The 72089-nt window shown below is 42.8% G+C and overlaps 1 protein-coding gene across 1 annotated transcript; it reads right to left on the bottom strand.

Moving 5' to 3' along the window:
* Positions 1-11377: 11377 nt before the first annotated feature.
* Positions 11378-46293, bottom strand: LOC137326940 (cell surface glycoprotein CD200 receptor 1-B-like). The gene is made up of 7 exons (XM_067992317.1): positions 46235-46293; positions 37445-37606; positions 27492-27824; positions 25162-25449; positions 23723-23855; positions 17442-17469; positions 11378-13567 (listed from the first exon to the last, which is right to left on the bottom strand). Exons 2-7 carry the CDS (start codon positions 37515-37517, stop codon positions 13499-13501), a joined length of 924 nt encoding a protein of 307 aa, XP_067848418.1. The 5' UTR covers positions 37518-37606; positions 46235-46293; the 3' UTR covers positions 11378-13498.
* Between the last annotated feature and the right edge of the window lie 25796 nt (positions 46294-72089).

The raw sequence follows: 72089 nt of genomic DNA, 5'->3' as shown, positions 1-72089 counted from the left end.
TCGCTGCTGCGCCACCCATGGTGCTATGGTCTTGTCTCTGGCTGCACTCCGTAGAGGAACCCTGTCACTCACCAGTATTCTGGTTAGAGAGCGAGATGCATTCAGGGGACTGCTGCACACTTGCCTGGTCCTCCTTGTCTGGCGCTCACCCAGTCCCTCTCTGCCTGCACTCTCTTAAACGGCAGGATGACCGCCTCCAGAAACGTGCTGTCCACGTAGTTCTCAACCTCCCGTTTGCACTGCAGTGACGCCAGCTGTTACTCAAACTCCAAAACCCGGAGCTCGAGCTCCTTCAGCTGACGACACTTCCTGCACCTATGGTTGTCCAAGACACAGGAAGCATCCTGGAGTTCTCACATGGCACAGGATGTGCATTCCACAGGACTGAGCTGCCCTGCCACGCCTCGATTTATTAGATTATTAACCAAACCTAACTGAAAATAAACTAAAGACTTAAAAACAAACACTCACCGGCTACCAACCAATCACCTCCTCTTGTGCTGACTTCACTTTTGATTTTCTTGGGTCTCTAGAGCCCCTGAAGATTGGCTTAGCTGCAGCGACCCCCATGGTAGAACATCTTGCGTACTTGCACTGTCTAGGCTCGTGCATTTTGACTATATATTAGAATGTGACCAATGCCTATGAGACTGTACTTAGCATGACTCAGCAGCTCCAGGAGACTTAGGAGAAAGTGGATAAAGAAGATGCCACTCTGCATGGCTGATAGTTCCATCTACTGTGTGCAGCTCTTACAGCCTCTCATTTCACTTCCTTCTGAATGAAGATAGTGTCTTTTTTTTAAAAAAAGCTTGTTTTTTTACATTTTTCCTATATTCACCATAAAACGTGTTAGTGCATGGCCACAGCAGTCCTGAGCACAGCATAAACACTCCCCATTCCCTATTGAACAGTGTTTCCAACAGTTGGAGGTGCAGAGTTTTCTGAGTAACAGCTTTCCTCTCTGCAAACCAGTCAAGGTAAGCAGTAAACCCTGAATATATGAACACCTGAGTTTCAGGTGACACCTTCCAGCTCCTGTTATCCCACGTCTCAAGAGCTTCCTTTTCAGTTACATGACTGACACTTGCCTTCAGTATGGTGGAAAGCTGTACCCAGGACAGCTTGCAATATGCCAACTACCTTCATGTTCCCTGGTCAGCAGCATCACAGTGAGCTGCTCCAGAGTTACTTCTGTTACAAGTACAAACATGGTTGCACAGTGAAACTAGGAAGGAGGCCAAGTCGGATTGTTCATTTGGTATTTTTGGCTGAAAACAATTGCAAACACTTCAGCCCTGTCTCTCGTGCTGACGTGCTGGGCTCTGCAATTATTAAATTTGGGAATGTTTATGGAGCTGCCCCCTACATTAGTTGCCTGATTATCCAACCCCATTCTCAATGGCATATGGTAGGGTTGCAGAGTTTTGGTCTGATCCATTGGTTTTGGGATCATTTTATTTATAACCCACTGCTTTTAGTGTGTAGCATGCAGGTAGCCTTGTGTCATAGCAGCACTAGGCTGTGCATCATTCTAAGGTATGAATGGTGCTGTTCCCTGGTATGCCCTTTTGCATTTCCTATGCAAGCAGAGTTCATCTCCTAGTTTGATAGTAATGTAAGAATGAGGGATGTGTTGGGCCATGAGATCACAATTGGTGCTATACAATGCTGTTGCTGATAATGGCCCCCATTGCCTAGTTTCGGTGTCATGGGTCTCCACCTTTTTTCATCTCCTTTACTGAGTGTTCCCCAGGTATACAGAGGAAGATCATCCCTCAGAACTCCACAATAGCTAGTATGTATGAATAGTGTATATATTTCTTTATAGGATGTTTTCTAATCTCCTTATCTCACACTCACCCTATCTATTTTCCTCCAGCTCTTCTCTGGTGCCTAAAAATGTAGAGGAATGTCAGCTACTGGTGCAGCCCAGATAGCTGCCATGTTTGGGGCCTTCTGGCTGCTGTCCAAAAATAGCAACCAGAAGGCCGCCACCTTCAGCCAGAAGTGCCAAGTGGATGATCCATCTCGGCCTCCTCCCGATATCCCCACCATCACAGAAGCCAGTCTTCAGCCAATTTGATTCACTCCACTTGATGTCAAGAAACGGCTGAGTGCACTGGATACACCAAAGGCTATGGGCCTTGACAACATCCCGGCTGTATTTCTAAAGACTTGTACTTCGGAACTAGCCGTGCCTCCAGCCAATCTATTCCAGTACAGCTACAACACTGGCATCTACCTGACAATGTGGAAAATTGCCCAGGTATGTCCTGGCAACAAAACACAGGACAAATCCAATCTGGCCAATTACCGCCCCATCAGTCTACTCTCAATCATCAGCAAAGTGATGGAAGGTATCGTCGACAGTGCTATCAAGTGGCACTTACTCACCAATAACTTCCTCACCAATGCTCAGTTTGGGTTCCGCCAGGACCACTCGGCTCCAGACCTCATTACAGCCTTGGCCCAAACATGGACATAAGAGCTGAATTCCAGAGATGAGGTGAGAGTGACTGCCCTTGACATCAAGGCAACATTTGACTGAGTGTGGCACCAAGGAGCCCTAGTAAAATTGAAGTCAATGGGAATCAGGGGGAAAACTCTCCAGTGGCTGGAGTCATACCTAGCACAAAGGAAGATGGTTGTGGTCATTGGAGGCCAATCATCTCAGCCCAGGACATTGCTGCAGGAGTTCCTCAGGGCAGTGTCCTAGGCCCAACCATCTTCAGCTGCTTCATTAATGACCTTCCCTCCATCATAAGGTCAGAAATGGGGATGTTTGCTGATGATTGCACGGTGTTCAGTTCCATTCGCAACCCCTCAGATAATGAAGCAGTCCGTGCCTGCATGCAGCAAGACCTGGACAACATCCAGGCTTGGGCTCATAAGTGGCAAGTAACATTCACGCCAGACAAGTGCCAGGCAATGACCATCTCCAACAAGAGAGAGTCTAACCACCTCCCCTTGACATTCAACGGCGTTACCATCGCCGAATCCCCCACCATCAACATCCTGGGGGTCACCATTGACCAGAAACTTAACTGGACCAGCCATATAAATACTGTGGCTACGAAAGCAGGTCAGAGGTTGGTAATTCTGTGGCAAGTGACACACCTCCTGACTCCCCATAGCCTTTCCACTATCTACAAGGCACTAGTCAGGAGTGTAATGGAATAGGCTCCACTTGCCTGGATGAGTGCAGCTCCAACAACACTCAAGTTGCTCAACACCATCCAGGACAAAGCAGCCTGCTTGATTGGCACCCCTTCCATCACCCTAAACATTCACTCCCTTCACCACCGGCGCATCGTGGCTGCAGTGTGTACCATCCACAGGATGCACTGCAGCAACTCGCCAAGGGTTCTTCGACAGCACTTCCCAAACCCGCGACCTCTACCACCTGGAAGGACAAGGGCAGCAGGCACATGGGAACAACACCACCTGCACGTTCCCCTCCAAGTCACACACCATCCCGACATGGAAATATATCGCCGTTCCTTCATCGTCGCTGGGTCAAAATCCTGGAACTCCCTACCTAACAGCATTGTGGAGAACCTTCAACACATGGACTGCAGTGGTTCAAGAAGGCGGCTCACCACCACCTTCTCTAGGGCAATTAGGGATGGGCAATAAATGCTGGCCTTGCCAGCGACGCCCACATCCCATGAACGAATAAAGAAAAAGATCCCTTGTCCAATGTCCTTGCAAAGACAATAAAGGATTGCATGCAAGTCCCCTGCCTGGCTCCTTTTAATCTTCTGATAGGAGAGGACCGCAGTTCAAGACCTTAAGGCCTGATTCATTTGGGCGCCTCTTCAAATAGGCTCCTGACTGCTGAGGAACAGGAAAATGAGGTGGCAAGGCCAGGAACATCCCCTCCTGCCTCACTTGAATGACAACTCTTGGCCTGTGCCTATTATAAGCACAGGCACTTGCTCCTCCTTGTGGGAAGTCCTGGAAATTGAAGCCGGTGGGATGATTGTTAAAGAACCAAATGTACCTCATTGAGGTACTTAAGATACTTTATTTCCGATGTAGTAGATCGTTGAAATGATTTCAAACTTACCAGGCATGAAGGGCCGGAACAGGCAAAAATAAATTAAATATAAAACCATTGCACAAAGTTAAAGAACAAAATAAACCTACCTTCCCACCCTGCTCCGATGTCCGATGTCTCCCTCTCCGATGTTGCCCCCTCCCCCCGATGTCTCCCTCTCCGATATTCTCCTCTCCCCCCCCCCCCTGCCGATGTCTCCTTCTCCGATGTTCCCCCCCCCCCGCCGATGTCTCCTTCTCCGATGTTCCCCTCTCCCCCCGATGTGTCCCTCTCCGATGTCTCCCTCGCCCCCGATGTTCTTCTCTAATCTTTCCCTCTCCCCCTCTCCCTCCTGATCTTGGTGGCATTGTAAGCAGTTGAGATGAAAACATAAAATTACAAAGCGATATTGATAGATTAGGTGAATGGGCAAAACTGTGGCAAATGGAATTCAATGTAGACAAATGTGAGGTCATCCACTTTGGATCAAAAAAGGACAGAACAGGGTACTTTCTAAATGGTAAAAAGTTAAAAACAGTGGATGTCCAAGGGGACTTAGGGGTTCAGGTACACAGATCATTGAAGTGTCATGAACAGGTGCAGAAAATAATCAATAAGGCTAATAGAATGCTGGCCTTTATATCGAGAGGACGAGAGTACAAGGGGGCAGAAGTTATGCTGCAGCTACACAAAACCCTGGTTAGACCGCACCTGGAGTACTGTGAGCAGTTCTGGGCACCGCACCTTCGGAAGGACATATCCTCCTTGGAGGGAGTGCAGCGTAGGTTTACTAGAATGATACCCGGACTTCAAGGGTTAAGTTACGAGGAGAGATTACACAAATTGGGGTTGTATTCTCTAGAGTTTAGAAGGTTAAGGGGTGATCTGATCGAAGTTTATAAGATATTAAGGGGAACAGATAGGGTGGATAGAGAGAAACTATTTCCGCTGGTTGGGGATTCTAGGAGTAGGGGGCACAGTCTAAAAATTAGAGCCAGACCTTTCAGGAGCAAGATTAGAAAACATTGCTATACACACAAAGGGTGGTAGAAGTTTGGAACTCTCTTCCGCAAACGGCAATTGATACTAGTTGCTAAATTTAAATCTGAGATAGATAGCTTTTTAGCAACCAAAGGTATTAAGGGTTATGGGCCAAAGGCAGGTATATGGAGTTAGATCACAGATCAGCCATGATCTTATCAAATGGCGGAGCAGGCACGAGGGGCTGAATGGCCTACTCCTGTTCCTATGTTCCTATGTTCCCCTCTCCCCCGATCTTCCCCTCTTCTCCACGATCTTCCACTCTCCCTCACCGATCTTCTCCTCTCCCCCGATGTTCCACTCTACCCGCTTCGATCTTGCACTCTCCCCCCCGATCTTTCACTGTCCCCCCCCAATCTTCCACTCCCCTCCCTCCGATCTTCCACTCTCCCCCCGATCTTTCACTCTGCCCCAGATCTTCCACTCCCCCCGCTTCGATCTTCCACTCTCCCCCCGAACTTCAATTCTCCCCCCGATCTTCCACTATCCCCCCCTTCGATCTTCCACTCTCCCCCCTTCGATCTTCTCCTCTCCCCCTTCGATCTTCCACTCTCCCCCCTCCGATCTTCCACTCTTCCCCCCCGATCTTCCACTCTCCCCCCCTCCGATCTTCCACTCTCCCCCCCTCCGATCTTCCACTCTCCCCCCCTCCGATCTTCCACTCTCCCCCCTCCGATCTTCCACTCTCCCCCCCTCCGATCTTCCACTCTCCCCCCCTCCGATCTTCCACTCTCCCCCCCCCTTCGATCTTCCACTCTCCCCCCCCACTTCGATCTTCCACTCTCCCCCCCTCCGATCTTCCACTCTCGCCCTCCGATCTTCCACTCTCCCCCCTCCGATCTTCCACTCTCCCCCCCCCTTCGATCTTCCACTCTCCCCCCTTCGATCTTCCACTCTCCCCCCCCTTCGATCTTCCACTCACCCCCCCCTTCGATCTTCCACTCTCCCCCCCTTCGATCTTCCACTCTCCCCCACCTTCGATCTTCCACTCTCCCCCCCCTTCGATCTTCCACTCTCCCCCCCCGATCTTCCACTCTCCCCCCCCCGATCTTCTCCTCTCCCCCCCCTTCGATCTTCCACTCCCCCCCCTTCGATCTTCCACTCTCCCCCCCCCTTCGATCTTCCACTCTCCCCCCCCTTCGATCTTCCACTCTCCCCCCCCCTTTGATCTTCCACTCTCCCCCCTTCGATCTTCCACTCTCCCCCCCTTCGATCGTCCACTCTCCCCCCCTCCGATCTTCCACTCTCCCCCCCCTCCGATCTTCCACTCTCCCCCCTTCGATCTTCCACTCTCCCCCCCCCGATCTTCCACTCTCCCCCCCGCGATCTTCCATTCTCTCCCCCGATCTTCCATTCTCTCCCCCGATCTTCCATTCTCTCCCACGATCTTCCACTCCCTCCGATCTTCCACTCCCCCCCCGATCTTCCACTCTCCCCCTCCCATATGCCACTCTCCCCCCCCCCCCCCCCCCCGCTCCCCCGATCTTCAGCATCCTCCACTCTCTGTTCCGACGTCGGATATCGTGCTTTCCTGGCGCAAAACCGAAAAGAACTTTAATCACCATCAATTACATCGCGATTGCATCGGAGAAGGTAAGTATTTTTTATTTGGGTTTGCCACCTGCACCTTCCCCCCACCCTCCCCCGCCCCCTGCTGCCAACCCACCACCATTTCAAAATTGAGCTCCAAGTGTCAATCACAGGTAAATTGGTCTATCTATGATGTGCATCAAAATTGAGAGCTGTCGTTTTCTATGTACACTTACATGGGTAAGATGGGTATAGAGGGATATGGGCCAAGTGCAGGCAATTGGGACTAGCTTAGTGGTATAAACTGGGCGACATGGACATGTTGGGCCGAAGGGCCTGTTTCCATGTTGTAACTTCTATGATTCTATGAAATTTTATGTCAAGCTTCAAAAAAGGTATTAAAATATAAGATAGTTTTTCTGATCTATATAAAAACTCTGTCCACCTCAGAGAATACCTTATTGACCCAGGAGTCAAATTTAGTCTGTTACACCTCGTGATTGAATGCAATCAGGGCATGGCAGAGTGGAGATGTGGTTACAAGGATTTGTACTGTAGGTTCTGGCACTGCCAAATTTTGCTTAACTCAAAGGACCGATAAATATATCCAGGAATATTTGTAGCCCTTAACTGACCTTAGCAATCACACTTAAAAAACAAATCCAGTCTGATCTCCCTAAGCATTAATTTTAAGAGCGCAGAGTAATTACACATTGTAGTCTTAAAGGAACACAGACCAACATTGTAGCAGCAGAATAATATTGCGTTTGCATGATATAACACACCTATTATAAACCAGTATGTCCTCTGACTTGCTTTGAGCAACACCATGGGAGATCCACAGTAGTTATAAAACACGGGGCAAAAAGAAATTCATTGGCTTATGTCCTGTGCCCCAAGGATACCTGAATGACATCTGATCCCATATTATGTCAGCCATTTTTTGGGCATCCCCGGTGGCTGCCTAAAACAGGTGTCAGGCCCCTTGCATATGTTAATGAGGGGCCTAAAATTCTTTTGGGAACCATTCCGGAAATTCGTCTACCCTGGGCCCAATAGGGACTTGGCCTGCATCGCTCAGGATTACTTGATCTACATGCGGCTTAACCAGCAGATCATAAAGGGACTGGTTGGAGCTGTCACCAAAAAGGTACGTTTTTCTCATATACTTACCTTAATGTGGAATTAGGAGGAGCAGCTCCATAGCACGACTGCAGCTCGCTGTCAGCCCCCACTTGACCCCCATGTGTTCATGCTGTGCTCAGGAAAATGGTGGCCATGTACTATGCTGTAGCACATGTGAAATAAAATGCAAACATTTTGGGAACTATGGTAACCCATTCTGCTTCAGTTCTTAAAGGTCGATATTTGTAAATAAAATAATATTGGAGTTTATATTTTAAGGTATGTCTCAGGTGAACACCAGTATTGCACAATGTGTATGATCTACAGGATGCACTCATATGCATTCACATGGGCACCCCTCCAAATAGTTATGCAGTGCAACAACTATTACTGGCATATTACATCCCCTCCTGCTCACACGTTCTCTCAGTATGTGTCTAGCAACCCATTGTTGCGCATTACACTTTCCAACATCTTGTCCAGCACCGCCTCCTTCTATAGAAGCTTCAATGGAACAACCTCCTACAATTCTTTCCATGTATAGCATCTGCATGATGCATGTATCTGCCTTTCAATTATGTTTGGATACCATTACATTCCCCACCACTTAAAACGTCCACATTTAAAATGGGCAGTCGCTTATATTATCCAAAAAAGTGATAACCATTATCCATTTGCATTAATGGCAGTTTCAAAGTTGCCAGTTATTGGGCTCTAAAGTGGGCTGTGTAGCGCCCATTTTGTTGGCGCTATGCGGCCTCTCGAACATCCAAGATGGCGTCTTGTCTGGGCACGCACGTTTCCAGCGTGACGTGCGCCGGATGCCATCTTGGTATAGGAGATAGTGCATGCGCAAATACCGAACTCCGAAAGCATGTAAAGTAAGGAGAAAATGGATACAATCAGTATGCAATGCTGATTTAAAGCGATAGACACCATTTTGCCACTTAACATTCAACTCAACGCATAGTCTTAACCACGACCATCTGAACGTGTCTCAGAGTGCCTGGAGGACCCCCACCAGCGCTATTTAAAGGGACCATGAAGGATTTACAGGTTAGTGGCTGGATTATTGCTTCCAGCTGCCGAGACATTTGTAACTGTTTTTGGAGGTCTCCTATAGTTGAATACTAGGACATGGGGACATAGTCTAACATTTAAAGCCAGGACGTGCAGGAGTGAAGTTAGGAAATGCTTCTACATGCAAAGGTTGGTAGAAGTTTGACTCATAGGACCGATAAATATATCCAGGAATATTTGTAGCCCTTAACTGACCTCAGCAAGCACACTTAAAAAACAAATCCAGTCTGATCTCCCTAAGCATTAATTTTAAGAGCGCAGAGTAATTACACATTGTAGTCTTAAAGGAACACAGACCAACATTGTAGCAGCAGAATAATATTGTGTTTGCATGATATAACGCACCTATTATAAACCAGTATGTCCTCTGACTTGCTTTGAGCAACACCATGGGAGATCCACAGTAGTTATAAAACACGGGGCAAAAAGAAATTCATTGGCTTATGTCCTGTGCCCCAAGGATGCCTGAATGACATCTGATCCCATATTATGTCAGCCATTTTTTGGGCATTCCCGGTGGCTGCCTAAAACAGGTGTCAGGCCCCTTGCATATGTTAATGAGGGGCCTAAAATTTTTTTGGGAACCATTCCGGAAATTCGTCTACCCTGGGCCCAATAGGGACTTGGCCTGCAAATGGCAGTTGATGCTAGCTCAATTGTGAATTCTGAATCCGAGATTGATAGATTTCTGTGAACCAAGGGTATTAAGGGATATGGGGCTAAGGTGGGTATATGGAGTTAGGTCACAGGTCCACCATGATCTCACTTAATGGAAGAACAGGCTTGAGGGGCTAAATGCCACTGCCATTTTGCTGCCTCCTGATATGCGCCACCTTCTCCTACAAGAAAGTGGGACGTGTGTCTGGGCGATGTGCCTGTTATGGTTGAATAGCTGCCAATGTGTGTGGCCTGTGAGTTGTGAGTGGTAATGTGTAAGGGTGAGAGGAACCATCTGATTGAAAGAATTTGTTGGTATGTGGGTGATGGGGGGTGTAGTGCGTGGAGCAGTGGATGCAGCTAGTGGTGCAGTTGGTAGGAGACACCACTTGACAATTGACCTCGCTCACCTTGACCACTTGTATCAAAGCATTGAACTTCTTCCTGCACTGCATCCATGTTCGTGGTGCTGGCATTGACTTCATCCCCCGCTGCCTCCCACTGTCTTTTGGCCATATGTCTGGAGGGCCTCTTGCTGCCCCCTCCCCCCATGGCATGGATATAGGATGTCCCTCTTTCTGTCCACCTCTTGCACCAAGGTGTCTCGTGCATCAACAGAGAACCTTGATGCATGCATTCTCGCAGACCTGGTACCAACTCACGGCAGATTGGTGAGGTCTGACATGCAGATTGAAGGATTTGGGATTTAGTAGTGCACAACCTTTATTCAGTGTTTTAACATAACTCACCAGTGTGTAAACATAGGGACGGGACCTGCATCTATGTTTTACGTGTGCGATGTCTGATCTCCGTTCAGACAGCAGACTGCTATTTTTAGCAAATAACAGGTAATGGCTACCTTTAAGAGATTTGAAGAGACATCCTGCCTTTCAGAGATTGGTGCTCGCCCAGCTGGTGAAAAATGCAATTGCATTGAATCCTCATGTCAATGCTGATTTCCAACGCAGATTCCAGGTGAGTCCTCAGGCCCCACGAAAGTCTCGTCCCGCCTGTGCAGGGGCGATTGAGTGCAGATTAATAACAGATCGCGCTTCCCGCACCCAATAATAGGCCCTATCAATTCCCCCCCTCCCCCCCCCCAATAGAGTCTTAAGTGCTCTGTTTATTTTGGGCAGAAACAGCTATATTAAGGGCCTTTGCCAATTTAATTAATTGTTATCCTTTTCAAACTGATCATTGTGGAAGTTTATTTCAATTAAAGAGCAGACGTGGTGAGGGCAAATGAGGTGGTCTGGAGACCGCAGCATGGTTTCTTAGAAGTTGGATGGAAACCCACAGCCACAGTCACTCTCTGTTGCTTCCCATGTTTTGCACGTGCAGTGTCACTAGTTAGCACATTCATAACTGTCATGGCTGTTCTCTATTTTTGGTTTTACAACCTAATTGATTAGTGTTTGACCAAAAGCATGAGAGAGGCTTCAATTCTTACAATCATACAGATACAGAATGTGCACCAGCCACCTCCTTATTACATATTAATCAAGCAAAATTTTTGTTGTTTAAGAAATTGTCATTGTTACAAAGACAAAATGATGCTATGTTTTTCCTTAAAGAATACTTTGTTCAAATAAGTATCAACAAAACGTTATGAAGGGCAATACCGAATTTACAAAAAGTAACCTACTACCATCTGTGGGAATGACATCTGGTTGCTGCATGTAATGACATCATGAACAAACTCAGGAAGATTTCCTCTGGCCAGCATTTCTAACAGACTCACAAGTTTATAATGCTGCTACACATACAATGAGAGGAAATCACCTCCACTAATGTTGACAACACAAGATGACACTGACAAGTAGTTTTTATTTATTTCACTGGTATGTTTAAGTGAATGCTCAAACAAAAAGTATCATAAGCAATATTTATTGAGGTCCAAATTTAAAGATGCAACAGCAGGAAACAATACAATAAATGGAATTGAAATAGGAAAATCAACTCTTTGTATGGATTATAAGAAAACTATATCAATTATATACAATCATGATTAATTTGTAATCAAGTAATAACAATAATTTATTTTCATGAGTTATTAATTTAGCTGCTCTACATTCATATATACTCCTTAGGAGTTTGGTCCAATTTTTAAAAATCAAAGCTTTGAAAACAAATTTAAATTTTCAAGGATCCAGTCATCATCAATCAGAACAAAAGGCTGAAGAACATTTCACATTAAGTTAGACAGAGCACAGTTCACTTGTATTCAACAGAATAGTTAAGTTGTTTGTATTAAATAGAAATCCTGATTTGTCATTTTACAATGTTTTGAGTTCCCCTTTCAAATTGAAATTGAATATTTGTAATTTTTGCAATTTGAAAACACCTCTTTTGCTTTGGTTCAAAGATCATCTCCTTGCTTTTGCTGTTTTCTGATTGCCGACAATACAATGACACAATATAAAAATACTGGTTCTTGCTCAATCTCACCTGCAGAATACTTAAGACACAGCAGAGGGCAGTACAATAATTCACCACACATTGGAGAATTGTACTACCTAAAATTATACCCGGTTTTCTCGATAAACCATTGCTCCAAGTCATGTACCTGGTCTATACAATGAATGTGAATCTGAGTGATTGACATAAGAGCAGCTTTACCATCAGGGAGGTACTAACCAGAAGCCAGGCAGGGGCGTAATGGAGGGCATGTGTGTGTTTATGGTGCATACCCAGTTACAATTTCTGTTAACAATAGTGTGCTCACTTTTTAGGAGCTAAAAATGGCAGTATACGTCTGTCGCACAAATTGCAAATTTTGAAATTTGGGGGTGGAGGCAAGAAGAGCTTGTTTACCCCAAGTCCCTGTGTGCTCCTTAGCTATATGTGCATCGAGTCCCCATGTGATTCTTACCAATCCACCTTCTCTGAGTCCCCATGTGCTTCTTCCCTGGCGAAGCCGGCATTCCCACACTCTCCCCTGCTGATATCGCTGTGCTGTCTCCTGACTTAGTCCACTATCTTTCCTGCCTACTTGACCTGCTCTCAACTCAATGTGAGCAATAGCAGCAAAGATATACTAGTTGAAAGGGACAGTTGGCTTATTTGTTTTCTACTGATATTTTTTCAATTGTCACGTGTGGCTTACACATATTCTAGAGCTTGTTACAATGGATAGTTGAGGCTATATGTAGGCATAAGATAGTCCCACTTCAAATTTTTGGAGGTACGGATAAGATCAATTTTCAGCTATTCTGAATGCCGGAACATGCCTGCTTTAATCACCTAACTGAGACGACTCCTTCCCTGCTATGGAAGCAGCAGACTCTACATTTAGAGATGCACCAAGACTGGGAGAGAAGCAAAAGTTGGGAGTTGGAGAGGTGCACAACATACCATCGACTTCCCTTTGTTGAATCTCCCGAAGATCCCACTGCAGCTGGACCCATAACCTAGTGAACATGAACCCCTCACTTTTGCTGGTGGTAGCTGGCTGGCTGGCATCTAGTGGTTGACTGCTGGTGGGGGTGGCTGGCTGCTGCTAGTGGTAGCCGGTGTCTGGTGGGTGGCCTTTGGTTGGTTGGGTGTTTAGTAGCTAACTGCTGGTGGTTGTCACTGAAAGGCAACTGCTGGTTATTTTGTTTTGTTGCTGGTGATCAAGTGATGGCTGACTACAGGTAGCTGATTCTTACTGGTTCTGGCTGTCTTATGGTGGATGGTGATGGTGATGACTGGTTTCTGGCAGTGGCTGGTTTCTATTGGTTGGTAGCTGGTTGGCTGTGAGCTGGTAAGTTGGATGACTTTCCTGGTCAGTCTCTGACTAACTGCACATTACCAGATATAAATGAACTGCTCTGTTGATGTGACATAGAGCAGCTTGGGCTCGTTCTCATTTATTGCACATTTTTGATTACTTCTAAAACCTTTCTTAACATATTTATCTCTAAGAGATTTAAAACAATATTAACCAGAGCAAGATGAGAAAATATAATAATCTTAATGTCATCTAATGCCATAAACATTGTACCATGCTTGAGCAGAATATTTTCATGGATGCCTCACTTTTTATAGCTGCAATGTCTCATAAATGATATTCTCCATCTGTATGAAAGGTCCAGTTGATTGATTTACATCCTATAAACAAACATACAGCAAAGCATTTACATTGAAATTTCTAACAATAGCACTGTAGTAGATATAAAGCACTTTTTTGATGATAGCAAAAATGAATAAGCTCTATTTCCCATAGCAATAATTGAACTCTGCCATGCCTGGGAGAAAGATGCTAACCTGAAACTGAAGACAATAGTGCATCAGGGCATGAATCAAAGGGGACAGGCTGAAGCCAGGGCAAAAACAGAACTGATGGTTCAGATCTTTTTCAGCCTTTCCAGCACATACTTCTATAAGGGCATCTCTCAGATGCCTCCTTTCCAAGCTGAAGAGCCCAAGTTTGTAGTCTTTCCTCATAATTCAGACCTCTAGCACTTGGGAGATCAGTCTTCCGGTTGTTCTCTGAACTTCAATGTCTTCCTTGTGTCTCAGCAACCAGAATTGGACACAGTACTCAAGGCCTGGTCTAACCAGAGCATATAGTTTGATTGCAATCTCCTCTGACTTATATTGAACTGTTTTGGCTATGTAACTCAACATTCTATTGGCCTGAGTTTCCTTCAGCACTTGTTCCCTGATGATTTGTTTGTTTTGAGCCCTTTCAGCCTGTCCAGGGCATCCATCTCATTAATATTGAAGTTGTTGATTTTTACTTTAGTTATCTCTATTTGGGAAGGGCATGTTACTTATACCTTCTCTATTAAATACTTGGAAGAAATAATCATTCAGAATATTCAGTTTGGGTAGAGATAAGGAATAATAAGGGGAAAAAAACACTAGTGGGCGTAGTATGTAGGCCTCCTAATAGTTGCAACTCTGCTGGAAGAAGTATTAATCAGGAAATAGTCGGGGCATGTAATAAGGGAACAGCTATAATTATGGGGGATTTTAACTATCATATTAACTGGACAAATCAAATTGGGCAGGGCAGCCTTGAGGAAGAGTTTATTGAGTGTATTAGGGATGGATTTCTTGAGCAGTATGTAACTGATCCTACAAGGGGGCAAGCAAGCTTGGATCTGGTCCTCTGTAATGAGCCAGGATTAATTAATAATGTCCTACTTAAGGATCCCCTTGGAATGAGTGACCATAACATGGTTACATTCCATATCCAATTAGAGGGTGAGAAGGTTGGTTTTCAAACAAGCGTACTGAGCTTGAATAAAGGAGACTATGATGGTATGAGGGCAGAATTGATTAAAGTGGACTGGGAAAATAGATTAAAGGGTAAGACGGTACATGAGCAGTGGTGTTCATTTAAGGAGTTATTTTACAACTTTCAAAACAAATATATTCCACTGAGGAAAAAAGGGTGTAAAAGAAATGACAGCCATCCGTGGCTAAGTAAAGAAATTAAGGATAGTATCCGACTAAAAACAAGGACATATATGGTAGCCAAACTTAGTGGGACGATAGAAGATTGGGAAGTCTTCAAAAGACAGCAAAAAGTAACTAAAGGATTGATTAAGAAAGGGAAGATAGATTATGAAAATAAATTAGCAAAAAATATAAAAACAGATAGCAAGAGTTTCTACAGTTATATAAAAAGAAAAAGGGTGGCTAAGGCAAACGTAGGTCCCTTAGAGGATGAGACCGGGAAATTAATGGTGGGAAACATGGAGATGGCAAAAATGCTGAACAAATATTTTGTTTCAGTCTTTACGATAGAGGACACTAAGAATACCCCAACACTGGACAAACAGGGGGCTCTAGGGGGGGAGGAGCTAAATACGATTAAAATCACTAAGGAATTGGTACTCAGTAAATTAATGGGACTCAAGGCGGATAAATCCCCTGGACCTGATGGCTTACATCCTAGGGTCTTGAGGGAAGTGGCAGTAGGGATTGTGGATGCTTTGGTAATAAATTTCCAAAATTCTCTGGACTCGGCAAAGGTCCCGGCAGATTGGAAAACTGCTAATGTAACACCCTTATTTAAAAAGGGTAGTAGGCAGAAGGCTGGAAATTATAGACCAGTTAGCCTAACATCTGTGGTGGGTAAAATTTTGGAGTCTATTATTAAGGAGACAGCAGCGAAACATTTGGATAAACATAATTTAATAGGACAAAGTCAGCATGGCTTTACGAAGGGGAAGTCATGTCTGACAAATTTGCTTGAGTTCTTTGAGGACATAATGTACAGGGTGGATAAAGGGGAACCAGTGGACGTAGTGTATTTGGATTTCTAGAAGGCATTCGACAAGGTGCCATTGCTCAAGATAAAGAATCACTGGATTGGGGGTAATATTCTGGCATGGGTGGAGGATTGGTTATCTAACAGGAAGCAGAGAGTTGGGATAAATGGTTCATTCTCGGACTGGCAACCAGTAGCCAGTGGTGTTCCGCAGGGGTCGGTGCTGGGTCCCCAACTCTTTACAATCTACGATTTGGAGGAGGGGACCGAGTGTAACATATCGAAGTTTGCAGATGATGCAAAGATGGGAGGGAAAGTGGAGAGTGAGGAGGACATAAAAAACCTGCAGGGGGATATAGACAGGCTGGGTGAGTGGGCGGAGATTTGGCAGATGAAATACAATATTGGAAAATGTGAGGTTATGCACTTTGGCGGGAAAAACCAGAGAGCAAGTTATTATCTTGATGGCAAGAAACTGGAAAGTACTGCAGTACAAAGGGATCTGGGGGTCCTTGTGCAACAAAATCAAAAAGTTAGTATGCAGGTGCAGCAGGTGATCAAGAAGGCCAATGGAATGTTGGCGTTTATCGCTAGGTGGATAGAATATAAAAACAGGGAGGTATTGCTGCAGTTATATAAGGTATTGGTGAGACCGCACCTGGAATACTGCATACAGTTTTGGTCTCCATACTTAAGAAAAGACATACTTGCTCTCGAGGCAGTACAAAGAAGGTTCACTCGGTTAATCCCAGGGATGAGGGGGCGGACATATGAGGAGAGGTTGAGTAGATTGGGACTCTACTCATTGGAGTTCAGAAGAATGAGAGGTGATCTTACTGAAACATATAAGATTGTGAAGGGGCTTGATCGGGTGGATGCGGTGAGGATGTTCCCAAGGATGGGTGAAACTAGAACTAGGGGGCATAATCTTAGAATAAGGGGCTGCTCTTTCAAAACTGAGATGAGGAGAAACTTCTTCACTCAGAGGGTGGTAGGTCTGTGGAATTTGCTGCCCCAGGAAGCTGTGGAAGCTACATCATTGAATAAATTCAAAGCAGAAATAGACAGTTTCCTAGAAGTGAAGGGAATTAGGGGTTACGGGGAGCGGGCGGGAAATTGGACATGAATTTAGATTTGAGGTTAGGATCAGATCAGCCATGATCTTATTGAATGGCGGAGCAGGCTCGAAGGGCTGATTGGCCTACTCCTACTCCTATTTCTTATGTTCTTATGTTCTTATTAATTATCTTGCACTCATTCTCATTTTCAATTCCATTTGCATCTTTTATGGTTTTCACCTCTTCTGTGACTGCACTCTTACTGTTAAAGTTTGTTTTTATATTGCTTTTAATTTATTTGTTAATTTATTTTAAGTCACGCTTGTTTTGTCTGAACTTGTTGCCAGTCATTTATGAAGGCAGCATTGCCACTTTTACACTACGTTACCAGTCACTCAATTTTCTTGATGAACTCCAATCGTTTCCCAAACATCAGGTGTATATAGAGAGCGCAACATTTACTTTCAACATTCTTCCAATATGACTGATACTAATTTAACTTTGGTACATTGTTTGGCTTCTCTGCAAAAGTATCATTTGAGCTGAACTGGTGATGATCCTCGAAGATAAGGATCCCACATCACTTCTTACAAAGCTATTCACAAACTGCTATCTAAAGATCAGAATACAGAGTGAAGTGGAAGAAAATGACCACTAAAACTAAGTATTTTTAAACTGCAAAAACGTTCTAAATGACTCTTACCTGACTGGGTCTGGAGACACAGCAATTTCTGCAGAAAAAAACATAGCTATAAATTAATGAGGAAAATATACATTTTAAGATTTTAGACTTTGTGTTTTGTTTACTTTTCAAAGTTCTGTGAGTCGCTATAGTATATTTGCTGACTGTAAAGGTAAGTTGAAAAAAAACTAAAAGCCTCCATTGGTTGAGCTAAAAAGAGGCTCCTAGTTTGTGAAGGCATTTAAACTGTTAATATTATATGTTTACGTGATTGGAAAGGATTCCTGTTGTTTAAAAATTCAGTCACAAAGAAGTCACCGGGAGGAAAGCTCCCAGGGAGAAGGTAAATAAAGGGATATGGGAGGTATGGAATGGCCACAGGGGACAGGGGTTGGGGCAAAGGGAAGGGAATCACAGGCCATGGGCATCATGAAGTTCCAGAGTTCGCAGTGTCAGAGGTCATAGACCACATGTGGGGAGGCCGTAAAGCCCAAAGTGGTAAGCTCGAAGCTAGCGGTATACCAACAAGAGAAACAAACAGAGGAGCAGGTAGACGGAATCTAAAAGCTGGTGGTCAGAAAGGAAACAGTGCGGGCAGGGGAAGATTTGCCATGGCCCAAGGCCCAAAATTCTGCTTTCGCAAATTGCTTGGGTTAGTAAGAAAGAAGCCAAAACCAGGCAGGGAGATGCTAGGTGATTGGTTCATTCAGTGAACAATAACTCAAATCCAAAAATTGGGTAACCAATTGATGGATGATCCTGGTCAATTTGTGCCGCAGCGCCATCAGTGATGTAACAGGCAATTAGGCTTCTCCCATTATAAAAATGGTGACATAGGCCAGGAATTTCCTTGGTGGCTGTAACTTTGCCAGATGTGTGGCTGAAAGCCCATTTATGTGCATCAATGGGGTGTCATATACATTTCAGCAAAGTTATGACATTGGAGCAGGAGCAGCTCCGAGAAAATTTACGGCCATAGCTTTTTGCCATCATAAAATGTTGATATATTGAGACAGGGGTTTAGCATTATAAAACTTTGACATAAAAAGATAGTACAAAAGAACATAAGAAATAGTAGCAGGAGTAGGCCATACGGCCCCTTGAGCCTGCTCCATCATTCAATTAGATCATGGCTGATCTTCACCCTCAACTTCACTTTCCTGCCCAATCCCCATATCCCTTGATTCCCTTAGAGTCCAAAAATCTATCGATCTCAGCCTTGAATATACTCAACGACTGAGCTTCCACAACCCTCTGAGGTAGAGAATTCCAAAGATTCACAACCCTCTGAGTGAAAAAAATCCTCCTCATCTCAGTCCTAAATGGCCGACCCCTTATCCTGAGACTGTGCCCCCTAGTTCTAGACTCTCCAGCCAGGAGAAAAAGCCTCTTAGCACCTATCCTGTCAAGCTCTCTCAGTATCTTATATGTTTCAATGAGATCACCTCTCATTCTACTAAACTCCAGGGTGTATAAGTCCATTCTACTCAATCTCTCCTCATAGGATAACCCTCTCATCCCAGGAATCAATCTAGTGAACCTGCACCGCCTCTAAGGCAAGTATCTCCTTCCTTAGGTAAGGAGACCAAAACTGTACACAGTATTCCAGGTGTCATCTCACCAAAACCCTGTACAACTGCAGCAAGACTTCCTTACTCTTATACTCCAACCCCCTTGCAATAAAGGCCAACATACCATTTGCCTTCCTAATTGCTTGCTGTACCTGCATGTTTAACTTCCTGTGTTTCGTGTACAAGGACACCCAAATCCTTCTGAACACCAATATTTAATAGTTTCTCACCATTTAAAAAATATTGTTTTTCTATTCTTCCTACCAAAGTGAATAACCTCACATTTCCCCACATTATACTTCATCTGCCACCTTCTTGCCCATTCACTTAACCTATCAATATCTCTTTGCAGACTCCTTGGCCTAAATTTTAACCCGGAAGAACGGGTGGGTTGGGGGCAGGGGGGCAGTAAAAATTTTTAAAATCTAAAACCGACCCCAACATGCCTCCAACCCACCCACTTCCATTTTTAACGGAGGCGAGACAAAGGGCGGGCGACCAACCCGCTCTCAGGAGGTGGGTCGGTTGGCAAAAGCTTTCAACGAGGCTGCGGGCCTCCACTTTTAAAGCTTTTTTTATTTTAAACTCCTGGGGGCCGGGATTCCTGGGCTTTCTACTTCAAGCCACATGTGAGGAGGCGAGTAGGCCCGAAACAGCAGGTAAATGCCTTTATAGCACAGCTTGTGGGCCCGGAGGAGAAGGAGTGTTTCCCCCAGGCCCCCTGCAGCAACCTCCCCGATGACTCCGGACCCCCGATGAATCCTTTCCCCTCCCCCTCCCCGATGACACTCGACCCCCCCTCCATGACGACCCTCCCCGCCGCCCCCCCCCAATCTAAGACTTAATTTCTCGCATCTGCTTTCTTCCTCTTCTCCTGTCCAACTGACGGCCAGCCTGTCAATCAGGCGGGAAACCGACAAATGAAAATAAAAGACGTCCATACGTCAAAATCGTAAGGACATCCGAGAAACCCATTCTTCAGGGTTTCCGATCTGGAATACTCCCCCTGCCCCACCCTCTTCCCGGCTCCGTGTTAAAATTTAGGCCTTTGTGTCCTCCTCACAGCTTATTTTCCCACCTAGCTTTGTATCATCAACAAACTTGGATACATTACACTCTGTCCCTTCATCCAAGTCATTAATATAGATTGTAAATAGCTGAGGCCCCAGTACTGATCCTTGTGGCACCCCACTAGTTACAGCCTGCCAACCTGAAAATGACCCGTTTATTCCTACTCTCTGTTTTCTGTCCGTTAATTAATTCTCTATCAATGCAAATATATTACCCCCAATCCCATGAGCCCTTATCTTGTGTAACAACCTTTCGTGTGGCACCTTATCAAATGCCTTTTGAAAATCCAAATATACTACATCCACTGGCTCCCCTTTATCCACCCTGCTAGTTACATATGAACACACAAATTAAGAGCAGGAGTAGGCCATTCGGCCCCTCGAGCCTGCTCTGCCATTTGATAAGATCATGGCTGATCTGATTATGACCTCAACCCTACGTTCCCATCTACCTACTATAACCTTTGACTCCCTTGTTAATCAGGAATCTATCTAACTCAGCCTTAAAAATATTCAATGACCCTGCCTCCACATCCTCAAAAAACTCTAATAGATGTGTCAAACATGATTTCCCTTTCATAAAACCATGTTGACTCTGCCTAATCATATTATGATTTTCTAAGTGCCCTGTTACCACGTCCTTAATAATGGATTCCAGTATTTTCCCGATGACTGGTGTCAGGCTAACTGGCCTGTCGTTCCCTGTTTTCTCTCTCCCTCCTTTCTTGAATAGCGGTGTTACATTTGCTATCTTCCATAGTACAAGTATGCTTAAATGGGTAGAACGTATGCACCGTATACAAAACTTTTAATAATATGTAAATAGATATACACAAGTATTTTCACTGAATTTTTTGTCTGTTTATATGAAAGTAGTTTTCTTTAGTATTTTTGGTTTGCTTTCTCTCTTCTTGCCAGCAGTTTTTCCCCTAAGATCTACACAGATTTTTCTGCAGTTCTATTGCGTGCCACATTACATAGCCTTTCAGCAGCATCAGGCTTCTTCAGTTTTGTACTTGAATCATTCTGCTCTTTCAGTTCTTTTTGTGGTTTCACTTTTACAAGAATGCTTCAAGTTGTCAAAGAAATTACTGCACATAAATATGGCTCACACATGGTAAGAAATGCAGCGGCTTACTTTAAGCTACTTATTTTGTGATGTCTCATGACATCAAGTTGCATGCAATCACGACCACCGCCAGCATCACATTCTGCAAATACCGTAAAGTTGTTTCATTCTTGTACCAGAATTTCCAACTTGTTGCTATCTGTGAACAATGAGCAACTTCATATTTGCCAATCACTTTTTACGCAGACAGCGTTTCAGACTTGAGCCTGAATTTTCTTCTTCGGCACAATCACTGTCAGAAATGTGGAAAGTCCGGACCTCTGCTCACCCAACTGTCCCAGCACTGACCCCACTGAAGCTTCTGGGCTCAGCCTCATATGAATATTCAGTGCAAGCATCTGGTACTGTCATTGCCTCTGATTTGGGAATGGGAAATGGCACACTGCTGAGGAATTGAAGTGCCTGTAGCAGCTTAAGCAGGCAGGATAGCTGCACACACAGGACCTCCTCTTGCCAGTCCCTCAGACTCCTACATATGTGACTGAAAGAAGGCAGGGCCAGGCTGCCCATACAGCAGCACAAAAGATGTAGACTGCAGCAGGTCCATCTCAGGATATCAGCCATGGCTCAGTTGGTAGCACTCTCGCCTCTGAGTTAAAGGTTATGGGTTCAAGTGCCACTCTAGAGACATGAGTACAAAAACTAGGTTGACACTACAGCAGGTCCATCTCAGGACTAAGTGCCATTAAATAAGGGTCTCTTCAGTCCCAAAGACCTTAATTGGAATGCAGCGGCCAGCACGCTGCCATCCAGGTAATATTTAGAAGGAGCACTAGATTAGGGCCGGGAATTTCCTCGGAGCTGCTGCTGCTCTGCTGGTATTACTTTGCCGGAAATATGGCGGGAGTTCTGTTTATGTTCGTAAACGAGGTTTCGGCTGCACTTCCAACAAAGTAACATTAGTGGAGCAACAGAAGCTGCGAAGGATTTCCTGGCACAGAACATGAGATTTTATTAAAAATATGGCTGCATTGAATATTCCATGTGTGCAACTTGTTTTTGGGAAGGTCTGAAAGTAGCTTTGATGAATGGGAGCTGTGTGAGTTGATGCACACAGAGAAGGGTCTGTAGGAACATAAGAATATAAGAAATAGTAGTAGGAGAAGGCCATACAGCCCCTTAAGCCTGCTCCGCCATTCAATAAGATCATGGCTGACCTTCTTCAACTCCATTTTCCCGCCTTATCCCCTATAGATGATGGTGTCTTTGTGGTGGAGGGGAAAGATATAGAAAAGACTATTAATTCAGTGGCCAGAAGTGGTATTCAAGAGAAGCTCTCCCATATCAGATTGGTATTTGCGCCTCTTGACACCGGCAACAAAATGTCCTCCACGTCCTCTTCAGACTGTTGCCGTTCCTATTGGTGATCACCTGGCTGCTCTTGGGTGCCTTCTTGCTCTGAGGCTTCCATGATGAGGCCTTGTTATAAAGAAAAATTCTGCAGTAGGTGCACAACTTGAGACCCTAGCCAGACTACATTTCAGAGCATTTCCAGATTGATGGGATTAATCAAGGGATCACGTTTTGTCTATGACTCCTTGGACCTTGCGGAATCCAGCCATTTTACAAAATTGCAGTGCGCTGTCATCTTGCTGGTGGTTGTCCAAGGAAAAGTAGATAAATCGGCTTTCCCTAGAAAAGAAAGCATATGTGACTTGCTTTATGCATCCGTGCAGAGCTGGTTAACTGATGTGACTGATATCTCCAGAGGGAGCCTGGAATTATCCCATAACAGAAAAGTTCAGGGAGGCAGTGATTGTCACAGCCATTGTGGTTCCTCTGATGATGGTGTAATTAAGTTGGGTTGAAGCATTCGGAATAAGGTGTTGACCACGTCTTTTGTGAAGTGCAGCCTCCACAAGCACTGCTCCTGAGTCAGCTGGAACTAGGAGCTCCTTGCTTTGTATGTTCTCAAGTGGAGTGCCATGTGCCTCCTCTGCTTCTGGCCAGCCTGTCCTCCTTCCATTACTACTCCTCTTCTTCCTCCTAACACAAAATACAAAGACATTCCCAATGGGAAACTTGTGGTGGTCTCTTTAGAATGGGGTTGAGGGCAGGGAATAGAAGCCCCATGGCAGAAGGCACAAAGATAGGTGGTGAAGATGTTGTCAGGAGTAAAAAAAATAAAAATAAAATATAAAATCAGTTGAGAAATGAGGGGCTAATTTTGACTTTGTGTGATAATGTAAAACGGGTGACAACAAATTGGCAGCCCGCTTTACATCTCTCTGATTTTTATTTGCATTGACTTCATGATGACTTTAACACAAGTAAAACAGAAGCCTCTTCCATGAAATACATTGAAATGTGGCTGAGAATTGATAATGGGACATAGGTGTCAATTGTGAGATCCATTGACATGCAGACTGTGAACAACAGGCAGACTGGACAAACATTACTAGCAATGCGATAGAGTTCTAAATATCTGCACTAATCAGGAAAGTAAAGTTAGAATTTCGATTACTGGATGTAATTATTTCCATTCCCTCTTGACATGATCATAAAGATATTTCATACAATTGGCAACCTCACCTGAATGCAATATGGTTTTGTAGGTCGAAGTACCGAGCTACAAAAAATGTTACTGTAAGGAGACACAGGCCAGTAGCTAGGACACCAGTAAGGAGATAGATATAAAATAAATTCATTGAAGTTGATTGTGAATCTGCAAAAACAAAAGCACTAATTAGTTCTTTTGCTGTGAGTTGGTTGTTTGGAACATTTCTTTAAGATCCTTGGGTCTGAAGTCCAAGGCATTTTATTGCTTCTGACAAGAAAGGAATTACAACAGAATCATTTTTAATACAGGATTCACCACTTCATTTACTCACATCATAATCTGTATAATTTTAGCACTGAATAAAATTTTAACATTTTACAGCTCCTTTCTCAAAGACTTGTAGATTCATTGGAAAATTTCATGAAGCAGGAATATCTTTGCAAAACTGCAGTGTTGTTACTTTTCCTTTTTTAAATAACTATATTCCTAAATTCTTGCATCAGTGTTCAGGAGCAGATACTAAGGAGTTGATTTTAACTATCAGGCGGCCGACTGGCGGAGCATGCTGGCTGGCTACTTGATCGTGCTAGCAGAAGGCTTAGTCCATTTCAAGGGCTCGGCCTCGTTAATATACATACAACAAGCTGCACGCTCTGATTGGGCAGCCTGACACAGCTTGCCAAAAGAAATCTGGGAATTAATGGTAGAATTTGGTAAAATAAAACAAATGTTCCGTGCTGTGTTTATTCATGAACATCCTTATTGCTCAACTTTGCACTTTTCTTCAGGTTGGACATCTTTTGTGGCTATCCCTCCGGCTTCTATGGGCACATGACCCCACATTCATGGTTTGGCAAATCCCTACTAATCCTGATGTACCCTTTAGTTAATGGTGTATTGCCCTCTTGCATTGTAGAGAACACTTTGTCATGCCTGCAAGCTGTCTACTAATAGATGCAGAACTTTATTTGTGCCATCTGCACTGTCACTCTATTTGGCCCAGAAAAATATATTCCATAGCTGCATTGCTCCAAAGTCCTATTTTACCACTTAAGTGGCTGTTTGGATAGTTAAGCAGGATTCTTGCGGATGCTTTCAAACTGGCCACGCAGTTATGTGTTAGCTTTAGTGCTCATGAACATATCTGAACTTTCAGAAACAGCACAAAGTTATGCATTCATCACAGTGCATAAAAAAGGGCAAATAATTTACTGCCCTATAATGCACTGTCCATGCATTAAGAACAATTTCACCTCCCTGGGTCGTTTATTCCTAAATGCTCCAGCTAAAGCTCCACAAAATGCACGGTTTACAGAGTAAAACCATTATTTCAAATTCAGACATCCTTACTTGTATTTGATGAATGCTATTTTATGTTTAGTTCTGTTTAATTGTGGCTTAGTATAAACGTCAGCACTATGAATCCCATTCATTCATGAAAATGCAATACATATATTTTAGATATACTTACTGTGTGGAACTAAACTGTTTTGTGGAATAGTATAGTTTTGTGTCCCATTAAATGCTGGGTGGCTTACAATGCAGATGACCTCCTCACTGAAGAGGTGGGTGATAATGTTATACTCGCTTCGTACAGTCACGGTTCTGTTACTGTGATGGGTCATATTGATTGAGAAGTTTCCTAAATTATTTGGGTGCCAAGTAATTTCTGCAGCTGGTTTTCCAATTGAAGCAGTGCATACGGCCGTCATTGCATCATTTAATTTGTTTTCAATACTGAAAGATATAGCGGGTGGAACTGAAAAAGATAGAACAATATTTGAATTGAAACTTGCATTGTGCACATTTTCTGAAATTTTTTAATTGAATCATCAACCGATCTAACTGATATTTTCCAGAATTGTACATTGGCTTCTATGTGCATTTATCAGTATGTGATAGCAAGTATTAAAGCAGCCTATGACAGTGTCACAGTAGGATGTTGTAGTACAGCCTCAAACTAACATGTAGAAACTGAGCTAGTACTGACAACTGCTAGCTTTTGGAATTCAAACTGTTGCCAATTTAGGGGTTCATTCAAACCATGTTAAACATCCTACCACACAGGCCTGTACTAATCACTCCTATAGTAACTGCTATGGTAACGCTTCTGTATATTAAGCTAAGTAATGCCAGATATAAACTGAAGTAAAAATATTTGACTCTGCAAACAAAGTCCTCATTTAATAACCTTGACAAGAACATGAAAAATTAACTTTTTCTCACATTGTTCATTAGTCCATGTTTGGAGGGATGGAAATTCTGATAGCATTGCTAAACATAGACAAGACATATGTTAACAATTTTTACAAACATCACAACACATTTTATTCACTTCTACTTTTTTGCTAAAGTTAGTAAAAGGAGGAAAATATAACCCTGTGTGACTCACATTGGGTAGAACACTATTCAGATGTGGGTTTGAATTCGGCCCAGAATGATAATCTTGGTGTTTTTAAATGATCCAAGTGAAATGAGTTTGGACAGTCACAAGCAGTCATTAAAGTAGCCAGAAAATTAGAAATGGCATTTGATTTCTTAAAGGGGAAAGAAAGTCTACAGAGAGTATTTTTTGTTCAAAGTATTCTCCCATTTTATAGATTAAATTATAGTCTGCGCAGAATTTTTTGATATTTTAATAAACATTTTCTCAAGTCAGGTAGAGCTCAGCCCAGGTAAAGAGTAAAGCTCCCATTATTCTACCCTAATATCAGAAAACTAGTGTGAATTTTTCCAGATTGCACAATAACAATTTTTATGGCTCTAGTTCAGAGTATTAACTTAAGGGCAAAATTTCCATTTTGTGATTCTAGTACATTTTGGACAGAAAAATCAGGGACTTCAAGCTCGTAGAAACATAGAAACATAGAAAATAGGAGCAAGAGTAGGCTATTCGGCCCATTCGGGCCTGCTCCGCCATTCAAAATGATCACGGCTGATCGTCTAACTCAGTACCCTGTTCCCGCTTTTTCCCCATATCCCTTGATCCCTTTAGCATTAAGAAATATATCTATCTCCTTCTTGAATACATCTAATGACTTGGCCTCCACTGCCTTCTGTGGTAAAGAATTCCACAGGTTCACCACCCTCTGATTGAAGAAATTTCTCCTCATCTCGGTTCTAAATGGCATACCCCGTATCCTGAGACTGTGACCCCTGGTTCTGGACTCCCCTGCCATCAGGAACATCTAGTCTGTCTAGTCCTGTTAGAATTTTTAATGTTTCGATGAGATCACCTCTCATTCTTCTAAACTCTAGTGAATATAGGCCTAGTCGACCCAATCTCTCCTCATACGTCAGTCCTGCCAGCCCAGGAATCAGTCTGGTAACCCTTCGTTGCACTCCCTCCATGGCAAGGACATCCTTCCTCAGATAAGGAGACCAAAACTGCACACAATACTCCAGATTTGGTCTCAGCTATGTGCTCCTAGTGAAGAGCAAAAGTGGAAAACTTAGCTATTTGTGCCAACTTATAGACACTTCTGTGCTGTAAATTGGTATCAAGTAGGAAATGAGACTACCTAAATTGATTTCAGATAAGATCCTTACAACCAGTAGAAAGAGGACATGGGTCCCAAATGTGAAAGAAAATTGTGCTGATACACCACACCATCCAGGCTCCAAACACATGGATTTCTGATATTGAAGATGTAGTTAGAAACGATTTAGCTACATTCTTTGATGAAAGGACACATGTCTCCATTTGAAAAAAAAGGCAAATAGTATGTTAAAGTACATTGACAATGCTTCCTTCCACAAAGGTCAATTTTTGTCAATATTGAAAAGTGTAAGTCATCTTACCTGTCACTGATAATGAGTAGGTTACTTTATGAATTCCATTTTGATCTACAATGTCACAGGTATAATTCCCATCATCAGCGAGGTCCACAGGCTGTATCTGGAGATTCATTTCATTATTGGACGCATTACATGTTGTATTTGGAATTATTATTCTGGTATTGATGTAAGAAGACCGATTGATTTGATTCGAATCACATCGGAGAGCTGCTATATGTTCATTTTTGTGCATTGGCTCAAACTGCCATGATATCATAGTCACATTTCCACTAAATGGGCAACTCAAGACCGCCTTGTTACCTAACAACGCACTTGCTTTTTCTGCAACAAGGAAACCTAGAACAAAAAATAAAAGTTCTGAATGGTAAATAAGAGTGGCTGTAAATTAATTCAGATTGTACTGTTGAAAGCATTGCCCAGGCTGGCTGGCAATTCGTAATTTCCTTCATTAAAATAATTTTTTGATGTAATTCTGGAAAGAAAAGACTTAGACTCACTCTGCATTTAGTGTTTAAATAGACATCAAATCTGGTGAAATTTGTATATAAATCTGACGGTCATTTTTTTTATAATTGTGGGCAGTGTTGTGTGGTGGGTCCTTGACAACTAGGAATTTGGTTTCAGACAGTCCAAACTTATAGCAATGCCTGAAGTAGGTGAAATTAATAAGTTCCATTGGCCAGAAATGTAGAATCAGAAAATGTAATAAGTTTGGTGGTTGGTAGAGATTTTATACTGTTTATTGTGCTTACAGTTAAAATATTGGGCAGGATTTTAGAAGGGAAAAACAGGTGGGTTGGGAGCAGGGGGCATTGAAAATTGCAACAGTTTCAGACCCACCCCCAACCTGCCCATTTCCCGTTTACACCAGGCTGCGGGCCTCCATTTTTTCAGGTTTTGCAATTTCAAATTGGGGGCTGGGATTCCAGCGCCTTCTCCTTCACGTCATGTGAGAGGAGGCGAGAAGGCCTGAAACAGCAGGTAAGTGCCTTTTATAGCATAGCTTGTAGGCCCGGAGAGCGGGAATGCTTCCCTAGGCCCAACAAGCTCATCTGCAGTGACCCCCCCCCAACAATCACTGACATCCCCCACAATGTTCGGGGACCTCCCTCAACGATCGCGGACGCTCACAACGATCACGGACCCCCCAATGATCACGGACCCTCCGCCCAACGATCGCAAACCCCGCAATGACCCGCGATCCTGACCCCTCCTCCCTCGGTGACTGACACCTGATCGCCCCCCTGATGTCCCCGATGACTGACCTCCCCATGACCCCGATCCCCCCCCCCGATGACTGACCCCGGATGACTGATCCCCAATTCCCCCCGATGACTGATCCCCAATTCCTCCCGATGACTGACCCCTGATGACTGACCCCCCTGTGACTGACTCCCAATAACTGACCTCCAATGACTGAGCCCTGATCCTCCCTGATGACTGACCCCCGATGACTGACCCCCCCCGATCCTCCCCAATGACTGACTCCCGATGGCTGACCTCCAATGACTGACCACCTCTCCCCCCATGACTGACTCCCCTCCGGTGACCCCCATGCTCTCCAATGCCCCCATGCCTACCCATGCGCCCCCCCCCCCCCCCAATCTAAGACTTACCTGAACACTTACCTGAAGACGTCCTTTCTCTTGCTCTGCTCCCATCTGACTGAGACCAGCCTATCAACAAGGCTGGCCTGTCAGCCGGGCAACCAACAAAAAAAATGAAAAGACAACCTTATGTCAAAATCATTAGGACGTCCGGGAAACTCGTACTTCCGAGTTTTCTGTCCGCGATTCGACCACCCCCGCCCCTTCCTAGCTCTGGGCTAAAATCTTGGCCATTGGATCTGGTCAAAATGCAACCATTTTGAAAATTGGAAATGGAGCTTTAATGATATATTTTAAGGATTTCTAAGTACAATTATAAGTGCAAAGTACACTGTTAAACAAGAAACTGTTTTCTAATATCTTTGATATTGCAGTTACCAGTTCCTGATGGGTATTTATCAGATATTTGCTGTGCACTTCCGTGCAGCTTTGGAGTGTTTCCTGTGTGTTTATATATTTTTGTTCATCAATATAAGTCTCCAAATTCACTCCAAAAAGTACTAAAAATGCCTATTGTCTCAGTAAGCCACTACTGATCTCTATCTCCCTCTTTGCATAATCATGTCCTGACCTCAATGTAACCCAGTTGATTTTGATCTTCTCCCTCCTCAACGGTGAACTGGGGGCAGCCTGTTTCTCCTTCTGCAGCATAATCTCTATCGCTATTCCCCAACCAATGTCCATGGCCAGTCTCCCGCTTCAACCCCTTGACTTGTGAACCGGCTGATCATCTCCCTCCACCATGACCCTATCCAAATGTTCTTTCTCTCCCTTGCCCTATATGTCACCCAATCCGGTCTCTCTTCTCTCCGTTCACTCCAGTCATGCCCAGTTTAACTCTTTCATCACGCAAACGATTACTAGAAATGTCAACCCAGCTATGTCTCACTATATACTTTCTTCACATGATATATCACCTCACCGACAACGATGGAGTTTTATGGTCCATGGGGCAGGTCTGTGGCTGTTTAAATTGCAATTCGTGGAGGTGGGTCTTCCAAAAAAAATAAATAAACATACTACAAAGAATTGACAACATTCACACTGCTAAATTTGTTTTCTGCCGGTTTGAACCTGTGCCTCATGTCCCACTGTCACAATTTTGATGGCATTTATAAAGTTGTTTTGAATCTTGATGTTAAGAAACAAATATTAGTCACTTAGAATCATAGAAAGATTACAGAACGGAAGGAGGCCATTCGGCCCATCGAGTCAGCACCGGGTCTATGCAAGAGCAATCCAGCCAGTCCCACTCCCCCGCCCTATCCCTGTAACCTTGCAATTGTTTTCCTTTCAAGTACTTATCCAATTCCCTTTTGAAGGCCATGATTGAATCTGTCTCCACCACCCCCTTGGGCAGTGCATTCCAGATCCTAACCACGCCCTGTGTAAAAAAAAAAAAAGTTTTTCCTTATGTCACCTTTGGTTCTTTTGCCAATCACCTTAAATCTTTGTCCTCTGGTTCTTGACCCTCCTGCCAAAGGAAAAAGTTTGTTTTTATCTATTCTGTCTAGACCCTTCATAATTTTGAATACCTCTATCAAATTTCCTCGCAACCTTCTCTGTTCCAAGGAGAACAATCCCAGCTTCTCCAGTCCAACCACGTAACTAATGTCCCTCATCCCTGGGTTCATTCTAGTAAATCTCTTCTGCACCCTCTCTAAGAACTTCACATCATTCCTAAAGTGCGATGCCCAGAACTGGACACAATACTCCAGCTCTGGCCGAACTGGTCTTTTATAAAGGTTCATCATGACTTCCTTGCTTTTGCACTCTATGCCTCTATTTATAAAGCCCAGGACCCCGTATGTTTTTTTAACCGCTTTCTCAACCTGCCCAGCCACCTTCAACGATTTGTATACATATACCCCCAGATCTCTCTGTTCCTGTACCCCTTTTAGAATTGTGCCCTCTAGTTTATATTGCCTCGCCTCATTCTTCCTATTGAAATGTATCACCTCACATTTTTCTGCGTTAAATTTCATCTGCCACATGTCCGCCCATGCCACCAGCCTGCCTATATCCTCTTGAAGTCTATCACTATTCTCCTCACTGTTCACTACACTTCCAAGTTTTGTGTCACCTGCAAATTTAAAATTGTGCCCTGTACACCCAAGACCAAATCATTAATATATATCAAGAAAAGCAATGGTCCTAGTACCGACCCCTGGGGAACATCACTGAATACCTCCCTCCAGTCCGAAAAACAACTGTTCACCACTACTCTCTGTTTCCTGTTACTTAGCCAATGTCCCTTTTATTCCATGGGCTTCAATCTTGTTGACAAGCCTATTATGCAGTATTTTATCAAACACCTTTTGAAAGTCCATATACATTACATCAACTACATTGCCCTCATCTACCCTCTCTGTTACCTCATCAAAAAGCTCTATCAAGTTCGTTAAATATGATTTGCTTTTAACAAATCCATGCTGGCTTTCCCTAAGCAATCCACACTTGTCCAAGTGACTGTTAATTCCGTCCCGGATTATCGTTTCTAGAAGTTTCTCCACCACCGAGGTTAAACTGACTAGCCTTTAGTTGCTGGGTTTATCCTTACACACTTTTTCGAACAAGGGTGTAATATTTGCAATACTCCAGTCCTCTGGCACCAGCCCCATATCTACGGATGTTTGGAAGATTATGGCCAGTACCTCTGCAATTTCCACCCTTACTTCCCTCAGCAACCTAGGGTCCATCCCATCTGAACCAGGTGACTTATCTACTTTAAGTACAGCTAGCCTTTCTAGTACCTCCTCTTTATCAATCTTTAGCCCATCCAGTATCTCAATTATATCTTCCTTTACTGCGACTCTGGCAGCATCTTCTTCCTTGGTAAAGACAGATGCAAAGCAGTCATTTAGTACCTCGGCCATGCTCCCTGCCTCCAAGAATAGATGTCCTTTTTGGTCTCTAATCAGGCCTTACCCATTTACTGTTTACATGCCTATAGAAGACTTTTGGATTCCCTTTTATGTTGGCCACCTGTCTATTCTCATACTCTCTCTTTGTCCCTCTTATTTCCTTTTTCACTTCCCCTTTGAACTTTCTATATTCAGCCTGGTTCTCACTTGTGTTATCAACCTGACATCTGACATACGCACTTTTTTTCTGCTTCATCTTGCTCTCTATCTCTTTTGTCATCCAGGGAGCTCTGGCCTTAGGTGCTCTACCTTTCTCGCTTATGGGAATGTACCTAGACTGTACCCGAACCATCTCCTCTTTAAAGGCCGCCCATTGTTCAATTACAGTTCTGCCTGCCAACCTTTGATTCCAATTTACCCGAGCCAGATCTGATCTCATCCCACTGAAATTGGCCCTCATCCAATTGAGTATTTTTACTTTAGAGTGGGATAATAATAATACAAGTAATAAAACAAGAGGGGGTGGAATTTTTGAAGTGTGTTGAGGAGAACTTTCTTGATCAACACGTTTCCAACCCAAAGAGGAAGGAGGCATTGCTGGATATGGTTCTGGGGAAAGAGGTGGGCCAAGTGGAGCAAGTGTCAGTGGAGGAACATTTAGGGAACAGCTATATCCTCCCCACTAGTTGGTGACCTATAGAATACACCCAGTAATGTAATGGGACCTCTATTGTTTCTTAACTCTGACCAAATAGATTCTGTCCTTGACCCCTCCATCATATCCTTTCTCTCCAGCACTGAAATATTCTCCTTAATCAATACTGCCACCCCCGCTCCTTTCTTTCCTTCCCTATCCTTCCTGAACACCTTGTATCCAGGAATATTTAGTACCCAATCCTGCCCTTTTTGAGCCAGATCTCCGATATCGCAGCAACATCATATTCCCATGTGACTATTTGCGCCTGTAGCTCACCAACCTTGTTTACCACGCTTCGTGAGTTTACACACATGCACTGTAAACCTATCTTAGACATTCTTGTATTCTCTCTTAGTCTGATCCCACCTAATACCGTACTATTTCTTATTCTAGTGCTATCTGCCTCTCCCAATCCTTTCTGTGCCTTGTTTCTCCTTTCCAATGCTACATCCTGGTGCCCATCCCCCGGCCAAATTAGTTTAAACCCTCCCCCACAGCACTAGCAAACCTCCCCGCGAGGACATTGGTCCCAGCTCCGTTGAGGTGCAACCCGTCCAGCCTGTGCAGGTCCCATCTCCCCCAGATCTGGTCCCAATGCCCCAGGAATCTAAAACCCTCACGTCTGCACCATCTCTTCAGCCACGCATTCATCTGCTCTTTCCTCCAATTACTATACTCGCTAGCGCGTGGCACCGGACATTACTAACTTTGTGGTCCTGCTTTTTAATCTCTTTCCTAACTCCCTAAAATCTGCCAGCAGGACCTCATCCCTCTTTCTACCTATGTTGTTGGCACCGATATGGACCATGACCTCTGGCTGTTCATCCTCCCCCTCCAGAATGTTCTACAGCCGCTCAGTGACATCCTTGACCCTGGCACCAGGGAGGCAACATACCATCCTGGAATCACGTCTGTGGCTGCAGAAACGTCTGTCTGTTCCCCTAACCATAGAATCCCCTATCTCTATTGCTCTTCTGACCTTTCTGTTCCCCCCCTGTACAGCTGAGCCACCCATGGTGCTGTGGTCTTAGCTCTGGCTGCACCCCCCAGAAGAACCCTCTCCTTCACTGGTATACCGATTAGAGAGTGAGATGGCCCCAGAGGCTCCTGCACTACCTGCCTGGTCCTCCTTCTCTGTCTGGTGGTCACCCAGTCACTCTCTGCCTGCACTTTCTTAAGCTGTGGGGTGACCGCCTTCTGAAACGTGCTATCAACATAGCTTGCAACCTCGCGGATGCACTGCAGTGACGCCAGCTGTTGCTCAAGCTCCAAAACCCGGAGCTCGAACTCCTCCAGCTGGCGACGCTTCCTGCACATGTCGTTGTCCAGGACACGGGAAGCATCCTGGAGTTCCCACATGGCACAGGCCGTGCATTCGACGGGTCTGAGCTGCCCTGCCATGCCTCGATTTATTAGATTATTAACTAAACTAAACTAAGCCTTAAAAAAAATACTCACTAGAACAAGAAACACTCACCAGCTACCAACCAAACAGTTCCTTCCTTTGTGCTGACATCACTTTAGGTTTTCTTACCTCGCTCTTATCTAATTATTTTAAGATCTTAAATTAATAAGCAAATCATTATAAAATTCATCAGGCTAAAGTGTATCTTCCTCTTAACATTATATAAAATGTAACACAATCCTTTAGAATATAGCTCTTATATACCACTTTAACACAAGAAAGAAACTTGGATTAAGTACAGATGTACTGAAGCGTTGGCAATGCGTTGAAATGATAAAAGACCTTATCTAATGTAAATTGTTTGAAAAGCTGGAGCTAGATTTCCTCAGAGTTATGTTGAAAGGCTCAGAGGGAACAGTGCAACTTCTCTTGGAGCTGTCAAATGAGAATATTCATTTGAACAGACTGAACAGTTGTTATGTAAAGGATCGACATTTTAGATTGTGGAACTATACACAAGAGTTTCAGATTCAGTGTTAATTAATCCTGGCATTTGGCTGGATGACAACAAAGACCCCACTTGAAAAGTAATCCACTGGTTGTAAAACATTCTTGAGGAGGTGATTCTAATCTATATAAATGCAAGTTATTTTTAATAGCCAGTGTTGAACAAATGTGAAGTTTTGCTTGCATGAGATGCAACTACTATTTATGGTAAATATTTAATTTGATATAAAATGACAGCTATCAATCATTGGAACATGTAAATGGGATTAATTGTTAGAATAGTTTTACTAAATCTAAATCATAGAATCATAGAAAATTTACGGCGCAGAAGGAGGCCATTCAGCCCATCGTGTCCGTGCCAGCCGAAAATGAGCCACCCAGACTAATCCTACTTTCCAGCACGTGGTCCGTAGCCTTGTAGGTCACAGCACTGCAGATGCATATCCAGGCATTTTTTAAATGAGTTGAGGGTTTCTGCCTTTTAAATGAGTTGAGTTCCAGACACTCACCATCCTCTGGGTAAAAAAGTTTTTCCTCAGCTCCCCTCTAATCCTTCTACCAATCGCTTTCAATCTATGCCCCCTGGTTATTGACCTCTCTGCTAAGGGAAATAGGTCCTTCCTATACACTCTATCTAAGCCCCTCATAATTTTATACATCTCAATTAAATCACACCTCAGCCTCCTTTGTTCCAAAGAGAACAACCCCAGCCTATCCATTCTGTCATCATAGCTAAAATTCTCCAGTCTTAGCAACATCTTTGTAAATCTCCTCTGTACCCTCTCTAGTGCAATTACATCCATCCTGTAATGTGGTGACCAGAGCTGTACACAGTACTCAAGCTGTGGCCTAACCAGTGTTTTATACAGTTCCAGCATAACCTCCCTGCTCTTATATTCAATGCCATCTTAACCACCATATCTATCTGTCCTGCTATCTTCAGGGATCTGTGGACATGCACTCCAATGTCCCTTGCTTCCTCTACACCTCTCAGTATCTTCCCATTTATTGTGTATTCCCTTGCCTTGTTTGCCCTCCTCAAATGCATTACCTCATACTTCTCCGGATTGAATTCCATTTGTTACTTTTCTGCCCACTTGACCAGTCCATTGATATCTTCCTGCAGTCTACAGCTTTCCTCCTCATTATCAGTTTTTGTATCATCTGCAGACTTCTTAATCATGACCCCTACATTTAAATCCAAATCATTAATATATACCACAAAAAGCAAGGGACCGAGGACCCTGTGGAACTCCACTGGAAACAGCATTCCAGTCACAAGAACACCCGTCAACCATTACCATTTGCTTCCTGCTACTGAGCCAATTTTGGATCCAACTTGCCGTTCTCCCTTGGATCCCATGGGCTTGTACTTTTTTGACCAGTCTTCCATGTGGTACCTTGTCAAAAGCCTTGCTAAAATGGGATATCAATTCAAATGAATGTGTTTATCCGACTACTTGTTTAGTTTAATGGGCAGGTTTCATCGTGCAGTGCTTTTCCTCAGCATCTACTTTATGAATTTAGTTCGATGCAAACTGTAGAACCTATCCTTCGACACGGGAAATAAGTTAACATGAAAAACTAAAGTTGTACTTTATTTTTTGCTTTCTGTTAGTTGGATTTTAAACCAAATACAACGATGAAAGCCTTGCACAATAGTCCTTGAAGATTGAGACGTGAAAGCAGTAAATATAAGGGTGAAGTAATATCCCTGAGATTACAGCTTTGCCCACAGAAAGAACTGACAATTCTCACATAATTTATTTTGGCAATTCACTCCTAATTTCACTTCTCTTTGTGTGGTTTTTTATATAAGTGTACAGTTTATTATCCTGAACTTATTTATTGTTTCAATCTACTTTTAATCATCAAACTAAATTATATATTATTGCTGCAATTATTGTAGAACTAGCCATTTCTAATGGCAAGATAAAACTGAGAATTCTTAAATATAAATATATTTTACCACGGCTATTTCACATTGCTGATCATTACATTAAATAGTGAATTTAAGCAAAATATTGATATGAAATTTTTTTGTTAGTTTAATAGTATTTTACTTCAATCGTTGTACTTAAAGATATATCATGGATTAATTTACAGTCCAATAAGTAATGACTTGTTTATAGCCAGCACTAAAATCATTGCTTGGTTGATTCTTTTGGTACTCCAGTGCATTTCTTTTTTCAAAAGTTATTTTAATTTTCTTCTCTCTTTCTCTTCAGCAATACTAGTGAGATTCCACAAATTGAAAACTGTTTCTATGACTAAGTAACGTGTTCTTTTAAGAAACCATGTGCCATGCCACCCACAAATTCTGAAACTACGTAACTGAGCTGAAACTTGACGGGCACTATCTACTAAAAATGCAAAAAGCAATAGAATCTAGTTAGATTTTTCTTCAATATGAAGACTTATGGAAGTCTCCACCTATTAATATGAGACTGGTGATCGATTACAAACAAAAAGTGGTATGGCCAAACACACTTTTAATATTTTAAACACCGCAATGGGACAAAGGAGATAACTAAAATCCTCGCTATAACAACAACAAATTGCATTTATATAGTGCCTTTAACATAGTAAAACATCCCATAGCGTCTCACAGGAGTGTTATCAAACAAAATTTGACACCAAGCCACATAAAGAGATATTAGGACAGGTGACCCAAAGTTTGGTCAAAGAGGTAGGTTTTAAGAAGTCTTCAAGGTGGGTGAGGCAGAGAGGCGGTTTATGGAGGGAATTCTAGCGTTTAGGGCCCAGATAGCTGAAAGCTGGGCCGACAGTGGTGGTGCGAAGGAAATCGGGATGCACAAGAGATTTAAAGATACCTTAAATATGAGGCACTTTTAAAAAAAGGGAACATGGCATACCTGGCTGTGCAAGAGCAATAACGATGGTCACTGGCAGCAGAGCAGCCTGCAGTCTTTTCCTTAGAAATTTCATTTCAACTAGCAATGCTTTTCTTGAATGAAATCTTACTTCGAAGAGATTCGTCAGGTCTCATTGTCCTGCAAAGATTGATTAGTGGATCCCTATAGAGCAGAACATAGTCACGATTGTTTACAGACAAGAAGTTTTCAAATCAGGCAAACGGCATGATGTTTATATCTGCTGTATATTTCCTGTTCTAAGGAATTTATATGAAGTACTCTACTTGTTTTACATTGGATGAGAGCGCTAGCGAACAACATTGCATAACTACATTATAAACTGATATAACAAGACGTTTGTGGTTAACTGTGTCAGAGCTAGAAACTTTCAAAACGACATGATCAAAAGGGGCTATTCTTGATGCTAATTGAATTGGACTTCATCATGTGTGTGCATAAGTTTTACAGTGGTTACCCTGGTGCAAGTGGGTAAATGCACTGTGTAGTGTGATACTGAACTACACTCAGCAGCAAGGTCCGAGGCTCAACTTCTAATCTGTATTGAGCTTGCTGATCTCATTTGGAGCAGTTGATCTCTATATGCTCGAGCTAGGGATGGGAAAAAACAGCTAGGGTTTCTTTCTTGAAAGTGTGTGTGTGAATATTGGGTGAGGCTGGCATTAGACTCAACACTCTCTAGGGTCAGACATAAAGAATGGCCACTTGGGCAAAGTACCAAATGGCTGTCAGCAGCCATGGAATAACATCTCAGCCTTCAGGACAGGAGAGAGGAAAAGGTAGGATATTGGGAAAGGGGAAGAAAATGAAGCCTATTCATTGTTTGTGATGGAAAAACAGTCTGATACCTATCAAATCTACAAAGGTTTGGACTACATTAAGGTTGAGCGGTGGTTTGGAACTTACTGAGGAATCTTAAGGATCACTTGTTGCACCTGCACTAAGACAAACTAACAAGGATGTTTAGTACCTAGAGTCCAAAGGCAGTAGTGTTGGGATGACTGCTCTTAGGAATTGTACACCCTACCCTTGAAGGCCAACAGTTCTAGATCCTAATGAGTTGATTATAGCAGTGGAGAACCAAATGTCATTCTTCTCAAAACTGTTCAATTGTCTTATCTTCTGTATTTGCTCACCACAGTTCCCAGTTGCTTATGTCAAAGAAGTTGCCCCTTGACTATTTTTGTTGTTAAAACATCAGCCACTTGATAGCCAAATAAGTCTTTAAACTAAGCTCCAGGCAGTGCTGGTTAGTTCTAGAACCAACTGACTGATAATCCTAAAATGTAAGGGCAGTTTTGCCAATCCTTTTCACAGAACTCAGGACCTGCTTGTGCTTTATTGAAAATATAAAAATATTTGAAGGGCCTAAATTAAAATTGAAAAAAGAAATGAAAGAAACATTTCTGAAGCAGCGTCTAAATGATAAATTAATAATTGCAAACATTCTTGCTGAGCTTTTTCTCATTGAATTTGAACACTTAAAAGCCCAATATTTTTCCTCCAATGAAAAATCCTGGAAATGTTTTTAAAAACATAAAGAATCTGACCATTCCATTATCAAATGATCCTGATTTTACTGATGCATGTTATTGCTGCCTTTTTACCAGTTTTGGGTTTCTATTACAAAAACAAAATACTGCAGATGCTGGAAATCTGAAATAAAAACAAAATGCTGAAAATACTCAGCAGGTCAGGCAGCGTCTGTAGAGAAAGAAACGGAGTTAACGTTTCAGGTCGATGACCTTTCGTCACAATTGGAAGAAGTTAAAGATTTAATAGTTATTAGGCAATCTCATCCCTTGTCATATTTTCACTATACCCTCTGACCTTCCCCTCTCCGACCCCGAATGATCAGTCCTCAGCAAAGGCATCATCCCCTTACGCCTCCGCCACAATGAATTTCGATCTCAACACAATGCTGAGCTCTTCTTCCATAGCCTTTGCCTCCACACCCATTTCTTTGGCCAGGAGTCTTCCCCCCGCATGGTTGACCCTTTCTCCCGTCTTCAGAATTCTCGTTCCACCTGGACCCCTCCCTCTGGCCTCTTACCCTCTCTTGATCTTTTCACTGCGAACTGCTGGTGTAACACTGGCCATCTCAATTTCTCTACTTCCCTCACTTTAACCTACCGCCTCTGAACTTACAGCACTCCATTCTCTCAGGTCCAACCCTGACATTGTCGTTAAATTCGCTGACAAGGGCAATGTTGTTGTTGTTTGGTGAACAGACCTCTACCTTGCGGGGGCTGAACGGCAACTCTCCGACACCTCCTCTTACCTCCCCCTAGACCATGACCCCATCGCCGAACATCAAATTATCATTTCCCAGACTGTCACTGACCTCATCTCCTTTGGAGCTCTTCCCTCCTCAGCCTCCAATCTTATTGTCCCCCAACACCTCAGAGCCCTCTTCTATCTCCTTCCCAAGATCCACAAGTAGGACTGCCCTGGTAGACGCATTGTTTCAGCCTGTTCTTGCCCCACGGAACTTATTTCTTCCTATCTCGAGTCTTTTTTCTCACCTTGTTCAGGTTCTTTTGACCTACATCCGCGACTCTTCCGACGCCCTCTGCCACTTTAACAGTTTACAGTTTCCCGGCCCTTACCGTCTCCTTTCCACCATGGATATCCAGTCTCTCTAAACCTCCATCCTCCACCAAGATGGCCTGCGGGGCTTCTGCTTCTTCCTTGAACGGAGGTCCAACCAGTCTCCACCCACTACCACTCTCCTCTGCCTGGCTGAACTTGTTCTTACATTGATCGACTTTTCCTTTGACGCGACTCACTTCCTATAAGTAAAAGGTGTCACTATGTCATATGGGTCCCAGCTATGCCTCCTCTTCATGGGCTACGTGGAACATTCTTTGTTCCGATCCTACTCAGGTCCCCTTCCTCACCTCTTTTTCCGGTACATTGATGACTGTATCGGTGCCGTTTCCTACTCTTGCCCTGAACTGGAAAACTTCATTAACTTTGATTCCAGGTTCCACCCCACTCTCATCTTCACATGATCCATCTCCGACTTTTCCCTACCCTTTCTCAACTTCTCTATCTCCATTTCTGGAGATAGGCTGTCATCCAACATCTACTATAACCCCTATGATTCCTACAGCTATCTTGATTACACCTCCTCTTACCTCGCTTCCTGTAAGGACTCTCTTCCATTTTCCCAGTTTTTCCATCTCTGTCGAATCTGTTCCGACGATGCCACCTTCCACACCAGTGCTTCCGATATGTCTTCCTTTATCCTTAATCAAGGATTCCCCTCCACTGTAGTTGACAGGCCCTCCACTGTGTCCATCCCGTTTCCTGCAATTCTGGCCTCAACCCTTCCCTTCCCCCCCAGAACCATGATAGGGTCCCCTTTGTCCTCACCTTCCAGCCCACCAGCCTCCACAGTCAATGGATCATCCTCTGCCATTTCCGTCACCTCCGACATGATGCCATCACCAAACACATCTTCCCTCCCCTTCCCATTCAGCATTCCGAAGGGACCGTTCCCTCCGCGACACCCTGGTCCACTCTTCCATCACCCCAACACCCGCTCCCCTTCCCACGGCACCTTCCCATGCAAGCACAGGAGACGCAACACCTGCCTTTTCACCTCCTCCCTTCCCACCGTCTAGGGCTCCAAACACTCCTTCCAGGTGAAACAGCGATTTACTTGTACTTCTTTCAATTTAGCATACTGTATTCGCTGCTCAAAATGCGGTCTCCTCTACACTGGGGAGACCAAACACAGATTGGGTGATCACTTTGCTGAACACTTCCATTCAGTCAGCAAATGTGATCCTGAGCTTCCAGTAGCTTGCCATTTTAAATTCTCTGTCCCAATCCCATTCTCTCCAATCTGTCCTCAGCCTCCTACATTGTTCCAATGAAGCTCACAGAAGCTCGAGGAACAGCACCTCATCTTTCGATTAAGCACTTTACAACCTTCCGGACTCAAAATTGATTTCAATAACTTCAGATCATTACCACTGCTCCCATTTTTTCAGACAGCAGGTGCTAGTAATGGTTCTGTTGTTGCCATTTACAGCTCCTCTGGAGCCATCTTTTGTTTCTTAACCTCTTCCATTACCATCTGCCTTTGCCTTGCACCAACATCGCTTTTGTTATTTAATCACTCCTGTCCTCCACCCTACCACAGACCTTCCCCTTTGTTCTTTCCTGTCCTCCCCCCTTCCCCTGGCTCTGTACTTGCTAAAAAACTGTTAAATCTTTATCAGATCTTCCAGGTGTGACGAAAGGTCATTGACCTGAAACGTTAACTCTGTTTCTCTCTCCACAGCCGCTGCCTGACCTGCTGAGTATTTCCAGCATTTTGTTTTTATTTGGGTTTCTATTAATTAGGAAGTGATGATCAAATAACCATATATCAAGGATTGTTGCATGTTGCAGACTATGATCAAAGTATTATACTGTGTACACAAAAATAGGCGTCATTATTATGTTTTAGTTTTAAAGTTTCCTATTGAATAATATAAGTGGATAAAATCTATTTGAAATAACAGTCAACAATTGAAGCTTGACTAAAGATTTTCGTTTAAGTAACTAGCTGAGAGAAACAATTACAATTGGGAGCTTCATTTTTCAGCATATAGTCAGAAACCACATTAAAGACTGCTGAAGAAACACTTCTACACTATCTCCACTATACCAGAAACATTTGACCTTTAGTTGTGCAGGAGAAGGATTGCAATTTTCTTTGTGTTATGAAGTTAAATGCACAATTTGATCAGTAAATTGAAGACGTATTTGCATCCACAACACAAAGTGAGACTGAAGATTGGTAGGGGGTATTTAAGATCAGCTACATTGATTTATGAAACCTGGAGTCCTTTTATTACCACCTGAAATCTTTTCTTCAAAGAAGACAAAAATTTAGTAAAAAAATATTTTCCAAATATTTGTCAACTCTCTGCTTGTGATGTGGTAAAGTTTGCATTATTTTTAACAATGAGATGTTGACAGCCCCACCATGTTTACCAGCAGGTTACTAGCTGCTTCTGCTGAGAATGCTACCACGATCTTCAAGAAAGTTCCAAATTCTGCAAGCACATTAAGGCTCTGCAAAAGACTACTGCCACAATTCACATGGCCACCCTCAGCAAATGCAAGGTTGCTGCCAGCAGCATGAGACGCCTGAATTGTGTGTCTCATTGAACGCAAAATTCAAATAGTATCTTGTCTAAATTGTACATAATCTTATTAACTAAATTAGCAGGCATTTCCTGTAACATAAAATAACTGATTTGTTCAATGGTGAAGACTAATTAAACAGCAAATCCGTCTGATTTGTACATGTGAATTGGTTTTGTCTCTTACTTGACAGACTTGGTTATTGCAATAATCAGTCTACTGTCATTAATTGGATTTACGCATTATGTATTACTGAACTTCAGGATTCCATGGGGGAAGATTTCCTCTGTCCACCAAATGTAACGTAATCATAAATCATTTTATTAAGAATGCACTTCCAATTTCATTGCACATTGTGCAAAATGGAAATCTCGCCCTATTTTATTAATTTCCTGTACTAATTGAAAAGTTTCAGGAGATATTGTTTAATTTCTTTCAGCTTGTAGCACAATAACAAGAACATTGCTCAGCAACAAAATTTACAAACCTTTGAACTAAATAAGAAGCTGTTCTTACTAAAGATAATGTGGGTGAATTTCCTCAGAGCTTCTCTTACTCCGCTGCCGTAACTTGGCCAGAAATGTGGTGGAAGTCCTATTAATGATCTCCTGGCCAGCCTCCCACCTTCCATGTCTGTAAATTTGAGCTCATCTGCTGCCCGTATCCTAACTCATACCAAGTCCCATTTATCCATCACCCTTGTGCTCGCTGACCTACATTGGCTCCTGGTCCGGCTACACCTCGATTTTAAAATTCTCATACTTGTGTTCAAATCCCTCCATGGCCTCACCACTCCCTGTCTCTGTAACCTCCTCCAGCCCTACAACCTTCCGAGATCTCTGCGCTCCTCCAATTCTGGCCTCGCATCCCAATTTTCATTGTTCCACCATTGGCTGTACTATAGGCTATTTACGGCTTTTGGTATGTCTACACTTGGAGTATTGTGCTCAGTTTTGGTCACTACAAATGTTGAAAGATATCAAGGCTCTAGAGAAGGTGCAGAGGAGTGTGAACTAAACAGCCCTGGGTCTCTTGGTTATCAGAATAGATTCCAAGAGTTAAGGCTATTTAGTTTAGAGAAACACAGACTTAGAGGGGAATATGACTGATGTTTTTAAAATGATGAATGAATTGGATATAGTCCATTTGGATAAGTTATTTAAGATGGATAGGGATGGTATGACTGGGAGAATGCATATAAAATCTTTAGGCAAAGAATTAGGTTAGACACCAAATTAGAACTGTTTTATATCTGAAGACAAAGAACACTCCCCTTAGTCACTTTACTTGTAAATAACAAAGGTGCTTTTTTTCTTAATGCATAAAAAATTACTTAAAAGGTTTATTTGATTGAACCCAATTTTTCCCATTAATCTCATGATTTATTATTCTAAGAAAATGTGTGCTTCTTCTCTGAATCAGAACTGATAAACTTATTTTAGATTTTACTCGGCAGTTCCTGTGCAAATGTGAAATGAGACATTGCAGCCTACAGAGCCAATCTCACAGGAAGCCTGCCCGGACTATGTACGCTACTCTTCGGTCTGGTAGAAGCTCCACTGCAGTTAGCAAGAGTTCAAACCTCCAGGAGATCACCTTGTGATAAGAAGATCAAACTGTTTTGCCAGTGCCTTTGAGTTTGTTAAAAAAAAACAGACTGTGGTGGCATTTTCAACCTGTTTGCCGAAGTTTATTCTTCATGCCAATTGCCATTCGAATCTGAATTTTAAAAGTAAAAAGTATCATCTAACTAGAAACCAGTCAGTTTTGATCCACATATATTGGTAAAGACTGGTTAGCAACAGGTAGCTGTTGATCCCATTTTACGTTGCACTAATTTATGCAAAAATGTTACTAGCTGCTATGCAGAAATTAATTCATTCAGCTTTCCTAAAACATTTGACCAGCTTGATGCTATTACATTTTCTGCAACTAAATACCCACAGAAGAACATAGTTCAATGATATATCTTGAAATGTTTATAGATATGATGTGGAGATGCCGGTGATGGACTGGGGTTGACAATTGTAAACAATTTTACAACACCAAGTTATAGTCCAGCAATTTTATTTTAAATTCACAAGCTTTCGGAGGCTACCTCCTTCGTCAGGTGAACGATGTTTTCACATCGTTCACCTGACGAAGGAGGTAGCCTCCGAAAGCTTGTGAATTTAAAATAAAATTGCTGGACTATAACTTGGTGTTGTAAAATTGTTTACAATTGTTTATAGATAAACAGGAGTTTCCTGCAATCGCATGACTATTATTCTTATCACTAATACATAAATACCTGACAACAATTTAGACTTATGAAAGGAAACAATGGAGGATGTTTTCCTCCCTTTGCTATTTGTAGGAACATTGAATATTTGTTCCTTAGATCTTTTTGTGCAATTTTGGCACAACTAATGAATAGAGGCAATCTTCCCCTGATACTTATTGGCACCCATTCATCACGTCAAAGTTTACAGACTGAGCAAGCTTTAAATACATTTCGCAAACAGTTAACCTGTCCAATGATTATCAATTCTTTTGTCAACTCCGGTACATTTGCAACTCTATGAGGCCTCTGATGTTTGCTTTGTTATCCTTATTTCATTCTTCCTGCGGTACCTTTTAAATGACCTCTGTTATGGTATTTTTGTCTTCTGGACAATCTTTCTCGCTAAACTATTTACATAGTTCTTTTGATTCCACAGTCTCCCTTGCATGCCATCAGTGTTTTAAACTGATGGCCATCATTTCAACCAATGTGGCCGTTTGTTAGTGTTTCACAAGAAGAATCAGCTTTTTAACAGCGATTGGAAATTGTTAGTATTAATCAATCAGGTAAGTTAGAGGGCAGGCTGATAGTTTTCAGATTGGTTGAAGTGCAGCATTGCAGTCTGTCCGAGCCAATCAAACGTTAATTTCTCCTGCTATTGGTTGCACGTGAACTTGAGTCAGAAAACTTTTAAGATGAGCTGATGGTTTTTGAGAGTTGCAGTTATAGGTGTGTTTATTTAGTATAGGTCCCCAAAGAAGTTATATATAAACAAATAAGCTTTTAAGTTACAGCTTTGAAAAAGTTTTATTTTCCTCAAAGGTATTGTCTGGGATATACCTGGCCACTGTCTTATGGAAAGGTTTATTTTTTTCAAGACTGGTTGAAGCACTTTTGTGAAATAAGGAGGATTTATTCTACTGTAAATGAATGTAATGGCTTTATTTGATCATTCATGTCACTCCACTGACTGAATTGCCAGAGCTTGGAAATAAAATAGTAACTGAGTTTGGCATGTTGATGAATCATACTTGATTTTTTAAATTATACCCAGAATCCCACTTTTGAGATTATATCACAATGTAGGTGTAATGTAGACCAATTGGGATTTTTTTGTGTAAGTTGCAGTGTCCTGTTATGCATGAACATTGTTTTCAGTCATTTCTAGCCTATATTGCTCATTTGATCCTGTCAAAAATGCTTATTTTTTTGCACTGGAAATACCACTGCATACTGAAAGCATTATGAAAAATCTAACTTACACAAAAATATGGATTATGTACTCGTGGCAGAGATCCCTTTATTAATGTACAGTCCGCATCATCCGTATTAGAGTGATTAACGTTTTGAAAATATTGACTCACCCATATCTCTCCAAAAGCAACTTAAAGTAAACAATTGTTTATTTAATGTAGTTAATTCAGCATGCCTTCAATCCAAGCAATCCACCATCTGCAAGTGGCTACCAATGATGTCCAGGTGGGGACAGATGTGATAGTGAACCAGTTTTGTTTTGTAAATATAGATGTTTTACAATGTGGGTCAAATCTAGAACGTAAAGGAAGTGGGATTGGTTACATAAATGAACCCGTGAAGGTATCTCTGGAAGATCTGAATTTGTAACAATTGGTGGCAGCTACTTGGATATCGTGTTACATTAGTGACAAAAATAATATGACATTTAACTGAAAAGAGAAATTTATAAATAAAAATGTTGACCAAATCAAAGGGAGGCAGAAAATGGAATGGTGAAACTAGTGGCAGAAGAAAAAGTGAGAGAGAATTTCAGTTAAAGCAGCAAGAGTTTCAGCTGAGAGAGTGAGAAAGCCAGAGCAATGTAGACAGGAGGAAGAGCATTACAGCTGGGAAAAAGAATAGGAATGAAAGCATCGCAGATTGCTGTGCTTTCGTACTGGCAGAGAAACTCACGTGAATGAGTCCGGTTCCAAATTCAATAGTTTCATTCAGGTATTTTAATTGTTAGCTGGTCACCTCAAGTGAGACAAAAACGAATGAACCAGCTGACTCACCGTATCATGGTGTTTTCTCGTGTCAATCCAGCTAATAGTATGGATTATAGCATCATAGAATGATACAGCACAGAAGGAGGCCATTCAGTCCATCGTGCCTGTGCCGGCTCTTTGGTAGAGTTATCCGGTTAGTTCCACTCCCCTGCCCTTTGCCCATAGCCCTCCAAATTTTTCCCCTTCAAGTATTTATCCAATTCCCTTTTGAAAGTTCTTATTGAATCTGCTTCCACCATCCTTTCAGGGAGTGCATTCCAGATCATAACAACGCACTGTGTAAAAAAATTTCTCCTCATCTCGCCTGTGGTTCTTTTGCCAATTATGTTAAACCTCTGTCCTCTGATTACCGACCCTTTTGCCACTGGAAACAGTTTCTCCTTATTTACTCTATCAATACCTTTCATGATTTTGAACACCTCTACTAAATCTCCCCTTAACCTTCTCTGTTCTAAGGAGAACAATCCCAGCTTGCCTAGTCTCATCACGTAACTGAAGTCCCGCATCACTGGTACCATGCTAGTAAATCTCCCCTGCATCCTCTCTATGGCCTTGACATCCTTCCTAAAGTGTGGTGCTCAGAATTGAACACAATACTCCAGCTGGGGCCTAACCAGTGATTTATAAAGGTTGAGCATAACATCCTTAATAATGTAAATTAAATTCTTTAATATTGTAAAGCATGCTATTGTCAAGACTTACGATTTAAACGCCAAAGGCATAGAGCCATTAATTTAAGAATGCAAGAAAGAATCCGACAGCACTTATAAAGAAATGGCTATCCAGCTCAAAGACACATGCTGGAAAGCAAGGGTGTAACAGACTACAAAGGCCTTTGTTATTTATTGTTATGGGACAGTTTTCTGCAAATAGTACCGGATGATTTAAGAATTTGGATACTTGGTCAGTAGTGCAAAATTATCAAGCAGCTAACTGCACATCCTGATCATTTGCTTGCCTCAAGTGCACAGGTGAGCCAACAGATGCCTGACGCCATCCCAAGGTCTGATCGCTCAGTGAGCCAGCTGCTCAGCGCACCCCGTCCAAGGCTGGAGGGAGGCAGCCAAGCAGAAGCCAGAGATCTGAAACCAATTAAATCAGGTGTTCTAAATATAGTATGTGACCGACCATATGATGATGCACTGCTGGTCTCTTGAAAATCCTGTGACCACACTGGGAGGCCACGTGAATTCATAAGGTACAAGATGGGCAGTTATGCTGTGATGCTGCTGTAGCTAGGTTGACTTCTTACCTTCATTCAGTCACGTTGAATGGGATGCATGTGAGGGGATTGCAAGACACTGTTCATAATTGTACATAATAACCTGGTGAAGGTTTATCATTACATAAAGGGTAAAGTGGCTTGCATTCAGGAACTACTGATGACCACAGATTACTTTGGGCGTGCAGGGGTCACAGAAGTGGGAATTTATTCATAGGTGATGACGTGGACACCAGGATGTCATAGACAAGTATCTCAAGGAAGATGAGATCAGTGAGACACAGTGGAGGACTGGTCTTATTGGTCCAGTGCAGGTCATTGACTGAAATGTACTATTACATGGTAGCATTAAAAATATCACATTAAATGTGACTCATATTTTCAGATCTTTTTTGTGGAAAAATGGTCAAAACATCCTGAAATGAGACAGTAACATTAAACTTACCTTTAAGCTTAAGCATAAAAAGACAATCAAGCAAATTACTTTTTTCATTCTCTGGGCTTATATGTGCTTTAATGTTCTAAAGGGGAGCTATGCACTTTTACTATCTAAATCTGCAATAATATATATTTTTATATATATATATAAAATGAACTGATATCCTGGCTCTCCTGTCCTGCACCCATTCAGCTGCCAACACAAATTTTCTTCAGATTATCACAATGGCTATGCTTCCGTGTGCCCTGGGTCCAGCCAGGTTCAGCTGTAATTTTTTAATATCTTTATATCCAATTTTTAAAAAAAGTTTTATCAATGGACCATGGTCAAAACCATAGGCAATTTACTAGTAATATCATAAAAATAGAATGATTGTGCACATTCCTGTCTGTCACCATCACACTTCCTGTGTCAAATTTTAGTGCCACATTTCTTGCATCACATGTGGGTATATGCAAATATTTTGCAATTGATTGGCATAAATCTTGTATTTGTAAAGGACTATTGTTCACATAAACAGCAGCAAGTGCTGGATGAACTGTACCATTGTTTGTGTTTGGAAAGAGATTCTGAATTTAAGTCCTGAATGTAAACATTTATTTAAACTGAACCTTTTGATGACACTAAGTACTGTTAAAGAGAAATTTGGGAAAATAGGAGAGGTGCAAATTAGTTTATCTTAAGTTTATAGATTCCTTTGCTATAAAAACTGACCTGCCCCTATATTAAAGTAAGTGGGGTATGTCTCTACACGCAGAGAGTGTGCAGTCTATATCGGCCAAGCAGAAACTCTATATGCTGTGGTCTTCTCAGTAGTTTTGGGGATTCTCAAATATGATGATGAGTTTCCATGGGGGTAATTTTAACCTGGAGCCGGGAAAGGGACGGGGTAGGGGGGGGGGGGGGGTTGAATCGCGGATGGGAAAACCGGAAGTACGGGTTTCTCGGACGTCCTTACGATTTTGACATAAGGGACATCTTTTATTTTTTTTTGGTTTGCCGTCCGACTGGCCGGCCTGACTAAGAGGCTAGCCTCAGTTGGACAGGAGCAGAGGAAGGAAGATGACGTGAAAAGGTACGTCTTCAGGTAAGTCTTTCATTGTATGGATGGGGGTGGGTCATGGGGGGCATGGGTTAACATAGTGGGCTTGGGGCACCGGTGGGAACTGTGGGCGTCGGTGGGCATGGGGCCTCCTGGGAGCGGGTTGGTTGCCCGCCCCTTGTCCCGCCCCCAGTGAAAACCGTAAATGGGCGAGTTGGAGGTGGGTCTGAAATTGATGCGATTTTCAATGCCCCCCCGCCCCCAACCCACCTGTTTTAAAAATTTAAAATTCTGCCCCATATGTATTTAGATATCTGGCTGACCAAAATAAAGAACTGCCCGAGCTGAATTAGGACACAATTAAATTCAAAACATGGACTGCCTGGTCATCAAATCTTAGTGAAACACAGGTTTAAGGATATGATTGAAGTTTTAATCTAATGAAAGGTTTGGATACAGTCCAGTTACATATGTTATATAAAATGAATAGGGGTGACATGCCTAGAGGCCATGCCTTTAAAATCTGTACGCAAAGAGTTAGGATAAATGCCAGGAATTTTTTCTTTTCACACAGTCATTGCTATCTGGAACAAATGGCTGAGAAATGTGGTGAATATGGAGCCCTGAGCAATCGGGGTTTCCCAGGGTTTGTTAATTTCCTTAGAGAACTGGAGAGGAATTTCCCAGAGTTTTTCCTGAGTTTGTTTTGTTTTGTTTTTTGCCTCTCCTGGGACATAGTGTTGGTAGGGGCGGGGGCAGGAGGTGTCAGTGAAAGTTGTCGATCAGAGGGGGTGGGCTTGATAGGGTTGATGGTCTTTTCTCACTCTTCTTTTCATATATTCACGAGGATGGCTCATTCTTTACCAACTGAGTCATCGGGAACTTTTATTTATTTTTTCCACCCTGATGAAGATCTATGTAGTCACCTCAAGGCATGAAACATATTGGAGGTGATTTTAAACCCCAAGAACGGGTGGGTTGGAGGCAGGTGGGAGTTGAAAATAGTTGTTTTTTTGGGTCGCAACCGCAAAATCTTTGGACTTTGCATTCCCAGTGGGAAGCCTGTACTTTTCCTATTTTTATCTGTAATTAGCAGCCCGCTAATGAAACTGGGGGAAAGCATACTTTGAAAGGTATGATTTCTGAGAATGTGATCCTGTTGGTAGCTCTCCTGTCTTCCCCCTGACTTTCCCCCTCAGCTCTGATTCCTACCAACAGTCAATTTCAGTAACTGGGTCAAACTTAACAGCACAAAATTTTCATAGACAGTTTCTGTGCAGCCCGGCTTTTTTTCCCTCCTAATTTAAAAAACTTCAATCATATTGCACTTTAGCCTGCGTTTCTCCACTGTAAATAACTCTCGGTGGCTAGCCTCATATATTATGTACTAAGATTTGGCTACCAGTTTTGAATCTGTATGTTCCGAGTTAGCTGGATGGTGTTTTCATTTTGGTCAACTGGGTGATCCATCTTTAAGAGTCTCCAAAACAAGACACTGAGTGGACTATATGATGTAGAGTTTCTGTTTGCCTAATATTGAGTGCACATTCCCTACTTGTGGAGACACACCTCACCTACATAAGTCGAGGAACTTAGATGCAGGTTGACAATAGGCAAGGCTTGGGGATTCCCATGTGTGCTGAGCTGTGCTTCAACACTTAGATCTTATACCTTAACTGTAATTGACAGCATAGCTTAAATTATTGAGATATCTGAGCTCAAATGTGTGCAGTTTGTGAAAAGCTTTCTATAATTTTCATCTATAAAGCAGCAATGATCTTCATATGAACTTGTGGATATAACCATTTTCCTGCTGAATGAAATGAAGAATTAAAAAGATATCTTGCCCTGCCTATATATTTTTTAGTGTGTTATTTAATCTAATCACCCCCAGGAAGTCTGGTGTACCTGTCAGAGATTTACATGTAGGAGAGAAACACATGACATTCATTTTGAGTATTTACTGACAGTCAGCGTGCCATTAAGCATGTGGATTAAGTCTACACCCATTGGCAAAAAGGAAAAAAAATGTACAGCAGTCATTTATATCACATTGGCTTCTAAATGATCCATACTGATTATGTGGTGTTTAAACTATGTTCAGTTTGTGCAAGCTGCGGCTTTCACCAGTGTGTGTATTTACCAATTATTATTATTTAGCTTTTTGATATTTTGCTCAGCATTCACATATCCAAAATGTTTTTACCCAGTCAGACAAAGATCTCTGGAACTATAAATAGAACAAAGGTAAGAATAAAGCCTGGAAACCATGTGATCCAGTGTTATCTTTTTGATGGACAGGATCAGGGCTAAGAACAAGGAAGCGTGGAAAAAGAAAGATCAGTTGGCTCATCAAACCTGTACATAATCCGATCAAATACAATACAGGTTATTGATTATAATGGAGGTGGGGAGGAGATTCTATACATAACTATACCAATACCCCTAACTGGTCATTTATCTTATTCATGTTTTTGAGACCCTGTTGTGTACAATATGGCTGATGTGTTTATCTACATAACAAATGACTACACTTCAAAATGAATTCACTAGTTGTAAAGTACTTTGGGACATCCTGGGGATATGCACGGTGCGATATAAATGCCAGTTCTTTTTATTTCCACAGTAAATACCACTTTTAAAAAAACTGAGCTCCAGACAAAAATTAAATGTTAAATTACACTTCCGATAAATAACTATTCCACTACAGTACAGACAATAATGATTTTTGACTCACCGCTCACTTGCACTTTGCTGATAACAGATTGCTTTCTTGAGTGGATCTGATTGAAAAAAGGGATCACCACCAATCTCTTTTGTTTTTGTCAGGTTTCTTTAGTAATGCAGACAGGCGTCATTAACACCTAAAGCCACAACAGGAAAGAGAATAAAAACAGAAAATGTTGGAGAAGCTCAGCAAGTCAGGCAGCATCTGTGGAGAAAGAAACAGAGTTAACGTTTCAGGTCGAAGACCTTTCATCAGAACTGTAGGATGTTAAAAGAGTTAAAGTTTTTGAGCAAGTACAGAGCCAGGGAAAGTGGGGTGGTGGGGGGGGGGGAGGAAAGAGCAAAAGGGAAGGTCTGTGATAGGGTTGAGGGCACGAGTGATTAAATGACAAAAGGAAGGTGGTAATGGGACAGGTTAAGAAACAAATGATTAATCAGGAGTAGCTGTAAATGGCAGCAGCAGAACCATTACCAGCACTAGCTGACCGAAAAAATGGGAGCAGTGGTTATGATCTGAAGTTATTGAAATCAGTGTTGAGTCCAGAAGGTTATAAAGTGCCTAAACGAAAGATGAGGTGCTGTTCCTCGAACTTACGTTGAACTTCATTGGAACATGATGTGGAGATGCCGGTGATGGACTGGGGTTGACAATTGTAAACAATTTTACAACACCAAGTTATAGTCCAGCAATTTTATTTTAAATTCACAAGCTTTCGGAGGCTTCCTCCTTCGTCAGGTGAACGATGTGAAAATGAAATCCTCGAAATGAAATCGCATTTATAATTCACAGAACAATGCTTGGTGAGTACAGACAGTTTTTTCAACTGCCCGTTGCCAAGGCAATCAGTGTGTAGACAGACAGGTGTTACCTGCCAGGTCTCAGAATATACAAATCACCAAAAAAAACAACAAATAAAAAAAAAACAGAGATAGAGAGGTAGAAACATAGAAAAGACAGCAACTGACTCGGCCAACGTTGTCTACCTCATACGTTGCAGGAAAGGATGCCCCAGAGCATGGTACATTGACGAGACCATGCAGACGCTGCGACAACGGATGAACGGACACCGCGCAACAATCGCCAAACAGGAGGGTTCCCTCCCAGTTGGGGAACACTTCAGCAGTCATGGACATTCATCCACCGACCTTCGGGTAAGCGTACTCCAAGGCGGCCTTCGAGACACACGACAACGCAAAATCGTCGAGCAGAAATTGATAGCCAAGTTCCGCACCCATGAGGACGGCCTCAACCGGGATCTTGGGTTCATGTCACGCTACACGTTACCCCACCAGCGAACAAATGTTATCTGTTTTTAATATAACGGGTCAGTTGCTGTCTTTTCTATGTTTCTACCTCTCTATCTCTGTTTTTTTTTGTTTGTTGTTTTTTTTGGTGATTTGTATATTCTGAGAGCTGGCAGGTAACACCTGTCTGTCTACACACTGATTGCCTTGGCAACGGGCAGTTGAAAAAACTGTCTGTAATCAACAAGCATTGTTCTGTGAATTATAAATGCGATTTCATTTCGAGGATTTCATTTTCACATCGTTCACCTGACGAAGGAGGAAGCCTCCGAAAGCTTGTGAATTCATTGGAACAGTGTAAGAGGCCGAGGCCAGAGAGGTCAGTGTAGGAGTGGGAAGGGGAATTAAAATGACAAGCGATCGGCAGGTCAGGGTCACACTTGCAGACAGAGCGGAGGTGTTCAGCAAAGCGATCAAAGAGAATCATTTAATCCTTTGATATCTTAGAACTACCTGTTTAAATGCATCAGGATTGTTTTTAGAAGGAAGCCTTTTGTGGTTTTCTGTGAGAGTAAATAGGTTCATAAAATGGAGTTGTTGAATTTACTGGTTGAGCAGGGACTCTTCTGTCTCACTGAATAAAGCTGATGAATGCACCTGGAAAATGGGCACTGCAATATAAACATCACATATCTGTTAATTGTAGAACTGATTTCCTAACATTTTTGACAAACTTGTTGGGAGTACGTATCTAAGAGGAGTGAAGAAGGAACTTAGAATCATAGAATCATAGAAGTTTACAACATGGAAACAGGCCCTTCGGCCCAACATGTCCATGTCGCCCAGTTTATACCACTAAGCTAGTCCCAATTGCCTGCACTTGGCCCATATCCCTCTATACCCATCTTACCCATGTAACTGTCCAAATGCTTTGTAAAAGACAAAATTGTACCCGCCTCTACTATTGCCTCTGGCAGCTCGTTTCAGACACTCACCACCCTTTGAGTGAAAAAATTGCCCCTCTGGACCCATTTGTATCTCTCCCCTCTCACCTTAAATCTATGCCCCCTCGTTATAGACTCCCCTACCTTTGGGAAAAGATTTTGACTATCTACCTTATCTATGCCCCTCATTATTTTATAGACGTCTATAAGGTCACCCCTAAACCTCCTACTCTCCAGGGAAAAAAGTCTCAGTCTATCCAACCTCTCCCTATAAGTCAAACCATCAAGTCCCGGTAGCATCCTAGTAAATCTTTTCTGCACTCTTTCTAGTTTAATAATATCCTTTCTATAATAGGGTGACCAGAACTGTACACAGTATTCCAAGTGTGGCCTTACTAATGTCTTGTACAACTTCAATAAGACATCCCAACTCCTGTATTCAATGTTCTGACCAATGAAACCAAGCATGCTGAATGCCTTCTTCACCACCCTATCCACCTGTGACTCCACTTTCAAGGAGCTATGAACCTGTACTCTTAGATCTCTGTTCTATAACTCTCCCCAACGCCCTACCATTAACGGAGTAGGTCCTGGCCCGATTCGATCTACCAAAATGCATCACCTCACATTTATCTAAATTAAACTCCATCTGCCATTCATCGGCCCACTGGCCCAATTTATCAAGATCCCGTTGCAATCCTAGATAACCTTCTTCACTGTCCACAATGCCACCAATCTTGGTGTCATCTGCAAACTTACTAACCATGCCTCCTAAATTCTCATCCAAATCATTAATATAAATAACAAATAACAGCGGACCCAGCACCGATCCCTGAGGCACACCGCTGGTCACAGGCCTCCAGTTTGAAACACAACCCTCTACAACCACCCTCTGTCTTCTGTCGTCAATCCAATTTTGTATCCAATTGGCTACCTCACCTTGGATCCCGTGAGATTTCACCTTATGTAACAACCTATCATGCGGTACCTTGTCAAAGGCTTTGCTAAAGTCCACGTAGACCACGTCTACTGCACAGCCCTCATCTATCTTCTTGGTTACCCCTTCAAAAAACTCAATCAAATTCGTGAGACATGATTTTCCTCTCACAAAACCATGCTGACTGTTCCTAATCAGTCCCTGCCTCTCCAAATGCCGGCAGATCCTGTCTCTCAGAATACCCTCTAACAACTTAGTTCCCAGGCTTTTCCCTGCCGCCCTTCTTAAACAAAGGCACAACATTTGCTCCCCTCCAATCTTCAGGCACCTCACCTGTAGCTGTCGATGATTCAAATATCTCTGCTAGGGGACCCGCAATTTCCTCCCTAACCTCCCATAACGTCCTGGGATACATTTCATCAGGTCCCGGAGATTTATCTACCTTGATGCGCGTTAAGACGTCCATCACCTCCCTCTCTGTAATATGTACACTCCTCAAGACATCACTATTTATTTCCCCAAGTTCCCTAACATCCATGCCTTTCTCAACCGTAAATACCGATGTGAAATATTCATTTAGGATCTCACCCATCTCTTGTGGTTCCGCACATAGATGACCTTGTTGATCCTTAAGAGGCCCTACTCTCTCCCTAGTTATTCTTTTGCCCTTTATGTATTTGTAGAAGCTCTTTGGATTCTCCTTTGCCTTATCTGCCAAAGCAATCTCATGTCCCCTTTTTGCCCTCCTGATTTCTCTCTTAACTCTACTCTGGCAATCTCTATACTCTTCAAGGGATCCACTTGATCCCAGCTGCCTATGCATGTCATATGCCTCCTTCTTCTTTTTGACTAGGGCCTCAATCTCCCAAGTCATCCAAGGTTCTCTACTTCTACCAGCCTTGCCCTTCACTTTATAAGGAATGTGCTTACCCTGAACCCTGGTTAACACACTTTTGAAAGCCTCCCACTTACCAGACATCCCTTTGCCTGCCAACAGACTCTCCCAATCAACTTCTGAAAGTTCCTGTCTAATACCATCAAAATTGGCCTTTCCCCAATTTAGAATTTTAACTTTTGGGCCAGACCTATCATTCTCCATAGCTATCTTAAAACTAATGGAATTATGATCACTGGTCCCAAAGTGATCCCTCACTAACACTTCTGTCACCTGCCCTTCCTTATTTCCCAAGAGGAGGTCAAGTTTTGCCCCCTCTCTAGTCGGGCCATCCACATACTGAATGAGAAATTCCTCCTGAATACACTCAACAAATTTCTCCCCATCCAAGCCCCTAATGCTATGGCTGTCCCAGTCAATGTTGGGAAAGTTAAAGTCCCCTACTATTACCACCCTATTTTTCTTGCAGCTGTCTGTAATCTCCTTACATATTTGCTCCTCAATTTCCCGTTGACTATTTGGGGGTCTGTAGTACAATCCTATCAAAGTGATCTCTCCCTTCTTATTTTTCAGTTCTACCCATATAGACTCAGTGGGCGAACCCTCGGATATATCCCCTCTCACTACTGCCGTGATGTTCTCCCTAATCAAGAACGCAACTCCCCCTCCTCTCTTACCTCCTGCTCTATCTTTCCTATAGCATCTGTACCCTGGAACATTGAGCTGCCAGTCCTGCCCCTCCCTTAGCCATGTTTCAGTAATAGCTATAACATCCCAGTCCCATGTACCCATCCATGCCCTGAGTTCATCTGCCTTGCCCATCAGACTTCTTGCATTGAAATAAATGCAGTTTAATCTAGACTTCCCTTGGTCTTTGCCCTGCTTTCTCAGACCATCTGTCCGGTCATGTTTTGTACACTTTCCCTTACTGCCTTTTGTTTCTATCACCACTTTACTTCCCACTGACTTCCTGCATCGGTTCCCATCCCCCTGCCACATTAGTTTAAACCCTCCCCAACAGCACTAGCAAACACTCCCCCTAGGACATTGGTTCCAGTCCTGCCCAGATGCAGACCGTCCAATTTGTACTGGTCCCACCTCCCCCAGAACCGGTTCCAATGGCCCAGGAATTTGAATCCCTCCCTCTTGCACCATCTCTCAAGCCACGTATTCATCCTAGCTATCCTGTCATTCCTACTCTGACTAGCCCGTGGCACTGGTAACAATCCTGAGATTACTACCTTTGAGGTCCTACTTTTTAGTTTAACTCCTAACTCCCTAAATTCAGCTTGAGGGACCTCATCCCGTTTTTTACCTATATCATCGGTACCTATATGTACCACGACAACTGGCTGTTCACCCTCCCCCTCCAGAATGTCCTGCAGCCGCTCCGAGACATCCCTGACCCTTGCACCAGGGAGGCAACATACCATCCTGGAGTCTCGGTTGCGTCCGCAGAAACGCCTGTCTATTCCCCTTACAATCAAGTCCCCTATCACTATAGCTCTGCCACTCTTTTTCCAGCCCTCCTGTGCAGCAGAGCCAGCCACGGTGCCATGAACCTGGCCGCTGTCACCTTCCCCTGGTGAGCCATCTCCCACAACAGTATCCAAAACGGTATACCTGTTTTGGATACTGTTGGGGGAGATGGCCCATAAAAAGGCGGGAGTCAGGAGCGGCCCATAAAAAGGCGGGAGTCAGGAGCACAGGATGAGCTGAGGCGGCGGAGCAGAGGAGCGGCCCATAAAAAGGCGGGAGTCAGGAGTACAGGTATACCTGTTTTGGAGGGAGATGACCGCAGGGGACCCCTGCACTGCCTTCCTACTCTTCCTCTGTCTGTTGGTCACCCATTCACTATCTCCCTCAGTAATTTTTATCTGTGGTGTGACCAACTCACTGAACGTGCTATCCACGACTTCCTCAGCATCGCGGATGCTCCAAAGTGAGTCCATCCGCAGCTCCAGAGCCGTCAAGCGGTCAAACAGTAGCTGCAGCTGGACACACTTCCCGCAGGTGAAGGAATCAGGGACACAGGAAGGATCCCTGAATTCCCACATCCCACAAGAGGAACATGACATGGCTCCGGGATCTCCTGCCATGACTTAACCCTTAAGTTAGCTGAACAACAACTACAATGTCAAGAGAAAAAAAAGGAAAGAAAAACTACTTACCAGTCACCAGCCAATCACTTACCTGTTGGCTGTGACTTCGTGCCTCCAGCAGCTGCAGTAGCTCGATCCTCCTCCTAAACAATCAGCTGCTCAGCAATCAGCTCCTTCCCTTCTGCTAACGTCACTTTGGGTTTTTTTTTCTCTCTCCCTAACCCTCGCGCTCGGCCGCTCCTCTGCTCCGCCGCCTCAGCTCATCCTGTGCTCCTGACTCCCGCCTCTGCTCCGCCGCCTCAGCTGATCCTGTGCTCCTGACTCCCGCCTTTTTATGGGTCGCTCCTCTGCTCCGCCGCCTCAGCTGATCCTGTGCTCCTGACTCCCGCCTTTTTATGGGTCGCTCCTCTGCTCTGCCGCCTCAGCTGATCCTGTGCTCCTGACTCCCGCCTTTTTATGGGTCGCTCCTCTGCTCCGCCGCCTCAGCTGATCCTGTGCTCCTGACTCCCGCCTTTTTATGGGCCGCTCCTCTGCTCCGCCGATCCTGTGCTCCTGACTCCCGCCTTTTTATGGGCCGCTCCTCTGCTCCGTCGCCTCACAACTTGTATTAATACAACACCTTTCATGTCCTCAGAACGTCCCGAAGCACTTAACAGCCAATGAAGTACTTTTAAAATGAGCTCACTGTTGTAACGTAGGCAAGCACAGAAGTCAGTTTGCAAGTTTCCATAAACAGCAATGACATAAATGACCAGATAATGGCCTATCAGTTTGGCTGTGCAGCGCCCCCCATTTATCAGGTGCTAACTGGCCTACTAAGCCCCCAAATGGCGGGCAGCAAGCGCACACATTTCCAGCCAGAAGTGCGCCGCCTGCCACATTAGTAAAGAAGGTTGCGCTGGCAGCAGGAACGCACACCGGCAATATTGAAAGTGAAGAATAATTTACATAAATTAGGGTCCTGCGCTTCTTGCAGGACCCATTTGCAATTTTTGAATGCCCCAGAGCTTCATTCGCCACATGCTGAACTTGCATAGTGCAACATGGCACTAACCGGCTGGAAGGCCTCATACTTACCTGAATGTGGTATCGGGAAGAGCAGGTGTGCTTCTCCCAATGTGAGCCACATCTACCCCCCTCCCTGGCCACCGATCTCTTCCCCCCCACCACTCCTCTCCCCCTCACTTACCTGAGAGCCTCTTACTTTCCACGCTCACCTGCTTCATGGAAATGAGGCCAAAGCCCAATATCGGGGGCACCTTGGACCTCACCATTCAGTTGCACGGATTGTACACCATGCCCAAATTTCTATGCCAATCTGTTTTAGTGGTGTTGGTTGAGGTATAAATGTTGGCAAGGACAGCAGAAGATCTCCCCTGCTCTTCTTAGAATAGTGCAATAGGATCTTACATCCATTTCAGCAATGAACAGTAGCAAAGTCAGTTTACTTACTTTCAAATGTTGACTTCCCCAAAGTGTAGGGTGTTATTATTGTTGCATTCATATAGCCATTGTATGTCTTCTCATATGTCTGGGCCAAAAATGCACAGGAAGAGTTTCTACTCTTTCAATGTCAGAGGGTGTGTAACCCACAGCTTAAAATCATGAATGTCACGGGGACCAGAAGATACACATGATTTATTCATATTAAGGTAGTCCAATGTGACTGACCTGTTTGAAGGGAAAGGCTGAGTACATGCTGTGCCCATGGCTATTGACACTCTGTACAGCCCCTTTACTGAGGTAACCCTTGTATCACTGATTTCTGAGCTATTAGAAAAATCCATTATGAGGTGTTAAGTCCATTACAAGAAATATGCAAAGAAAGCCACAATTTTAATCTTATACTACCTCGCCAGAGGTACTTCAAAAGAAATATTTACATGAAAGAAGCCCCTTGGCATAAAATCACATTTCTGATTTTAACAGCCAAACCTCATTTAAACCTCTCCAGCTGAATTTCGGGTGGGAAGCGGCAGAAAATCAGGCAGCCCGGAGGCTGCCAGCTGACCGGGTAGGTGTTGGTATCGGCTGCTGGGGCCATCTCATGGGGAGTCTCTTGATTGGGAAAGGGGGTGGGGTAAGTCCATGGCAGGAGAGGCCTAAGCTTTCCTTGTGGGGCCCAGAGGAGTACTGCTGCTCTTTCTGACCCCACAAAGAAAGTTAAAAAAAACGTACCTGTTTGGACCTCTTCAGATCCCGGCAAATCTTCCCACTAGATTGGCATGGCAGAAAAGCTCAGGCCATTGAGTTAAAATTGGAGTCAGGCCCCGATGACACCATTGGGACTTGACATATATACATAAAGAAATATCCCATTGGTTTTGGGCGGGTGTCCTTGCTGCCTGCTCAGGAGAGCAAGTTGAAATCAGGAATAGTCAGTTCCAGGCAACTCCAGGATGGGTATGTAATCTGGAGCATTCCTGCTCCTCCAGATCGCACGAGGAAAGTTTAGACCTCTCCTGTCCCAAGCTCCCCCACCCCCCCCCCCCCCCCCACCCCGTCCCCCACTTGACTTCTGTGAGACCCTCCCAGGCCTAGGAGTTAAAATTGCATGGGCCTCACACTGCCACTGTTGGGCGAGTTTGATGCTCATCCTGCCCCTACCCACCCAAATCCCGCTCCCCATTAAAGTTCCCCTTTATGTTGTACATTCTCTAAGACTTCAATGTCATTTCTATAATGAGACTCTCAAAACTTAACAGAGTACTCTCACTGACTTCTGGCACAAGAAAAGATAACACCTTTGTCAAAAAAGCAAAAAAAGGAACTTATACAAATGTCAGTGAGTTTGCTACTAATACAGAGTGCAATTTCATCTGGTTTCCTTCATCGTGTCATTCAAAAGTCATCACCAATATGTAAAGTGACTGGTTCCTTCAGACTTTTCTGACAAGTCTCTAGTACTGCGGCAATACTGAGCAATTAATTTAAAATACTGGAAAACCTCACCAGTTCTGTTGATCTTAACAAACAGATTTTTAGTTTTTGATAAGTTTACAATGTCTTCTGGTAATAGTATATTCAGAGCATAACAAACTGACTACAGACTTGATTACTCTTGGGCATATTCTGAATGGCTGCTGTGTCTGTGTAACAACCTCTTGCTTACAAATTACAGTACTTCTCCCTTGAGTGATGGCCACTGAAAGAGAGATAAGTAGATCTACCAAGTCTCATTCTTTTCTAGTAAGCCTCACTCAATTCGATTTAAAAATGTCACCTATTTTAATATATCTCACTATTAAAAATCAATAGGGATCCTTATGTTTAAAGGGACTTATGATCACTCTTATGCTTTTGATCATAAATTTCACTCATTTCCCTGTTCCCTGAGAGCTGTGGCTAAGCGTTTTTACTTTAGTTAGATGTTCCTGGGGTGGATCAAAAGCTCTACCTTGCTTCAGACAATAACATCTCTATTATATGTGTTTCATGTACTAATATATTGAGAATTTAAAATTAAATTCTCTTAGCTTTCTCTCAGAGGAATTATTTTGTCTTTATGTGAGGGGAAGGGAAGTGAATTAAAGCAATGCACAAATACTGATTGGGGATATAATAGGAGCAGGAGTAGGCCATACGGCCCCTCGAGCCTGCTCCGTCATTCATTAAGATCATGGCTGATCACCTACCTCAACTCCGCTTTCCCGCCCAATCCCCATATCCCTTGATTCCCTTAGAGTCCAAAAATCTAGCGATCTCAGTCTTGTATGTAAGTTTTTGTGTGTGTCTGTGTGGGGAGGGAGGGGTTATCTAGCCCATCCAACCTATTAATAGAAAGTTGTAATTTGTTAATTGTATCAACATTTCTCTCCTGGTTTTGAAATAGTAGATGCATGTGAAACATGCAGATGTATAATGATTGCAAAGAGTTGTTGTCAGGACCAGACTATTTGATATGCAAGTCAAGTGACAAGGCAAAGGTAAAATCGATCAAAGTCAGAAGATTGCAATTCACACTCTAATTTGTAAAGGAAAATTGATTAATGACAAATTGCCTGGAGAGGAGAACTCCTTTGATCTGCATCATTGAAAGTCTGCTTTGACAGTATAGGATAGATTTTGGGGAATTTGTGCTCCTGGTATGGAACTTTATGCTTGGAGTGCATTATCAGGAATTCAGGCAGGGAGGTCAACGGGCCTTGTAGGAATTTCCATCCATTAAACTTTGTAAAATCTACCAATATAAATGCAGTTAGCTTTCCTTATTCTGTAATTTCCTTGCTTCAAATATTTGTTTACATGAGGCAGAGCTCTATGGACGGAAGTGCTCAAGTTACAATCTACAAAAGCTCACTTAAAATATTCTTGATATGGAGATGCCGGTGATGGACTGGGGTTGACAAATGTAAACAATCTTACAACACCAAGTTATAGTCCAACAATTTTATTTGAAAATCACAAGCTTTCGGAGGCTTCCTCCTTCGTCAGGTGAATGTCAGGAAATCCTTGAACCTTTCACATTTATATTCAGAGAACAATACCTGGTGATTACAGATAATCATTCCAACTGCCCGTTGTCAAGGCAATCAAAGTGTTCAGACAGATAGGTGTTACCTACAGGACCACCGAATATACAAACGGCCAGAACACAAAACAGAGAGAGAGAGGGAGAAACATCCGAAAGGAAGAGAAAGGCTGAAAATGACCCGTTGAATTAAAAACAGATAACTTTTATTCGCTGGTGGGGTTACGTGTAGTACGACGGACAACCTCACAATGCTCCACTTTTCCAGCTTCCACCCTAACCATGTCAAAGAGGCCATCCCCTATGGACAGGCCCTGCGAATACACAGGATCTGCTCAGACGAGGAGGAACGCGATGGACACCTACAGACGCTGAAAGACGCCCTCGTAAGAACGGGATATGACGCTCGACTCGTCGATCGACAGTTCCGACGGGCCACAGCGAAAAATCGCATAGACCTCCTCAGAAGACTAACACGGGACGCAACCAACAGAGTACCCTTCGTCGTCCAGTACTTCCCTGGAGCGGAGAAACTACGCCATGTTCTCCGCAGCCTTCAACATGTCATCGATGACGACGAACACCTCGCTAAGGCCATCCCCACACCTCCACTACTCGCCTTTAAACAGCCTCCCAACCTCAAACAGACCATCGTTCGCAGCAAATTACCCAGCTTTCAGGAGAACAGCGTCCACGACACCACACAACCCTGCCATGGCAAACCCTACAAGACATACCAGATCATCGACACAGATACCACCATCACACGAGAGGACACCACCCACCAGGTACATGGTTCATACTCCTGTGACTCGGCCAACGTTGTCTACCTCATACGTTGCAGGAAAGGATGCCCCGGAGCATGGTACATTGGTGAGACCATGCAGACGCTGCGACAATGGATGAACGGACACCGCGCAACAATCGCCAGACAGGAGGGTTCCCTCCCAGCCGGGGAACACTTCAGCAGTCAAGGACATTCAGCCACCGATCTTCGGGTAAGCGTACTCCTAGGCGGCCTTCGAGACACACGACAACGCAAAATCGTCGAGCAGAAATTGATAGCCAAGTTCCGCACCCATGAGGACGGCCTCAACCGGGATCTTGGGTTCATATCGCGCTACACGTAACCCCACCAGCGAATAAAAGTTATCTGTTTTTAATTCAACGGGTCATTTTCAGTCTTTCTCTTCCTTTCGGATGTTTCTCCCTCTCTCTCTCTGTTTTGTGTTCTGGCCGTTTGTATATTCGGTGGTCCTGTAGGTAACACCTATCTGTCTGAACACTTTGATTGCCTTGACAACGGGCAGTTGGAATGATTATCTGTAATCACCAGGTATTGTTCTCTGAATATAAATGCGAAAGGTTCAAGGATTTCCTGACATTCACCTGACGAAGGAGGAAGCCTCCGAAAGCTTGTGATTTTCAAATAAAATTGTTGGACTATAACTTGGTGTTGTAAGATTCTTTACATTAAAATATTCTAACAGGACTCTATGTTTTTGGACACTATTATTTTGGTTTCAGAAATGGCATAAGCGGCTATTTACACCTTTTCTCTAGGATGTCCACCAAAATTATGGCGGACAATTAAGACAACCTGTGAGGAAATTCCAGGCATGTATTGGGAATAATCTACTGTATATCTTTTGGTGCTGTGTAATCAATATGTAATTATTAGTTTTAGCTTGAACAATATGATCTGACCACAGAGTGTTTTTCATCTTTGGGAAAGGACAGGAATCTACAACGAGCATCCCATTCAACCTCCAGTACAAAATATCTCGATAAAGGGACCACGCTACTCCCATTCATGGCGCACATAAAGGCATACGTTTCAGATCATAGGCAATAGGATCTGCCAATGGGAACTGCATTTTCCTGTGAACACAAATACAGAGAGTTGGGAGAAAGCCCGTATGGTACCAGTTCCAGTCTTTACTCTTTAAAATTTTGTTTTCAAATTACTTTTTTATTTAACAATTGGTTTCATTTTCTCTAGCAGTCCGCTGGTCAACAATTTCTCAACAAATTCTTTTGTGTACTACTTTAATGCATTTGTTAACATGCATATTTTAAACGGGTTAATCACTGCACTAAAGCTGTATACAAAGGAACTTTACATCGATATACATGCTCTATTAGACCAAAATTAACTCTCAAATGTTTACCAGATCAAAGATATATTTTGCTCTGTGTGTAAAGTTAAAGAAAAATAATATTTTACTAAGATGTCATTACTTTGATAGTTTAGTAAGTTTACACAAAGTAGAAAATATACCTTCTAGTTTTTTCAACATTCAAGAGCTATGTGACAAAAATTGGCTGATTTTCCTTGCCCTGGGTGCAAGACAGGCACAGCACACTGGAGGTGCACTGCTCCTGGCAAATCAAGGGGTATGGGGAGAGAGCTGGAATATGGTACTGAGATAGAGGATCAGCCATGATCATATTGAATGGCAGAGCATGCTCAAAGGGCCGAATGGCCTACTCCTGCTCCTATTTTCTATGTTTCTATGTTTAAATCTTCTCTGCAGACATTAGTATGCTCTTGCAGCTGTGGTCCTAGCCACCATCCTGGAAAGTAGCTGCCAGAAGGTCACAGCACTTTAAGATCTAGTGGGAGCAGCGAAAAAAATCCACCCTACTCACTTTGGGACTCCCCTTCAGTTTACAGTTGGGCCCTGTCAGACTCTGATCTGAAGTGGGTGCTGATGAAAGGCCCATTCCCAGCTTATTTGGGTAAACCTGTGTTTGGGTTCCCCCATGGTCATAATTTCATGAAACTGAGGCAAGAGATCAGGAAAGCCTCATCCCACCTCATTATCCTAGTGGCGCTTGGCCTGCACCTATTGCAAGCGTGGGCTCTGCTCCACACATGTGGAAATCCCAGGACAATGTAAAGGAGGTGGCATCATAGGTCTCTGCTCTATTTTTCCTCAGCTTTGCATCTTGGTGTTGGGTGAGGTAAATCAGCGGTCTAGTATTTTTGTCTGTCAAATTTGGCATGGTGGCTGTCCCTTTAAATCCAGATGCAAAAGTAGTTGAAAACTGGCTGCAGTATAAAACAAACCCATGTCCCTGTTGAATTTGATACATATGGTGCAAGGTAAGTCTAAGCTGCTATTTTAACCATATACTTGAAAGGTATGCTTTGTGGCATTCGACACTGCAGAGCATCCGGAGTGAGTGGTAGCTCCAGGAACTTCTACACAAGTCTCAACAGAACACTGAGGCCTCCTGACACATACCTCCATGGATATATTCATGATTGACCTGTTGGGGCAATAACTCCATGGACATTTGGTCACCGAACCTCAGAAAAGATATATTAGCCTTGGAGGGGATACAGCGCAGATTCACCAGAATGATACCAGGGCTTAAAGGGTTAAATTATTTGGACCGATTACATAAACTTGGTTTGTATTCCTTTGAGTTTAGAAGGTTGAGGGGTGATCTACTTGAGATCTTTAAAATGATAAAGGGATGCATTAGGGTAGATACAGAGAAACTATTTCCTCTGGTGGGAAACTTTAAAATTAGAGCTAGGCCATTTAAGGGTGGAAATAGAATTGTCTCCCCCTAAAAGCTATGGATGCTGGCTCAATTGAAATTTTCAAGATTGAGATCAATAGATTTTTGTTGGGTAAGGATATGAAGCAATATGGAACAAAGGTGGATAAATGAAGTTGAGGTACAGATAAGCCATGATCTAATTGAATGACGGAACAGAATGGCCTATTCCTGTTCCTATGAATCAGATTGTTTTAGATTTATTGTCAAGGTTGATATTGTCTGTGTGGGTTATTACAGGAAATGCAACCTACAGCTGGTCCTTCTCAGAACACAAGCACCAGGAGAGAAAGGCCACCTCAATCCCAAAATCCCAGGAGATTCATCCAGCTAGCCGCCTCTGATAACACTCAGAAGGAGCACCAGATTAGGCATTGGTAGAAGAGAATACACATGCACCAAGGGGAAACAAGTGGTCAGAATAAGTGCTCAGGAAATAAATTATCCTGTGTGGCTAAAGTACACGTCCAGCTCATGGCTAGGGTGAACTATGCGGCATACTGAAGGCTCATCTGGACTAGTGTTTCTGAGGGGTCCAAGATATTGAAAAAAGGAATCTTGCTTTGAAACACTGAACTACCCCTTGTAATGTTTTGCAGCACTTGTAACAGAAACATTTGATTAACCTTCATTATGATTGAATGGAGAGAAGATTGTGGAACATTGACCTTTTGCTCATATGCAGGATATCTTAATGCCACCTACAAGTGTGCGTGGTACACATTAAATTTACCACACAGCCCACGGTTCAGATCATCACATTTAAACAAACATTTTAATCACAAAGGGTGCCTCAACCTTTGAGGTTTTCCCCTGAGCTTCAACACGTGACAAACTATGAGTACTTTTGATGAGAAACTACATAAGTCATATGTTTCCAATAATTGTAATTATATAAGAACTTATGGTTACTGGTTTAGCTCAGGTTAATCATCAAATTAGAGGCATGCTGAAAGCAGAAATGAGAGATTATTTGTAAAAGTTACTAGCAGATCACTCATACCATTGCTTTCGGGCAAAAGTTTTAAAAGAACTTTCTCTTTCTTTAGTTGTCTTTTATTCTCATTTCCACTGTCTCCTTTCTCTGTTTTTCTGTTTGCTTTCCACTTTTTCATTTCCCTTTTCTATCTTAGTGTTAGCTGTGGTTCAGTGGTAGCACTTTCATCTCTGAGTCAGAATGTCATGGGTTCAAGTCCCACTCCAGAGACTTGAGCACAAAATCTAGGCTGACACTTCAGTGCAGTACTGAAGGAGTGCTGCACTGTCGAAGGTGCTGTCTTTCAGGTGAGACTTTAAGCAGAGGCCCTGTCTGCTCTCTCATGTGGACGTAAAAGATCCCATACCGCTATTTGAAGAAGAGCAGGGAGTTCTCCCTGGCATTCTGGCCAATATTTATCCCTCAACCAATATCACTAAAACAGATTATCACATTGCTGTTTGTGGGACCTTGTGTGTAAATTGACTGCTGCGTTCCCTACATTACAACAGTGACTACACTGCAAAAGTACTTGATTGGCTGAAAAGCGCTTTGGGACGTCTTGAGGTCATGAAAGGCGCTATATAAATGCAAATCTTTCTTTTTATCTCTCGCTGTATTTTTTCTTACACACTTTCATTGTTGCATCTGCCTTTCTGCTTTTCTTTATCTGTAAGTTTCACCCTCTTTCTGTATGCCTATTGCACCTGTTTCTCTACTTCGCTCTCTATGTTGGAGTGTTCTTCCTCTTTCTCGCTTTCTTTTTCAGTGTGTTTCTTTCTCTTCCCTTCCTCAGAGCATGTCTTTAAAATTAAAGTATAAATGGCTGAGATTCACAAGTAATAATACAAAAATGATTTGTAAAGACAAAAAAGATTTAAAAATAAAATGGTGGTGATGGTGCTGAGCTGCAGGAATGGGTGACTGAGTGCTAGCGCTTAAAAAGATTTTTCCAAGGTAATTAAAAATTAAATAGTGGATCTCTTGTGAAGATATTCATGGCTTAAAACAAATAAAAATAAAGTACATAAATAGATAGTATACTCTCACCTCCAACTGGTAAATAAAGAAATAATTTTATGCTCTTCACATACTGTAGTTCCATAAACAAATAAGTATGTGCATAAATTGTGTTGATTAAATAAATAAAAGTGTGCTGCTCACTCAACACAGTTACATAAATAAATCTGTGCAGCTGATCTATTCTGGTACTTATTATGCACTAATTAGAAATAGAATGGGAGAGCAAGGGAAATAGAATATATGCATAATATATAAAAATTAGAAACATATGTAATTGTATAAAAGACAATTATATATAAATCTAAATATACAAAATGGTATAATTGTATCAAATTACATAATATGTATATATTAGATGAAAATATTGGCTCTAACAGTCTGCAACTGTAAAGATATGTATTTCCAATTGTAAATATGTATAAAATTATAAAATCAACATGTTAAAAATCTTACATCTGAGCACATTTCCTTCAACTTCTTCCATTACAATTTGCAATATCCACATTGGAAGCTGCCTGTGTAAACTTGTCATGCTGTAATTACACCCGCCTGCCAGTGGTGGCACTGTTTGTACCTCCCAGCTTCTCAGCTTGCACTATTAAGCAACTTCTTTGCTCCAAGCAACTCTACTTCTCTACTTCCCAAATTGCTATTGAACACGATAAATAATAGTATAATCCCAAAATATTATATTTGAAAAAGGTCAGAATGTATAATTTTAAAAAGGGGACCAAATTAAATCTGGATTCCCTGGTCTTATTATCCCCTCCTCTCTGCTTCCCCACCTCTTCGACCAATCTTTTGGTCACTCCTACCCTCTCTTTCTTCGCTTGGCGTCCATTTTGTGGATTCAGCCTCAAGGAAGCCCTTTGGGATGTTTTTCTGCGTTGCTGGTGCTAAATAAATGAAAGCTGTTGTTGTAAAAAGAAATATATAGCATTGATGTTAGGTGTTGTGTTGGGCTAGAATGGGTGAATGTACTTCAGAAAAGACGTGAGGGCCTTAGAGAGGGTGCAGTAGAGATTTACTAGAATTATTCCAGGGATGAGGAACTTTAGTCACGTGGATAGACTGGAGAAGCTGGGGTTGTTCTCCTTGGAACAGAGACGGTGGCGTGGAGATTTGATGGAGATATTCAAAATCATGAAGGGTCTAGACAGAGTAGATAGAGAGAAACTGTTCCCATTGGTGGAAGGGTCAAGGACCAGAGGACATAGATTTAAGGTGATTGGCAAAAGAACCAAAGGTGACATGAGGAGAAACTTTTTTACACAGCGAGTGGTTATGATCTGGAATGCACTGCCCGAGGGGATGGTGGAGGCAGATTCAATCATGGCTTTCAATAGGGAACTGGATAAGTACTTGAAAGGAAAAAATTTGCAGGGCTACGGGGAAGGGCGGGGGCGTGGGACTAACTGGATTGCTCTTGCATAGAGCCAGCGCGGACTTGATGGGCCAAATGGCCTACTTCCGTGCTGTAACCTTTCTATGATTCCATTCTATGAGAAGTTTCAGGAGAGAGCCAAGGGTAAACTTCAGGCTGGGCTGTTGGGCTGATATGATTGAAAATAATGAGAGAGAAAAGAAGTAATTAATTGTTGGAAGGATTTGTAGGTCAGAGTGGAGGATGAAAAATGTAACTAAAGTTCAGCCAGAGGTGAAAACAATGTAAAGCTAGGCTTTAGACTTTAGACCTGGTGAAGCTCAGTCTGGGCCTGAGAAGCAGTGATGACAAGGACGCTGAGGGAAATGAGGTAAAGTGGAATAGGAACAGATGGGCAAGAAAAATGTGAAACTAGGAGAAAGTCAGGTGGGGAGAATGGGATGTGGATGGGGATGAGGGCAAGACATGAAAATAATCAATTAATTTAACCAGAGACAGGCCAGGCTCTGAGGGCAGTTGCAGAGAGGAGTAGGATGGTGAATAGAGCAACTGTAAATAGACAGGGAAAAAATAAATAATGTTAAAGTAATGTGAAGTAGGGGAAAATGAGTTGGAAAGGCAGGGTAAAAATAATTTCAAAATTATCATGAAGTGGCAAAAAATCCAAGAAGGTCGCCTTTTGTGTCTCTTTGGAATTTATTATTGGGATCTAATTAGTCCAGGTTGACCATCTGACTGCATAATATCATCTAATTAGCACAGACTAATTAGGAAAGTACCTGTTTCTCTGCTATCTTAAATACATACAATTTTCCATTCTTAGAGACACGAAAACTTTTAATGGTATTGATAGGTATTAAGCTTAAAGTTATAAGGTAAATCTTTCTGGGTAGAACATTTCTATTCTGAAAGAAAAACTTGATAAGTTTAGCAGAATGAAAAGATAGGGTAAAAGAACGGAATTAGGCAAATGAACACACACAGAAGCTGACAAACATTGCATTGCACCACACAAAGAGGAAGCTCTCCAACTCTTTTATTTTTCAAATAAAAATTGTTGGACTATAACTTGGTGTTGTAAAATTGTTTACAATTGTCAACCCCAGTCCATCACCGGCATCTCCACATCACAACTCTTAGGGAGATATACATGAGCAGCTGTAAGAGGTGGGCTGACAGGACCAGGTTGATAATGGCAGGGATCGTCTGCAGGACAGTGAATAATTACAATGGACAGATGTTCAACATTGTTGTAGGATCTCCTTTCATTACTCAGTAACATTATGGGCCTCAAGTGTAGGAGTCCCTTTTACTAAAAGGCTTCCTAATTGAAACCTCATAGGATGGAGCTTAGCAAGAAGCTGAAGATCATTTTAAAGAGCAGCCTGGCACTTCCACCTCAACAACTACTACAGTTATTTCACGCACCCCATCATGGCACCGTAATTATTCAAATATCAGCCCAGATATACGCATTCCGCAGGGTTAGAGGGTCAGAGGGAATATTATAGGATGACTGCCATAAGTTTAGGGCTTGCCTTAGATATACAATGGTACTGGTCATTTCTGTAAGTGGTCTGAGCACCTTACATCTAGAGAAGTGTCCTTATTGTCCAATATATAGCAATATAATAGCATAACCCAGGGGTATAACAATAAGCCCCTCTTGTGATCTGAACTGGACATCCTGTCTCTCACTAGTGCTCCTCCAATCTTTTCGAAGATGGACTGAGAGACAGTTAATAAGATGAGATGAGATACCAATCGCTCAGCTGCTTCATTTCACAGACAGCATGTGAACGTATAAAGTAACATTCACAGCAAATTCCACTTATTTAGTTCAATCTCACTTCTCTCCTTGACCTATCAAGGCATCAGAAAATCACAATTGTTTGCTCGATGATAATGCGATTAATTCCAAATGCACACGAGAGGAGATTTTCCTGGGACTGTGCCCATGTAAATTAATGCAAGGAAAATTGGGTGGGGGGGTGGTTCCTCTATCTGCATATGCTCCATTGCACCAGATTTTTTGATATTTACTCCACCCAGATAATCCAGTGCACCTGGGTGCAGATCCAGAAAAGCCTCCCCTGTGTTGGCCACAGCTGACCTTTGATGCCAGAGTGGGGTGATCAGCAATGATTGCAAGGTTATCCCGAATTTCCAATCAACCATCTAGACACATCCTTCTGGTTTAAATATGCAGGTACTG

This window comes from Heptranchias perlo, chromosome 11 (assembly GCF_035084215.1).
Source record: "Heptranchias perlo isolate sHepPer1 chromosome 11, sHepPer1.hap1, whole genome shotgun sequence".
Classification (NCBI taxonomy): Eukaryota; Metazoa; Chordata; class Chondrichthyes; order Hexanchiformes; family Hexanchidae; genus Heptranchias; species Heptranchias perlo.
The sequence above is the reverse complement of the archived record's forward strand: the minus strand, read 5'-3'. Positions and strand labels throughout refer to the sequence as shown.

Bases quoted from the DNA above. Each gene is read 5' to 3' on its own strand.
- LOC137326940 (XM_067992317.1), bottom strand. From the start codon at position 37,517: ATGAAATTTCTAAGGAAAAGACTGCAGGCTGCTCTGCTGCCAGTGACC. The intron at 25,450-27,491 runs GTAAGATGACTT...TATCTTTTTCAG, and splicing joins CTACTCATTATCAGTGACAG to TTCCACCCGCTATATCTTTC. The intron at 17,470-23,722 runs GTGAGGTTGCCA...TTTTTTCTGCAG, and splicing joins CAAAACCATATTGCATTCAG to AAATTGCTGTGTCTCCAGAC.